At 44.5% G+C, this 71,801-nt stretch overlaps 1 protein-coding gene and 1 long non-coding RNA gene across 9 annotated transcripts; both read left to right on the forward strand.

The window, feature by feature from the left end:
• Positions 1–3,303: 3,303 nt before the first annotated feature.
• Positions 3,304–17,135, forward strand: LOC128347259 (uncharacterized). 3 transcript variants are annotated; one of them, XR_008317465.1, is made up of 4 exons: positions 3,304–3,418; positions 6,703–6,773; positions 11,930–12,946; positions 16,981–17,135. It is a non-coding gene; the product is annotated as an uncharacterized LOC128347259 (long non-coding RNA). The 3 variants fall into 3 exon arrangements; XR_008317464.1 differs by having other exon boundaries at positions 11,930–12,911; XR_008317463.1 differs by having other exon boundaries at positions 11,930–17,135.
• Positions 17,136–17,410: 275 nt separating this feature from the next.
• Positions 17,411–29,164, forward strand: LOC128347260 (uncharacterized). Of its 6 annotated transcripts, none has more exons than XM_053301637.1 (11): positions 17,411–17,948; positions 19,871–19,984; positions 20,496–20,715; positions 20,810–20,887; positions 20,974–22,100; positions 23,323–23,436; positions 23,523–23,642; positions 23,967–23,987; positions 24,128–24,187; positions 24,359–24,466; positions 24,585–29,164. In XM_053301637.1, exons 6-11 carry the CDS (start codon positions 23,382–23,384, stop codon positions 25,727–25,729), a joined length of 1,509 nt encoding a protein of 502 aa, XP_053157612.1. In that variant the 5' UTR covers positions 17,411–17,948; positions 19,871–19,984; positions 20,496–20,715; positions 20,810–20,887; positions 20,974–22,100; positions 23,323–23,381; the 3' UTR covers positions 25,730–29,164. The 6 variants fall into 6 exon arrangements, with proteins under 6 accessions (XP_053157612.1, XP_053157613.1, XP_053157608.1 ...); XM_053301638.1 differs by having other exon boundaries at positions 17,411–17,558; XM_053301633.1 differs by lacking the exons at positions 17,411–17,948; positions 19,871–19,984; positions 20,496–20,715; positions 20,810–20,887; positions 20,974–22,100 and having other exon boundaries at positions 22,107–23,436.
• The last annotated feature ends 42,637 nt before the right edge of the window (positions 29,165–71,801 follow it).

The raw sequence follows: 71,801 nt of genomic DNA on the forward strand, positions 1-71,801 counted from the left end.
TCTGGATCCTAGCCTCTCCCTGGTGTCTCAGGTTGAGGCAGTGGCCAGAAGTGCTTTCTAACAGCTATGGCTGATATATGTTTGCTGTATCCATTTCTTGAGATAAACGACTTCAGAACATTGGTACATATGCTGGTAAATTCCAGACTGGATTACTGCAATGCATTCGATGTGGGGCTGCCCTTGTATATAGTCCGTAAACTACAGTCGGTCAAGAATGCGGCAGCCAGGTTGGTCTCTGGTAGGGATGTGCACGGTCCGGAGAAGTCCGGACCGGCACCGAAGGGGGGCCTTGTTTTTAGGGCGGGGAGGGCTTGCTTAGCCCTCCCGCCTCCTTGCCCCCGCCAGCGCCCGTATTGAACACTATAGGGGCGCTGGAAACCAGCCCCCCCCGCCGCCGCCGCGGCGGCGAAATAACCCCTAAAACCAGCCAGCCCTCCCTCCCTCCCAGCTAGCTGCCCGCCCGCCCCCCACCCACTCACCCACCCACCCGGTCACTCACCCGGTCGCTGGATAAAAAGCGAGAGGAGCTCCGGCACAGAGGGTAGACCGGGCCTCCGGAGAACGGCGTGGTTTGCGGCGCGCGCATGCGCGTGCGCAAGCCACCATTCTGCTGGAGGCCTTCCAAGCGAGAGGAGCTCTGTGCCGGAGCTCCTCTCGCTTTTTATCCAGCGACCGGGTGAGCGACCGGGTGGGTGGGTGAGTGGGTGGGGGGCGGGCGGGCAGCTAGCTGGGAGGGAGGGAGGGCTGGCTGGTTTTAGGGGTTATTTCGCCGCGGCGGCGGGGGGGGGCGGCTGGTTTCCAGCGCCCCTATAGTGTTCAATACGGGCGCTGGCGGGGGCAAGGAGGCGGGAGGGCTAAGCAAGCCCTCCCCGCTCTTAAAGACATACCCCCCACCCGGACCCGAACCTGGCAGGGCCGGACCGGTCCGGCAGTTCGGCCATTCTTTGGAATGGCTGCCGGACCGGTTCGGGCACACCATTAGTCTCTGGGTCATCTCAGAGAGACCATATTACTCCTGTATTGAAAGAGATACACTGGCTGCTGATATGTTTTTGGGCAAAATACAAGGTGCTAATTATAACCTATAAAGCCCTAAACGGCTTGGGCCCTGGGTATTTAAGAGAACGCCTTTTTCATCATGAATCCCACTGCCCATTGAGATAATCAGGAGAGGTCCACCTGCAGCTGCCACTGGCTCATCTAGTGGCTACTCAGGGACGGGCCTTCTCCGCGGCTGCCCCAAGGCTTTGGAATGCGCTCCCTGCTGAGATAAGAGTCTCCCCATCTCTGAGACCTTTCAAAGTCTTTAAAGATGCATCTGTTCTCCCAGGCTTTTAATTAAATATCATTTTGATAGTTTTAACACTGTTTTAAAATATTATTTAAATTTTTAAAAATTGGTGTAACATTTTAACTTTTTTGTTGTTTTGTTGTTTTAACTGTTTTGTTTTTTCTGTTTTTACTTTGTTGTAAACTGCTCAGAGACGTAAGTTTTGAGTGGTATAAAAATATGTTAAATAAGTAAGTAAGTAAGTCAATTTCCACATGGCAGGAGTCCTATACTTATTGTTGGCTCCATGTATAACTGAGCAAAGAGCCATCATTTGAAGTCATGCTTCTCTTATCAGGGGGTGAAAAACTGGCCCAACACACCCCCAGCACAGCATCCCACCAGTTTCTGGTGCCTACCTTGTGTTTATGCATATATGTGTACATTCAAATACTTGAGTGAGAAAATTTGAAATGTTGGCTAATTTTGAATATTTAAGAATTTTTATTTTGCTCTGGCTCCAATCCCACATGGTTGTGCCCACATGGGGTCATGCAAAATCAGCTAGCATTTGGGGTGAAATATAAAATGGCAAACATCTGCAATTCAGGAGTGACTGTCTGGGCCAAAGAAGCCCTCCTTACATCCCACTGGGTTCTGCTCACTGTTGCAGTTTGCTAAGGTTTCTGACTGCAGGTATCGCTTCAGCACACATATTAGGTATAAGTACATAGACCCCATTATCAACTTTGGCCATAAACATAGAGGTTGAGGGCATGGTAAACAGGTGGGGTGTGGCTACATGTAGGCACATAGGGCTCTTTCACACTCATGCTAAATGTGCAGCTACCTTGTGGTGTGGCCAGTGCATGTTTCAGGATTGGGGGGCATGGCCAGTAGGTTTAGGATGCAATGCATTCTCCCCCTCCCGCTGGTGCAACACTGGTAGTAAAAGAGGCAAGGACAGGTTCAGACACTACACACAACCATAGTTTACTTTACCTTAACTATTTAGTTGACATGTCTGAATGCGCATCAGTCAACAAACAGTGGTTTATTTCGGGTAGTCAAACCACAATCTGAAGTCAAGGTTTGAAGTTGCTTTGTTTCCATGGTCTTGTGAAATTTCTGAACTCACAATCATGGTTTGATCTTGGTTTCTTGCAGTACTTATGCCCTTGCAGGACTTTCAAATAGGCTGGGTTCACAGTTAGCATGGAACCAGCAGTTTGGCCTAGCTGTTGCAGCCGCAAGCACGTATGTGAACCCTGCTTCTGATTTTGGAAATGATAAGCTGAGATTGGACGTGATGTGTGAACAGACCAATCTTGGTGTATTCTACTCTACTTGCAACATGGAACTGGACATCTGTCACCCATTCTAATCTCAGTTATAGAGGTCCGTTTCCGCACTGCAAGTAGGGTAGACTATGCTGAGATTGGTGGGTTCCTACATTATGCCAAATCTCGGCATATCGTTCTTGAAACCAGAAGCAGGCCTTGCTGGTACACCCAGGGTTGCGGCACCTCGGCTAAACTGCTGATTCTGTGCAATGTGTGATGCTGTCAAGCCTAGATCATCAGAGGTAAGAAGAAGGGGCAAGACCAAAACATGCCCAGGGCCCCAAGCATGCCCTCAGCTCTTGCCTGGGTTTCCCAGAGGCATCTAGTGGGCTACTGTGTGAAACAGAATGCTGGACTAGATAGGCCTTGGGCCTGATCCAGCAGGGCTATTCTTGTGTTCTGAAGCTGCAATAAGGCAATGCAAACCAAAATTTGGTGATAGTCTGTGGTGCCAATTCAATTCAGCCTTCATTAAAATAAACCATGGGCTGGTTCATATGGAACTGCAGGTCCAGTGGACCTGCAGTTCCATCCCCCCCCCCACTCTCCTGTCTGCATTCAGACCTACTGCAGTCTCACTGGCCTGCAGTCAGTGAGACTGCAGAGAGGCAAGGGAGCTGAAATAAAGACTTCCTTCTTTCTTGAAGGACAGCCCATGTAGCCAATAGGAGCCAGAGTGAGTGAGGAGCTTCCTCCCTCAACTCCGGTTGGAGGCAAAGGCAAACTGTGCTCCTGGATTGGACGTAACGAAGGTGCTGCCGAAATGCAGTTATCGGTGGCGTTAACTCACTACAGACCGAAGGTAACAAATGGATTATGGGGAGAAACCATGGGCCTATTTTTCCTTTAACTACAGTTTAAAAGAACTGTATGTTTGGCTTGGAAGTTTGGCTAGCGAAACTGGAGGTGAATAGACCTCCGGTTTCATGTTTTATCTGAATATGGCCCATGGTTCTGTATGATGTCTGAACTCACTGGCATAACAGTCTTTACAAAAATAATAATTAAATCCCTAAACTAACTTTTGAGAAGGATGGAGGTGGCAAGAACCCTAACCAATACCCATGCCACTAGCACAGATTTTGATGAAAACCATAACTTTTCATACTCTTGAACACAGTAGGCTTAAATAAAACCCCAAACTAAACTGAAACGTGTGTACACGGTTTTTTAGCAGAAGTGCACGCAGGCCCAGATTTACCCCGTGCAATTAAATGTGCTACTGTGCTATCTATCACTTCTCCTGTTGCCACATTGAGATCCATTCCTGATGAGATGGAAAGCCAGTTCCTGGATGAACTAGCTACTGATTCCTAGGAGATTCCATTGATTTTGGCATCATATACCCATTACCTAACTTGTGCTGAACCATATGGAGAGTCCTCTGTTGAATTTGGCATAATTACTAGGGTGAAACTAGGATGAATTTTGTTCCTCGCCCTCTTCAATTATATCCTAGATTGGCTCAGCCAGAGAACTCCAACTGATCATCTGGGCATAGCAATCTGCCCTCAGGACCCTAGCAGTGATTTAGCCAATGCCAACAAATGCAGCATCGTTGTATGTTAAAAGCACCGAGGGGAGCCCAAGTGGCAGGCAGCACCACTGATTCCTGATGCAAACGAATAGGGCTTAACGCTTACCCGGGGCGACAGCCTTCCCTGCAGACAGGGCCAGTCACCTAAATTACAGTGTTTGGAGGGGAAAGGGGGATTTAAATGTAACGGCTTGTATCTCACAGCTCAAAAGTAGGCAGCCTGGGGTGGAGGGGCCCTAAATAATAAACTCAAACCTTTTGTCAGCTAAATGCAATTTAGGATAGACGTTTGGAGTTTGCAGGAACTTTAGCTCTGAAGCGAAACTCTTGTCTGTGTTTCTCAAAGCTCCTACTGACAGACTGCAGTAATTTAGGGGTTCAGAGCTTGTAGGTTTAAAGTAAGCACGGCCAACTGGAAGCCCCAAGGCCAAATCCAGTCCATGACACAACTTTATCTGCCATCCCGCAGCCCTACCGAATTGGAAGCAAGGTGAGGTGAAAATGTTGTCCCGCATTTTCATCCCTAAGGACCAGAGAATTGCTTTCAAAAGTTGCAACTGAGCCCGTTTCAGTTCCTTTATTCTTCCATGGGTTGGCTTTGTTCTGCATTCCACCCGTACTAAATTCTGCTTTAAATAGGAGAGATTCCAATATTAATACTGGAACTGGAGTGGCCAGGTTCACACAACACGCAGAACCCTACTTGCAGTTTTGCTTACCCAGTTGTCTGATTGTGTGAACTCACATCAAGGCAGTAACCTGAGATTCATTAATGTTAGCAAGATTTGAAGCTGCCTTGCCAAACCAAGTGCTGCTCTAACTGAGGTGCACGTTATGCTCTGAGGTGCACTTTCATGCTCTTCATGAACCTCTGGCTCATTCCAGCTGTTGCTTTGCCATCAAGAACAATGGCTGTGAGGTGGCAGAAGGCAGGATGAGACAGCATATAGTGCCTCACTGGGAAGCACAGCCAGTGAGTGTACCTCTGGTTGTAGTGCCAACTTTAGGTTTCCTCCATATTTCAGGCTGGGGAAGCTCAGGCTCCGGTGATGTGTGAACCCACTTGTAGTTTCTCATAGTGTTCAGTTATTTCTGGTCTTTCGTATCTTTTTCCTGATGTTACCACCAGCTCGTCTGGTGGCTACTCAGAGGCGGGCCTTCTCTATAGTAGGGATGAGCCCGGACCGGTCCAGAGGCCATTTTGAAGGCCTCCGAACCGGTCCAGACTTGAGGGCAGTCCGGCACTGCTGTGGGGGGGCTCTTTAAGGACGGGGGAGGGTGTACTTACCCCCCCCCGCTGCGTTCCCCCCGCCGGCGCCTTCGTTCAGTAAAGCTTTTGGGGCGACAGGATACCTCCCAGACGCCCCTTCCTCCAGTCATCGTCAAAAGGCTACACAAAGCCTTTTGCGCATGCGCATGTCGTGCGCACACGTCACGTCTCCGTGTCACATGCACACGTCGCAGAGACGTGACGTGCGCGCGCGACGTGCGCATGCGCAAAAGGCTTTGTGAAGCCTTTTGACGATGACTGGGGGAAGGGGTGGCAGGGAGGTATCCTGCTGCCCCAAACGCTTTACTGAACGAAGGCGCCGGTGGGGGAAACGCGGCGGGGGGGGGGTAAGTACACCCTCCCCCGCCCTTAAAGAGCCTCCCACAGCAGTGCTGGACCGCCGGACCATGGTTCCGTGCACATACCTACTCTATAGCTGCTCCGGGGCTGTGGAATGTGCTCCCTGCGGAAATCCGTAATTTGAATTCTCTATTAGCCTTCAGGAGAGCCCTTAAAACGTATTTGTTTGGCCTGGATTTCCAGGGTTTTAAAATTGGTTGTAATATTTTAACCCAGTTTCAGGGTTTTTAATTACCGTATTTTATGGACTATAAGACTCACTTTTTTCCTCAAAAAATATCCGCCAAAATTCAGGAGCGTCTTATATGTTTTAACAGTTTAATATGTTAAAACTCTGAAAAACTGGATTAAAATTAAGGTGCGTCTTATAGTCCGTAGCGTCTTATAGTCCGTAAAATACGGTATTGCAATTGTTTAATTGTTGTTTTAAAATGTTTTTAAATTGTTAATTGTTGTTATGTTGTTTTTAATTTTTGTTTTAGCTCTTTACTGTTTTAATGGTTTGTTTTAATTGTAAACTGCCCTGAGCCATTTTGGAAGGGCGGTATAAAAATAAAATAAAATAAAATAAAATAAAATAAAATAAAATAAAATAATAATAATACTTCTGAAAAACACCATACAAAATGAATCTTGTGCAATCATGTTTAGATTGCCTTTTTGTGGTGTTTTATCAATGCATGTGCACATTGCTACAACATTGCACAAAAATAGACTTGATGCAACCACATGGGCAAACAAATTAAGGCTACTTTTTGTGCTAATCCACAAGCAGTGTTTAACCTGAAGGCTGGTTAAACACTGCACAAAAATAATTTTGATGTGATCATACATACTCCAAGGTCCCTTCCAACTCTCAAATTCTCATCATGTTCGCTTTTTGGCAATGTTTTATCAATATGCATGTGCTTATCTGCAGAGTCAGAAAAAAGTCACAAAGGATGTGAAGGAATGGAAACAGTGGTGGCATAAGATACGGCAACATCTAAGGTGAGACACCAAATTGACCTTTGCAAGCTTTGACAGTGGTGAGGAGGGTGGGCAGGAGGGAAAGTTGCTAGCAGCCTCTGCTTCCCTTCTTGTCCTTGCAAGGTTTGCCAAGCATGTGAGTAGAAGTGCTCCTTGCAAAGCTTGCAAGTGTCGGATTGGTCCAGAAGAACTGCTCCAATGAATGCAGTGGGGGGACCCCCCCACCACCCCTGCTGGTCTCCCAATAATCTGCCCCCTGAGGTGACCACCTTACCTTGCTTCATGAAAGGTCCACCCCGGAACTGGAAGGTGTGGCAAATTGTGCACACAGAGTGCGCGATACAAAACTTGGGAATAACCAGAATGGAGGATTTGTAGTGCCTTGGTTTCATTTTGGAAACAAGGTGGTTTGGAGTTGCAAGGAGGAATTTGGATGAGGAGCATTTCATAAGCATCCTTGTGAGCAAAAGGTATTCTGTAATTTTACATTTCAGCTCTCCTTGCGTCTTGTAAGCAAAGCCTTGGCCATGCACAAGTGAAACACATTGTCAGTATGGTGCAGAGCCAGCATGGTGCAGTGATCAAAATTATCCTGATTTTAAATGATCCTAGTAAGAGACTAGGATTATGGAGACCTGAGTTCAAATCCTTGTTCAGCCATGAAACTCACTGGGTAACTCTGGGCTAGTTGTTTATCTCTCAACCTAAACTAACTCATAGAACTGTTGTGAGGATAAACAATGACCACTCTGGGCTCCTTGGAGGAAGAATGGGATACAAAGGCAAAAATAAAATAAATAGAATAAATAAAAATGATCTCAAAGCTGTTATTGCCAGTTTTATTACAGAGCCCTGACTATGAAGGTGACAGATTAGATGGCAAAATGCAGTTCTGAGTGATTGTGCAGAGAACAGAATTAGAATCCGGAGAATAGAATTAAGAATCCAAAAGCTGACCATCCATGGTGTGCAGTGGGTATCCCAGTATTTTGTTTTGCTAATTCATGACTGGGAACACGTTGCCATTTTCTACCTGCTTCTTCCTCTGCAAGTAGAGTGGGAGTGGGGCACCCACGCTGGAAGTTTCCCACTGGTTTGCTGTTGAGACGACTTAGAGGATGTGATCCTACATCTTATAGCATTCACATGACCAATAGTTGCAGGAGTTCTGTGTGGAATTGCTGATCGAATACTCAACAGCAATTCAGATATTGTTTCCGCAGTGCTTGAAGGGAAAATACGAGAGAGGGATCGGGAGGCAAGCATAGTTCCTTCTTTCCTCCCAAAATATCTGGCTTAAGTGCCATTTTTTAAAAAGGCAGTGCCCTCCATATCCTCGCTATTTAATAAAAGGAAATTTAGCTTTTGGGGGGCTCAAGGCATGATCCTCCATGAAGCTGCACAGAGGTGATAAGATCCAGTGACGTCCCCGTGCCAGCACAAGGCACCAGCTCATCTTCCCCTGTTGATCTTGGGACCTGACTCCACTTCCATTGCCAGAGCAGCAGCTGCTTTGGGCACTTCTGTGTTGCTGCTTTGCCCAGCCCCTGCATGGCACAGCTGTGCAAAGCAAGGAGATTACATGGCCCCTGCCAAAGATGAGGACAGATCAGGTTCCCCTCTTACCACCTTTTACGGGCGTTTGGTGTGCCTCTTTTGCTCACAAGAGCTGCCGAGTCCAGCAGAAGTGTATACTAGCTGTAGGCTGGTTCATACATTTCCTGAGCAGTGTGGTTGCCCCATGGTGCCATCTTCCTGCATGGCTCCTACAGAAATGCATTTGTTACCCTAATGTGCTTCTGAATTTGTTGCTGTACCTGAATTCAGGAGGAAGCAGACATGAGCATTTTCCACCAACCCCTGGGCGGCCCTTTTTTGTTAGGTGTTGGGTCCTCATTTGTGAGATGTGGATCTGGAGACTGCCAGTCATGCTGTCATCACCTCCAGGATAAATTACTGCAATGCAATCTATGTGGTTCTCCCTTTGAAGACTGTTTGGAAGTTTTTGGTAGTGCAGAATGCACTACTTGGTGGTGTGGAGCGCACAAAGGATAGCCCACCAGTGCTTCACAACTGTAGCACAAAGGCCATGTCTGGGGATTCTGGGAGTTGTAGTCCAACAACATCTGGGGGCCCAAGGTTAAGAAACCCTGCTCTAAATATCTTAGGCTGAATATATGTCATAAGACTGCCTTCTCTCTAATTTCTTACTGTGATCTCCAGATTCAAATAGTAAAGGTCTCTGAATACCTGCTCTTGGGAGACTCATCACATAAGAACTTAAGAAGAACCTTGCTGGATCAGGTTCAAGGCCTATCTAGTCCAGCATCTTGTTTCCCGCAGTAGCCCACAGATGAGTGATCACTAGAAAGCAGGGACAATGCTTCTCAGCCTCCACGTATCCCACAATACACCGAGCGCCGACCACAGTGCATTGGGGGTTTCCCCCAGGAGACGGGCACTTTAGGCACTTGTCTCTGTGCAGTCACATGGCTGCAGAGCCTGGGTTAAGGGAGTGCTCGTGCCATTAACCCAGGCTGAAAGCTCATGCTCTTAACCCGGACTGTAAAGATGGGCTAGGATCAGGCATGAGCCTGGTGATTCTCATGCACAGCCTAAGCCAGGCTGGGCGTCAGTGTTCCCTCTAACAGGGATTCCCAGATGTTGTTGACTACAACTCCCAGAATCCCCAGCTGCAATGGCTTTTGTATGGGAATTGTGGGGATTGTAGTCAGCTACAATGGGAGAGGAGAGCTGGTCTTGTGGTAGCAAGCATGACTTGTCCCCTTAGCTAAGCAGGGTCTGCCCTGGTTGCATAATGGGAGACTAGAAGTGTGAGCACTGCAAGATATTCCCCTCAGGGGATGAAGCCACTCTGGGAAGAGCATCTAGGTTCCAAGTTCCCTCCTTGGAAGCATCTCCAAGATAGGGCTGAGAGAGATTCCTGCCTGCAACCTTGGAAAAGCCGCTGCCAGTCTGTGTAGACAATATTGAGCCAGATGGACCTATGTTCTGACTCAGTATCTGTCAGCTTCCTATGTTCCAACCACATCTGAGAATCCCTGTTAGAGGGAACACTGCTGGACGTCTGCAACCTGGTTCAGGCTGCACGTGAGAATAGCCTCACTGGATAGAATACAACAAGAAGGTATTTTAGTCCAGTTCTGACATGCTAGTTTTCTGTGTGAAGGAAGGTTTTCACTTTGGGAAATAATTTAAATGTGCCATCTCCCACCTGCAGTCTGAAGGAGCACAACAGCCTCAGGAAAGTTATACTACACTGTACTAGAGAAGATTCTTTAAAGAATCAGATTTTTTAAAAAACACCAAAACCTCCAAAACAATCTATTCCGATTCTTTAAAAGTCTGAATAAGGAAAAACTTATTCTTAAGCTCATTTTTGTAGCAAATGTAAGTTGTTGTTTTTAAACCGTTCTTTTGATGTATAACTGCTAATAGAATGTGACATTTATCCCAAAAAGATTACATTGATTCTGGGCTTGGTGTCAATGGAAAGAGCAGTGTGAGTAGCCTATGAGCCTACAAAGACCCCCGTGCATTTCCCAAATATAAAATATAAGTGCACCCACTCTCATTCCATTATGGACTCCATGGATAGAACATCTCTTGGGAAAAGACCAGCTCTTAACTGTACTTTCAGTTGATTCTCCAAAGGCAAGATTCTGCAAATAAAGGGAGACCCACTCCCCAGCCACTCCCCCTGTCACCAAAAAAGCAAGCCTAATTAGTGCTCGTCCATTGGAGAGGAAGCTGAACGCGTTGCTTCACCACTGCCAAATTACATTAAGGCCCAATTATTGATAAATGAAGAGTGGTTTGTGCTGGAGCCTGGCCTGCAGTCGGAGGAAATACATCTGTCATTTGGCCTGCACACGAGTCATTCATGTGTGGCATCGCATCCTGTGCATCTATCATGCATCTGTAGATTTTTGTTGAAATTCACCTAGCTGTCTAACTAGATTCGGTCCTGGATGCTTTGTACGTCGTGAGTATTTGGACTGGCAGATGCAATTCTAGACTGAAATGGTGCGTGACATGACTAGCTATCCTGCATATTAATTATGATCGAACCCCTAACAGCTGAAGGCTAAAAACTAATGGTCTGTTTTGCTATCTGTGGTTTCGTGTGTGTGTGTGTCTATGTTTGTATACGTCCCTTACATATAACAATTGCTCTCTTGCTCTGGGGCAGGTAGGAAACACCGCAGATCAATGGATCATTGTTATCGAGGGCATTTATTATTTCCGTGAAAATTAAAACAGAGGTGTTTGAAGCAGCGCAGTAAGAAACAAGAATGCCCCGCTTTTACCCTTATGCAAATTGTGAATTCTGTAAATTGGAAAAAAAAGTGAGTGGCAGGAACTAGGGCTAGGGGGTAGTGGGGTAGACCGTTTCATAAATCTTAAATTGCTAAAATAGTTTATTAATTCCATTGTCAAATGCAAATGGAAAACAAACATTTGTTAAGATGATAAAATTGTAATGTCTGCATGATTGTTTCGAAGCAGGCTCAGAGCCGTCAGCTCCAAGACTTATTTATCCTGCTGCACTAAAGTTTGATTTAAAGTTCATGTAATTTCATCATCTTATTGTAAGGAGAATTGAAAATAAATGTCACCTTCAAAGAGAAGAGCTAATGGAGTTTTCATGCTCCCCCCTCACCCAAAGTTCTGAGACAATATTCTGCAAGCAAGGCATTAATGAAAGTCTTGCCTGGACAAATTTCCCCCATACAATTTATTTCCTTTAGTCTGGTCATGTGGTCCTTATGCCTACCCATAGTTACATTTCATTAGTAGGGAGCTGGAAATTTGACAGTGTCCTGGGCAAAGTGACCTACCTGGATAAAAAGGACAATTCTGGATTTCCAGTTTACAAATTTGGCAAGATAGCTATTAGAAAGAAACTGATTCTTCTGCACATGAACTTTGGTTCTGCTTTTTCTTTGACAAGATGAAACACTAAAACCTGGGTGGGTTGTTTTTTGTTTTGTTTTGTTTTGTTTTGTTCAAAGGAAGAGCCCCCACATATGGCTTTGGAATGATATTATGGAGAAGCCCAGGTGCTTTTATGCCTTCACCTCCAGGTTCTCCCACCTGCATTATGACCCTGTTAACTTTCACAAAGTGGTAATTTTGCATTTTTGCATTTGCAGGAGAATATGCAGAACAGCACTTGCTGCCCGCTGACTTGTGCCTTCTCACAAAGAGATTTGTCTGGACAAGGATTTGGGTTCTTCTGATGTCACATTGTTATTTTCCAGCAAGCAGGGGCGAAAAAACATTGCACCCCCAGGCCCTAATAAAGACAGAAAACTTAACTGGAGAAAACTAGGGCCACTTTATTGGTATTACATGCATACAACCTGCAGCGAGGAATATACACTAACCAGAGTGTGGGTACTCCATCCATGTGGGTCAGCCCCATAAGGAGGACTGCTCCACAGCAGGGCAAAGGGCCATTTGCCGATTCAGCCAGGCACCAAGTCCTGACATCATTTCACTGCAGGGTTTTCCCTGCTGGGGGAGGGCAGCCTGACCCATCCCAACCCAAGCCTTACAACTCTGGGCGGTGAGCCAAGCCAACCTCCGTGTGGGGCTCCAGCCTAGCCCAGCGGGCTGAAAAACACTGAGGGGCTGTTCCTTGGCCCCCCTCCCACCTTAAATGGTCCTCCAGCCCAACACCGTTACCAAAATGACCTTTCCGAACCCTCACTCTCCTAAGTGAACAAAGATCTTATGTCCAGTGGAAGGAACCCCATCATAAAACTCAGTGAGAAGTAGGTGAAAAAAGACTGCACCTAAAGCCAACCAGGTGCAACCCCCCGCCCAAATCCTACTTGGCCCCAGATGGTGACTGGATAACCCTCGCTGCGTACAGGACAGGCGGATGGGTGCCTCACCACAGAGTGACTGGCAGCCACTGCAAGGAACCTGCTGCTTATTCAGGCACTTCCAGCATCAGATTGGCTGGCCCACATCATGTGTGATGGGAGGCCAGAGCATAACATGATTGGCCGGCCCAGGTCACATGGAAGGGGAGGCAAGATGGTGGCCTGTGTGCCTACCCATGGGGCTGGGTGCACAACCCCGACCCTCACCACACCACAAATTGCGGGGAGCGGCATTATTAGAGGAGTGAGGATTTTTCTATTCACTATATAATTACAGAAGTAAGATAACTAATGTAGTTAGTATGTTAATTAATCAAGCTTGTTTGACATTTTCAAACTTATTCAAACAATGGGCCAGATTCCCCTCGGGATATATTGTGCTCTTACACATGATCAGAAGGGGGTGGTTGCTAACTGAGGCCCTGCTAACTGAGCAAAGAGGCACCTTCTAAAGTGGTGATTCTCTTATATTTAGTAGGGGGAAATCAACTTTCCCTATCTAACAACAGCATAGCATCCCTCCAGTGGCTGTTGCTGGTGTCCACATGTTTCTTTTTAGATGGTGAGCCCTTTGGGGAAAGGGTATTATCTTATTTACATTACTTTTCTCTGTTTATTTTTCTTTGAGAACACCTGTTGAAAGGTGGTTTATAAATAGAAATAGTAGTAGTTTGAGGCCAGGAAGGGATCTTACCCTAAGACAGCCAAGCAGAGCCTCCAGTCCTTCCTAGGGTTTGCATCAGGCTGTTTCTTGGCAAGGAGTGAACTAGGGACATGCAAATCAATTTGTGACTGCATCAGTTTGACTCAAATCTGGTTGATTTGAGTGTTTTGACCTCAAATTGAATCACCCTTGAGGATGCTTACTAGATTTGAGGTAGAATCAAATCACCCTTGATTTGGGATCAAATCCATTCAGCTATTCGAGCCTCCATTTTGTCCCCAACGATCTCTATATTGTCCCCTCCAAGCTTCAGCCATCATTGCTGGGGTGGATTTTTACACATATTCCCAAAAATTCCTAAAAATCCACCCCTTCAACCAATTTCTTTGGGGGTTGGGTGGCAGTTGGCAACTTTGATGCCCCTTAGCCCTTAAAAACTCCACCAAATTGATTGGAATTTGAATTGAATCAAAGCAAATTTGAATCAAATTGACCCAGATTCAAGGGCAGCAGATTTGAGCTCAAATGGAATCAGGCTGAATTGAATTGCAAAAATTGATTTGTCCACATCCCAAGAGTAATCCTGGATTGGTCTATTTCTGCCAAATCCTATCAACATATCCACTCTACATTATTTTCTTGGAATGTACCCACTGTTACTCTTCAAGTCAGCTCCCATAGCTGTCCATGATACTGCAGAAGAACTGGCCTCTCCAACTGACTGGGCGGCTTCACATGTATTGGTGGCAGGTAAGTAGTAGATAACTGCGGGTTTCTAGTGAGCTTGTGCTCCTGGTTCTGCTGCCGCTTCTGTGTCCTTTGAATCCACCAACGTTGGCTGGACAATGTCGGGTTCCCTTTGCTGCCCAGTTCTCTGCCCAGCTTAAAATGTTGGTTACAAATTCTGGGCAGTGAAGGGAACCCAATATTCTCCACCTGACCAGGAGTGCTTGCTCATTTGGAACCATGTTTTCTCCTACTTGCTGCCATTATGTGTGAAGCTGTGCTGTCTACAGTTTTCCTGCCCCTGCAGTCCCTTCATCTCAATCTGTAAACATAGCAAGACATCATCTGAACCCACAGTGCTAGGAAACGGTCATGGAGAATTAGCAGTTTTTATGTTTTGTAATGTGATGATTTACTGCTGCTGGTTTGACTTGCTGTTTTGAATTCTGAATTTTAATGGTAGTGTTGAAAATATCATCTGTTCCTCCTTTTAACCATGGTTTTGTATTCTGCTGCTACTAGAGTTGTCATAGTTGGGTTTTGGATGCTGCTTTTGATTTTGATTTTTTTTAAGGAAATCAGCTTATAATATAAGAAAGGAAGATGATGGATTTGGGGGTTGGTGTAATGTCCAATCCTAATATACCCGTGGATATAACAGGATTATCTTCCTTGGAGGCCTTCAAGAGAGCCTTAAAGACCCATCTTTTTAGCCTGGCTTTTAATGATATCTAGTTCTAGTTTAAATACAGTTGGGGTTTATTTTTACTAGAATTGTTTTACTATGTGTTTCTGATTTTAATGTGAACTGCCCAGAGCCACTTTAGGAAGGATGGTATATAAATTGAATGAATGAATGAATGTGATCATTTGTGACATGATTGACTGACTGACTCTATCTGTCTATCTATCGGCTGATATATGTGTATCTAGGCGATGTACACAATTTAAAACATAACAAATATAAAACAGAGTAAAAAAATCAAACAACTTCACAGAATAAGAAGTTAAAACAATCTCATGGGATAAAAAACAATTAAACTAAAAACAGGTGTGTCTTGAGGGTCTTCCTAAAAGCAAAATGGAGAAAGAGATGCTCTTATTTTGACAGGGAGCATATTCCAAAGCTCCGGGGCAGCCACAGAGAAGGCTCATGTCCACTAGTTCATGTATTCATTTGGTCTAGCATTCCAATGAGCAAATTTGTGCAATGATTCCCCTCCAAAATTGAAAAGGGCACACCATACACATCAGGCCATGGCTGATATGGACCTCTTTGGGGGAGACTCACTTCGTATTATATGAGAGGGAAAGGGAATGTGCAACTCCTCCTCCTCCAGCATGTGAACCCTTAACTGCTGGTAATATGAAATGGGCTTGATCGCTTTTTCCACATTAAGCTCCACTCCTATTTACCTATGAAAACCAAGGAAGAAAACCAAGTGGGAGAACGCACCTTGGGATGCTCTTTTGCAGTGTGAGAGAAGCCATGCTACAAAAAATGCAGCCCAGAACAATTGCAATATACTCTTTAAACTAAGACCATCAAACACACACCCCTGCCCCCAACAATCATTTGTCCTGATGTGGCAAGAGAGATCTGCGTGTTTAAGTGGCCTTCTCCATGTATTGCTGAAGCAGATGCAGGTGGACATCTGGAGTCACCTGCCCATCTGTATCGGGATGCTCATCAAGTCTGGTTGCATTGGCTGTGTGCAACTTCTGATGCCAGCGGTGGCGCTTACATGTCTGCATCCTGGGTGCCCCAGTATTTATTTACACATGACTAGTTGCCTGCAACTGCAACTGGATCAAAGCCAAAATCTTTCTCTCTCTCTGATCCACAGCCATGCATGCTTTTTTTGTACTTTGAAACCAGCAAAGCAGAAATGAGATTAATGTGCCAACACTTTCCATACCAATGTTTTATCTAGGAAATTTGAGCCAGGAATGTTTTCTTGGTGGGGAGGGTTGGTTTCAAAGTTGTTTTTTTAAAGTGGCTTTGAGGGGGGGGAAAGAGTTAGGTTTTGACACAGTTACTTGGTGCCACATAAAAATTAAGTGACTCGAAGATCCTTTGGGGCCCTCGCACAGCTCCAACATTTGCTATACACACCTTTGCATCTCATTTTGTCATAAAGCACTTACTGCCTTTGGTGATGCTGTGGTTTTTAGGTGACCTCAGTAGCCCTCCTGTTATAAATCTCTATTGATCATGTATAGTACTCGAATGAATGGCAGTTTTTTATGTGGTGGGAATAATTGATTTACTTTTCCCTCCCCGTCCCCCGCACAACTATTATACTATAGGGTTATCAAGGGACAGAATAATAGCTCTTCGTGTAGCAATTATTTTTGCAAGGTACTGTACTCAGCTATGTTCAGGCATAATTACCTAGTAATCTGGTATGTAACTGCAAAGTATTATTTATTTATTTATTTATTTATTTATTTATTCAATTTCTATACCACCCTTCCAACAATGGCTCAGGGTGTTTTACACAGAGAAATGATAAATAAATAAGATGGATCCCTGTCCCCAAAGGGCTCACAATCTTAAAGAACACAAGATAGACACCAGCAACAGTCACTGGAGGTACTGTACTGGGGGTGAATAGGGCCAGTTACTCTCCCCCTGCTAAATAAAGAGAATCGCCATGTTAAAAGGTGCCTCTTTGCCAAGTTGGCAGGGGTTAATGTATAATATTTACACCTTGTAAAATAAAAGCAGGCATTTAAAAGTAGTAAATATTTTCCAGTTTTCCTTTAAAGTTTTCTCCGTGTTTCCCATCAGCCAATGGTGGGGTGTGTTTTCCTTCACCCAAACCTTCTTAATTGTGCCAGGTTTGTGCAAGTTATTATTTAACTTGCCATATCCAGGGAGCTTATCAGTTCACGTGATGTGCCTGCATTTTTATTCCAGATTCATTGGTAAGAGCAGCAAGGAGTATGACGGTGGTCTCTGAAGCACAAAGGATCTTCGTGTTTATTAGCGGTGCTGGGAGACCTTGGAAGAAGCAACACAGAAAGCAAACTCCCACGCCTAGGGATAGCATAATTAAATTCAATGAAGCTGTTCTCTTCTCTTCTTCTCCTGATGATCACGGGGGTGGGTGAGAAATGGCCCCTTCAGAGTTCACATCAGGCCCATTCCATATTGCCCGTAGCTTTCTGCACTTTGTCTAAGTGTTGCCTGACTACTGTTCCCATCTTTTTCAGATCTACTTTTTCATATATATCAGTATTGCAGCTCATGTTGTTGAAAGCCCATCATTCTGGAGAGGGGAGTTTTTGATAAAAGACCTTATTGCTCACTGTGAATGTAACGGGGGGGGGGGGGCGGTTAGGGGTATTTTGCCAATGGGGAGGTAGTATTTTTCTTTTCTTTTCTGTCCTTTCATAAGAACAGCCCTGCTGGATCAGGCACAAGGCCCATCTAGTCCAGCATCCCGTTCCACACAATGGCCCACCAGATGCCTCTGGGGAGCCCACAGGCAAGAGGTATGTGCATGCCCTCTCTCCTGCTGTTGCTCCCCTGCAACTGGTATTGAGAGGCGTTATGCCTCTGAGGCTATTGTGAGAGTTCTTGAGAAGTGGGGAGGGGTATATACTGTAAGTCTAAGCTATGTGATTGGAAACATACCTTTCTCCATCCAAATAGATTGGGGTGCATCAGCACATTTTTGGTTGTGGCTGCTTTTACTTGAATAACCTTTGTTATGGTTGGTACCCAAGAAGTACATGTCTCTGTGGGCCTCCCCTTCCTTACCAGCTAATGGTGGACCTGGCCATAGATTGAGAGCCCTGCTTCAGGATCACTTTGAAGAAGTTGACATGAACTTTGCTTTCTGGTGCGGCAACTGGTCCTCCCAATTTAACCAATATATTAAGGTATTAGCTCCCCTGGGTTGTCACCTCCAACAAGCAACCAAAGATAAGCTCTGGAGAAGGGAATACATTGATTTGTTTTTTCTACTATTTAGAGACCCTGAGCTTAAAACTTTGGTAAAGGATGTTATTCTTACCACCCTGCTAAGGGAGGTGGAGCAATTTAAGTGGCCCAAGGCAGAGAAAAAAAGTTGTTCTAGTAAGAACTAATCAGCCTACTTTCCTTTCACTCTCTCTACAACTGGACTCAATTTGGATCAAATCGAGGTTCACAAGTTAGATCTCTTGCACCTCAAATGTTCATGCATCCACCATTTTGGATCAGGGTGGATGACATTGTTACAAACTACACCATTGAGGTGTCCCTGTGTGTCACTCACTACAATTGTATCAAATTTGGTTCAAATGGGTTAGACAGTCCTCAAGTTAGTGCTCCTGCACCTCAAAAGTTCACACATCCACCATCTTGGATCAAGGAGAATGACATCATCACAAATGACACCACTGGGACATTTCTGTGTGTCCATACAGCTGTAGAAAATTTGGTTCAAATCAGTTAGACTGTCCACAAGTTAGGGCACTTGCATGCCAAAAGTTTATGTGTCCGCTATCTTGACTTGGGTTGGATGACATTGTCACAATCTCTATTCTGTTGAGGTCTCCCTATGTATCCCTACAGCTGTAGCAAATTTGGTTCAAATCAGGTAAGCGGTTCACAAGTTAGCCCACTTGTGCCTCCAAAGTTTATGCATCCGCCATCTTGGATCAGGGTGGATGACATCATCACAAACTACACCGTTGAGGTGTCCCTGTGAGTCACTCACTGCAACTGTATCTAATTTGGTTTAAATCGGTTAGACAGTCCACAAATTGGCCCTCTTGTGCCTCAGATGTTCATATGGCCGCCATCTTGAATTGGAATGGATGACATCATCACACATCATGCCATTTGGCATCCCTATGTGTCCCTTCAGCTGTAGCAAATTTGGTTGAAATCGGTTAAGCGGTTCACAAGTTAGCCCACTTGTTCCTCAGAAGTTTACACATCTGCCATCTTGGATCAGGGTAGGTGACATCATCACAAACTATGCCATTGAGGAGTCCCTAATGTGTCCCTGCAACTTTACCCAATTTGGTTCATAATAGTCCAGGCGTTGCAAGGTTGATGGGCGAGGGGGGAACACATGGACACACATACACACACAGAATGCCAGGAGATCTCATAAGCCTACTAGAAAATAGGCTAAAAGTGGGATAACTGGGATTTTCCAAAAAATTGGAAAAGTGAAGAAATCCTACTTTCCCACCACCACGTCGGTGTTGTCCAACAGAGCTTTTTTGAGTGGTTCAGGGCCTCCTATGTGAGGGCCCCAAAGACCATCAAAGACAACTCTCAGCAGCCTGCTGTGATCAATTTGTGTTATATTTTGCAGATAAAATTGCTCGTATCCATTCTGACTTGGATGCTAACGTTTTTGCAGCACTGGAACTGGATGTTACGAATACACTGTCTGGTCTTGTTATATTGGATGGTTTTCAGATGTGTTGCCTGAGGAGGTGGACACAGTGATTGGAAGGCATACTTGACCCTTGCCTTTCATTGGTGAAGGCTGCTAGGGAGGGACTGGGTCCATAGGTGGCAGGAGTGGTGAATGCCTCCCTGAATCAGGGGAATGTGAGGTAAACTTGGTCTTAGACGGGGTTACTCTTGCCCTGAAAGACAAAGTCCACAGCTTGGGGGTGCTTCTGAACCCGATGCTGTCCTTGGAGGCACAGCACAGGTGGCAGTGGTGTGCAGAGGTGCTTTCTACCAGCTGTAGCTAGTACACTACCTGCTTCTATCAGTTGCAGCTAGTACACTAGCTGCAACTCTACTTGGAGAAACTGGACCTGACCTCTTTCACTCATGTTTTGGTAACATCCAGATTGGACTACTGCAATGTGCTCTATGTGGGGCTGCCCTTGAAGATGGTTTGGAAGCTTCAGCTGGTCCAGAATGCTGCTGCAAGGAAGCTCGTGGGCGCATGTCAGTAGTAGAGGTACGTACCTGCTGTCAAAAGCCATGTGCTTTTGTTTACAAACAAATGCACGAGGCTGGAGGATGATGTCATAGTGACATCACAGGGGTGGGGCGTGCAGCTGTCAAAATGTGCTGACATCACCGGAAATACATCACTGGATATGCGTCAGCGGAAATACGTCAGTGGAAATGGTCAGAGGAGACCCCCACATGGCCGGAAAAAGTCAGAAGTAGGGGTACGCCCTCACCTCGGAAGTTTGGCCACCACCTTCCACTCCTACCCCCAGAATATGTCCAGACATGTCCCGAAGGTGGGCATGTGACCCCTGTATGAACACACCTAGCCACCCTGGACCAATGGGAACAGGTTTCAGAAAAGGTCCGTGTGCGCAGGCGTGATAATGACCGGGTGGCCATTTTGTGTAAGTTTATTGGCTGAAACGGGGTCAAGTGATCCCTCTACGAACACGCCTGGCCATCCTGATTCTGTAGGAATAGTCCACGTCTCTCTGAGCCATTTTGTTTTGCAGACTCACTGTTTGTGCGATCATGGGTTCCCCAGAGAGATCCTTGGAGACTATTGTACAAGAAACAGATGTAAAGCTTAGCCCGAGAAAGTGGTATATTAGCACAAGTTCTGATGATGAGAAACTTCCGCCTGCCAAGCGTCCTGAAGAAGAAGCCCAAGAAGTTTATGAAATCTGGCAGGCAATCTTGGAGGATGCAGCTGTAGAATCTTTTGGAGCCTAGGTAAATAAGGAGTGTTGGTGTTACAGGACTGGGTGTATGAGAGAGATTCTCAGGGGGTGCAACTTAAAAAACTGTGTTCTTTTATTTTTCCCAGGAGGGTGAGGACCAATGTCTTGACACACACCCTCTAGCAATGTGGAACTATACAGAGCCAGGGAACATGCATATCAGGGTGCGTATGGAGAATTTGGGTGGGGATATCTCTTTTTAAAAAGAATGAAAGAAAAGGTAATAACAGCATACCTTCCCCTCCTACAGAACCCTCCTGCAGTGAGAACGCATCAACCCAGTCATGTTACTATGCAGAATTTCCTAGGATTTCAAATGAATGATTCAGATTACATACCAGCAAGGAAAAGGAAGGCTGCTATGAAGGGGCTCGTGAGAGAGGGGGTATATGGAATTTTAAAATACTGTCTGAAGAATTACATGCATGATTCATGCTACGGGTGTATGGTTCAAGCAGGGGGTCAAGACTCACATGAATGTGTCACCTGGACTGAAAGAAATATTTCCAGATTTATTAGAATATTGTCTTCAAGGATGTGTGTGAAAGCAGTGCTCCACATAATCATTATAATTGGTTATAGTCTGAAAATGCTAATGCTGACTAATGAAACAGTGGATCAGACTCTAAATCTCATCACCAGAGTCAAGGATTCTGATGACCCGAAGGTGGTGTTAGAAGCTATCCTGCACCAGAAAGATTCCAGAATGCTCTCTTTTGTAAACTGTGTCCTCGAAAAAAGAGAGTACAGACAATTTCTTGTTCCAGAGGTAGCTGTATAAATTCCCTTGCAAAAGTCTATATGTAGTATTTAACACTGCTGCATTCCTGTGGTGTTGTGTTTTTTTTGTCAGCACATCCTTAACATGATCTCTGTGATAGAAAGACAGCTTCAGACTGCATCTGTTTTTCTATTAAATGCTGTTTTATTATGTATCATTTCATAAAAATAAAAACAGGGATGACTCTAAATAAATGTCTGATTTATTTTTGTTGGGTGTAGCTTATTTCTGGCTTATTTTACGAGGGAGGGTGAGGTTGAGGGACCTGAGCCACTGGCAAGATGAGTCAGAAGAGTTCATCAGATGATAAGGCAGCAGAAGCAAAGAAGAAATAAGGCACTGGCTTCTAGTTGCCAGATCTAAGGGGTCTACTCATGAGTCGAATGGGCTGTAACCGAAAATTTGGCTTTAAAAAGGCCAAACTGGTAACCCACTGTTAGATGCAACCTCTCATCAGCATGCACGAGCCAATCAGCATGCATGAGGCAATCAGCGACCATGAGTCAAACTGATAAAATTACTGTGAGGCAGGAAAGCCCTCTCTTTCATTCTGAAAACTGCAGCAGGAGCAACATCAGCAGAAAAAGAATACCAAGGTATGAATAGCAGTCCCACCCCACCCCCCCTTTTTAGTTTAAAAAACAATCTGGAAAGTATTAATTTTAAATTGATCCCTTGTTTGTAGTTTAAAGGAGGATTTATATGGTTTTACAATGTATGCAAATCTATTTTTCTATGTGATTCTTTGCTAGTTTTAGCATTTTCTTTTCTTCTTTAAATGGAGGTTTATATGCTTCACTCAATGTAATCTATTTTCTATATGATCCAATCTATTTTTCTATTTGAACCTCTATTTGAACCTTTGCTAGTTTTAGCAATTTCTTAAGGGTCATGTGTTGGGCAGAGATTAGTCTTTGAATCTGCTTGCTAGTTTTAGCAATTTCTTTTTAAAAATTTCTCTGATGGGTAAGGGTCAGCTACTCACAACCCTTCCATGCTGTAGGGAATCTTAGCCACAGGGTCTTTTTTAAAATTAAAACACTCACATTTTTATTTTTAAATTTTTATTCTGAAAGCACATATTTACACAGGCAGTATTATATATAGCATTTTTAATGTATGCCTCAAGATCTGTAGAAATCTAGTATTCCAAGGGCGAATTCTGTTCTCTGCAAAACAACTCTCCTGCAACAAAATAAACAAACAAATAAATAAACAGGGTCATGCACGCACAACTCACAATCATGTAAATTGCTTAAATTAAATACACTCACCCAGCACACATGTTCAATCCACCCAGTCCTCACAATGTAATCTGTAATAAAAAGGGCCATCCTGTCCGTGATTTGCTGGTTCACCGCAGGACATAGATGTTTTGTAAGACTTTTTGTAAGCAATCTGCCGAAGAGAAATATTGTTAAAAATCCACCCTTCTTGATTTTTTCATCTGCAAATTCTGCAGCCATCACGGACGTGAAAAAGTTCTCAATATCTATCATGCTGTTAGGGTGTAGAGAGTCCATTTGGGGGCTTAGGTCGGCCTCAATTTTAAGTAGCAAGCGTCTTATTCCCTCCGGTTCTGGTTTTCCACAGGCCTGTTGTATACATTCCCTAGCCAGAGCATAAATCTGATACTTTTTCATTGGCTACCGTTTAGGCTTCTGGTTAGGGAGGATATGTCTGAACATGTCCCTGCCTGAATCTCTTTGTATATTCAACAGCACTCCCCCCCCCAAAAAAAAAACAACAAAGAAAGAAATGGTTGGGGAGGGCAGGGCAGGATATGTCTGAACATGTCCCTGCCTCTTTTTAAAATAGTCAACAGCACTCACCAAAAGAAAGAAAGAAGAAGAAGAAGAAGAAATGGTTCCCCAAAGATGATGAGCATTATGGATGAAGAATTGAGCGCCCTCGAGATCTCTGAAGATAATGGTATGGATATATTCTACTCTTTTTTAGATTGTTTGAAAATGTTATGAAGATGTATACATGTCTCATTTATATTTGATGTTCTGCAGAAGGGCCTGTTCAACCCCGTCAGGCTGAGAGAGCCACTTTTTCACTCTCAAAGGCTTTGGACCCATATCTCATCCCAAAGGAGGTTCTCACAACTCAGGCAGTTAGAAACACAGTACCTGGTAAAATACATTTTTAAAAATTAAAAATAAAAATCTAGATGAGCACAGTTTGAAGGATTTTCTGAGTAAGACTACAGTATCTCTATATATTTTTTATTATTGTAGCCGGCATAGGCCAGAGATGTGATGATAATATAGGTAAGAACAGGGGCTCCCCCCCATGTAACATCTCATTCTAAAATTCAATAAATTGTGTATTATTTCTCTGTGTAAACCGCCCTGAGCCATTTTTGGAAGGGCGGTATAGAAATTGAATTATTATTATTATTATTACTATTATTATTATTATTAGTTTTGATTAATACAGACCTATGTTGTTCACAGTGGACCTGACAAATACCCAGGGTGAGTTGCAGAATCTGGCTGAGGTGCTCTAGAGGGTAAAATAGATTTTAATTTTTTTTAAAAAATGATCCTTGCAAAATGAACTCACCATGTGGAAACCTCTGACTAATTCTATCTACCCCCCCTACTTTTTTCTACAGAAGTATCTGAATCTGCCCCCATACGGCTAAATAGGTTGAAGAGAAAAGCAAAGAGTAAGGGTAGGAGAAAGAAAGAAAGAAAGAAAGAAAGAAAGAAAGAAAGAAAGAAAGAAAGAAAGAAACTCTTTTATTTTATTTACTTTTATGTAAAATAAAAGTGTCTCTTTTATAGCTTTTATTTACTCTGTGGATCATTTTATTAATAGTGCCATATGATTCCCTTGTCTGCAGATGTGGAATTCCAAGAACAGCAGCAACCCAAACACGAGACACTTGGAGGCTCCAACTTGGAGGGCCAGCCACCCTACAAAAAGCCCAGAAGGGTCTGCCAGGAACCTGGTAAGTCCTTTGCCACACCACATGACACACACGTTTGTGAGTTCAAAATCTCCCCTAGCAGTTGAGTTTTACTCCAGACATGCCTGCTGAGCTCCTGCCTCTGATCTATCTGTTTCAGAACATGAACCTGGGGTCCGTGATGAGGAGGCGCTGAATCTCTGTGCTAATGAGTTCTTGGCCAGCATGTCGCAGGCTACAGAATACATGCAAACATTAATAAAGAATAAGGCAGATGCCATAGAACGCATGACAGAGGCTGAGCAACATCGTGAGCAAGCAACACGCATCATTCGAAAAGAAAAGGACTTGGTTAGGGATATTACACATCAGCTGCAAACTCTAATAAAATGTGGAAGCACAATGTGTGATTTTGTAGACAGAAATAAAAAAGATCAACCTTACCCTGTCTGTATACAGGCGGGGGGAGGGGCCATGTCACACAGTCAACAAGAGGGTTCCGGGGATGATTCTGATATGGTGTCTGAGCCCCCTGTAGAGCCACATAGTGTTGCCGGCCATCAGATTACAGCCCCCAAGCAGTGTGGTACCCGCAATAGGTCCTCTCAAGGAGGCATGGCATCTGATGTTGGCATTGCAGTGGATTCCCAACCATTCTCTTCTGAAGAATCAGCAGGCTGTTCTGAAGAATGCCCCCCCCCCATGAATCTACAGTTTATTCAGCGTTATAATAGGAACTATGCACGCTTTAATGGGGTTGAAATGTATTATGAATTCAAGTTTGTGAATTTGGACAGAGTACACTCCTTTCGTGATGCACTATTGGGGATGTATTCTGCTGTTCAAAGGGTTCTGGACAATATAAACAACCATATAGAACCAGGGGACTTTGTACAGCTCAGATTGCGAGGGCCAGGGATTTCAAAGCCCCTTTACTCTGCAAGGAAGCTGGCAGGGCATCTGAATGCTGAAACTTTCTTAAGTGCTATGTCTAACCTGCTTCAAAGTTATGCTCAAATTTTAGCTGATGGGGCATTAACAGTGGCTGTGATTGTCATTACACCTCCACGAGGAGCTGGGCTCAGGCATATAAAATCAATACCCTATAACAGCATTATACAGAAAAAGAGGCTGCACCTGATAGATGTACCCATGCCTAATACAGCACTCTGCTTTGCAGCGAGTCTCATGGCTGTTCTAGATGAGAGAGCTACAGCTACACAGATAAAAGAAGGTGCAAAAAAAAAAAACTGTACAGGGATCTTGGGTGGGCTGAGCAAAAAGAAGTGTCTTTTGCAGATGTGAAAACCATAGAGACTCACATGAAAGTCAATATTGTGGTTGTGCAATGGGATACTTCTGGATGGTGTGTTTTAAAAACTCCTGAACAGAAATACCTCAAAACGTGTTTTCTGTTACTTCATGATGTTCACTATTATGGGGTTAAGAACACCAAAGGTTTTTTTGGCTCCAGAAATTTTTGTTATGTCTGTTACACACCCTATGCACACCGCCATGACTGTTTGATGAAGTGCCACCTCTGTTTGGACACCGGGTGTGTAAAACATGTGGGGCGAATAATCAGATGCCCCAAATGCAAGATGCAGTGTAGATCACAAGAATGTTTAGGAAGGCATAAGAAGCTCTCTGCAATGGGGCGGGTAGAATGCATTCCATGTGAACTATGTGATAAGTGCTTCCATTATGTCGAGGCGGATCATGAAGATGAACGCCCCTGTAGGGGAAAACAGTGCCGTGTATGCTACGACTACCTTTGCCCTGGGGAAGAACACGAGTGTTACATTCCATGTTTACAGTACCCCAAGCTATCAGTAAAATATGTGTTTTATGACTGCGAATGCAGGCAGGAGGATGGTGTCCATGTGCCAAACTATATTTATGCCAGAGCTTTTGAAGGGGAGATGGTGGAGCCTGTTAAAGCATATCAAGAGAAACAGAAAGGCTGGAAAAAGTGGGGCCCCCAAGGGGAATATTGGGAATTTAAGGGGGACTCATGTTTGAATGAATTTGTAATAAAATTTACATCAGACTGTAGCTTTATGGGGTCCCGGTTTATAGCCCATAGTTCGAAGAGCTATGACGGAATCCTCATCTTGAGAGAGCTAATCAAAGAAGGTCTTGAGGTAGATCTGCTCACTCAGGGGGAATCAACTATGTATAACAGTTAAAAATAATGACATAAAATTTATAGATTCCCTATGCCATCTGCCCATGGCGCTAGCAAAGCTCCCCAAAGCTATGGGTTTTCAGGGTTGTAAGGGTTATTTCCCACATTTCTTTAATAAAAAAGAAAATGAGAGGTATATTGGGAATATGCCAGGACCCATGTACTATGGTGTGGACACTATGAAACCTGCAGATAGGGATGAATTCATGAAGTGGTATGAGGAAAACAAAACAAAAACATTTGACATGCAGAAGGAATTGGCCTATTACTGTCAGAAAGATGTAGACATCTTGATGCAGGCCTGTACAAAATATAGACATGAACTGGTTGAGATGACATGGGATGTAGTTGATAAACCTAAGGGGAAGAAAACTGTCAGGGTGCTGGTGGGTACTGACCCCTTCCAATACCCTACACTTGCTAGTGTGTGCTTAAGAATGTACCATTACAAGTATCTGAAGGATAAACAGATCATCATATCGGCCCCAGATAATTACCATAATCAGTGCAAAAGATTCTCAACTCTGTCCATTCAATGGTTGGAATACATGGCCCACAGGCAAAACATACATATTCAGCATGCTCTGAAAGGGGGTGAGTTTAAGGTTGATATTCCTCAGGAACTGCATGAGGCATCAGGGGGTGTTAAGACATATTATTTAGATGGCTATTCTGTGAATGGGGGAAAGAAATGTGCTTTTGAATTTAACGGGTGTTTTTATCATGGGTGTCTAACCTGTTATCCCGCACACAGACAACACCCTATGTTGTTGGAAACCTATGGTTTTCTCCACAATGCTAGTGAGAGGAAAGCAGATGTCTTAAAACGATTGGGGTTTAAAGTCCACTGTATATGGGAGCATGAGTGGACTGATATGGTCAAGGGGGATCAGAAGGTGATAGATTTTCTGAAGCAGCGGGAGTTTCCAGAACCTCTGGAACCTAGAGATGCGCTGTTTGGGGGCAATACAGGCTGTGTGCGTCTATATTATGAGGCGAAGGAGGGAGAACAGATTCATTACCCGGATTTTACCTCGCTCTATCCTTTTATTATGCGAAATCACCAGTTTCCTATAGGCCATCCTGAAGTAATTTATGACTATTTTAGGCCACTCTCTTAGTATTTTGGAATTGCCAAGGTGAAGGTTTACCCACCACACAGTCTCTTTCCCCCCGTCCTACCTGTCAAGGTGAACAGGAAGCTCATGTTTCCCCTGTGCAGGCTCTGTGCAGACTCACAACAGCTGGAGCACTGTAGCCACAATGATGAGAAAAGGGCGCTGGTGATGGGTACATGGTGCACAGTAGAATTGGAAGTTGCTGTGGCTAAAGGGTACAGGGTGGCACAGATCTATGAGGTTTGGCATTTTGAAAGGAGGCCTGACAGACTCTTTTCAGAGTACGTCGAAACATTTCTCCGGCTGAAGCAGGAATCTTCTGGCTACCCTGCAGAGTATGTTAGCAGGGTGGACAGAGAGAGATACATTGATGAGTATTATAAGAAAGAAGGGGTGTGTTTACGCCCTGAGATGATTGAAGCAAACCCTGCTAAACGCCAAATAGCCAAGCTTTTCTTAAATTCCCTGTGGGGGAAATTTGCTCAGAGGACAAACCTCCCTAGGACCTCCATAGTGAAAAAACCTGATGAGATTTTCCAATACCTCTTTGAGATAGTTATGAGGTCTCTATGTGTGAATTCCTTGATGATGATACATGTTGAGTGTCTTGGAAAGATGCAAAAGAACGTATAGTTCCGCCAGGTAACACAAATGTTTTTCTAGCGTGTTTTACAACATTGTATGCACACCTGCATTTGTACTCTATCATGGAGAAACTAGAGGAACAATGCCTGTACCATGACACAGATTCTGTGATTTATGTGTCTCGTGAGGGGGAGTACAATCCTCCCCTTGGAAACTTTTTAGGGGAGCTGACAAACGAACTGCCGTCAGACCAGTACATAACAGAGTTTGTGAGCACAGGTCCTAAATCTTATGGCTACAAGCTGTCTGGGGGTGCTTCGTGTATAAAAGTCAAAGGGATTACTCTGAATGTGTCTAGCTGTCAAATGATTAATTTTGCCAGTCTGAAAGATCTGGTTTTTGCCTACATTTTGGAACAGGATCCTGAATGTGAGATCGTGGTAGAGCAGAATGGTATAGTTAGAAATAAGAAGAGATGGCAGATAGAAACACGGCTTTTGAGGAAGACACAGAGAGTGGTATTTGATAAGCGTGTCATCATTGAGGATTTTAAGACTATACCATACGGGTATTAAAAATGGATGCTCGCTGGCAACAACCCTTCTCTTCCATCCTTGAAGGACCTAGTAACTGTGGTAAAACTTTTTTTCTAAAAAAAATGCTGGACAATGCACACAGTGTGGTATCTGTGATGCCTGAAAAAATTGTGTGGTGTTACTCTTGTTGGCAGCCTTTGTACAAACAAATGCTCTGTAAATACCCTATGATGACGTTTGTAGAAGGTATGCCTGAGAAAATTGATGATGATGACTTGTTACCCCCAAATAAAATCTGTTTTCTTGTTCTGGATGACCTGATGAGTGCTTCATCTGACAGTCAACAAATTGAATGCGCTTTCGCGGAGTTTGTTCACCACAGGAATCTGAGCGTTTTTCTCACCACACAGAATGTTTTCTACAAAGGGAAATCTGCCCGTACCATAAGCCTTAATGCCAAGTATATGGTGCTCTTTAAAAACCCAAGGGATAAATTACAGATCATTAATTTGGCACGCCAGATTTTTCCCGGGAATGTCAAGTATTTCACAGAGGCCTACCACGATGCCACACGGGAACCTTATGGTTACTTAGTTGTGGATTTAAAACCTAGAACTCCTGAGGATTATAGGGTCAGAATGGGTCTTTTCCCTCCTGACTGGCCTGTCGTATACATCAAGAAAAAACCACAGGGGGGATACAAAAGGGGGACACACTGATGCTTTCACAGGTATTCCTGTTAACCCACTGCACTGAGACATGTCTACCTGTGTGAAGAGAAACCTCACCCTCTTAAAACTCCTTATTAAGGCCTCACCACGTCAGAGGAAGGCCATACTATGTGCAGCTTCTGATGATTTAATATCAGCCATATCCGAGATTGCCCTGAACACCTTAAAAGGGAATATTCCATTGTCTCCACACCAAGTGCGTGTGCTAAGAAAAAAAAGTGGATTAATTAAAAAGCTGAGTAACAAGCACGTATCTCTGAGAAAGAAGAAGCTTTTGGTCAAGCAGTCTGGAGGTTTTCTTGCACCGCTGTTAAGCATTGCAATTCCTTTGATAATAAGCCTTTTAACCAAACAATAATGGAGTATGCGGAAAAGATGTACTTGGTCCCCAAACACCAGCTAGATCTGCTAAAAGGGAACCCTCCTCCTAAGGAGGAAAACATCAGAGCTGCTACAATCTACGCTTTAGACACTGAAATGCAAGGTGTTCTTAAGAGGTCTGACTTAACAGAATATGAAAAGGCTAAACTTTTCATGAAGGTCTACTTGAAAAATATTTAACACATGTGAGGCTGGGTGATGCCGAAAAGGGAAAACTAAACCTGTTTCTACCACAACCCGAGATGCCTGCTGCTGAAGTTCTACATAGCTCTGACCCCTCCTTTCAGGAGATCTTGGACAGTGCCTGTGCGCTCTAGGAACTCAGCAAAGATTTTGTTAAACAAGTTGAGGCAGAATGCTGCAGTTACAGCGTGGAATGAGAGGGGTCGTTTCGTCTATAAGGGGGCCGCTGTTGAGGGTTCCAACATGGTGGACCTGATCAAAGCATTCACCCAAGTTCATGCACTGCGTTCCAAACACTTCCCTAAAGGCTGGGATCTGTTCATGAGTGGTTTGGCAGAGTTAAATGTCCCTACCTCTGTTGCAGGAAACCATACCAGCAGGGAGTTTTTGGAGCATGTGAAGAACCCTACCCCTGCAGCTAGCCCTCTACCCTTAACTCCTACACCCAGGACTTCTAAAATACCCTTGAGAACTCACTGGCTCCAGTTGTAACCTGTTACATATATATATTTTAAAAACAAACAAACAAACAAACAAACAAACAAAAACAACAACTTGTCAAATAAATTTTTTTCTCTGAAATATATTTTACAGACTGGTAGTTGTTGATTTGCGGGTAAGGAACATACAAACACACATATACTCTTTTAAAAGTCCTCAAGGCTTACTTTATTGTTCTGTGAAAATCAGTACAAGATCCACACACTTGTGTGTTTTGAAAACAATTTGGGGCATGTCTGGGCATGCAATTCTTTTTCTTAACATACAGCTCAACCATTTGGTCATTTCTTTCTAAATCCCCCGAATACAATTCTTGAATCTGCTTAAATGTTAAACCCCTACACCTCTGCTGTAGAAAGAACACACAGTGGTAGCCGCAGGTCACAGAATCAGGAGCTTGGAGCTGTCGGGGTTGAAAGACTGTCTTAGAGGCATTTTTTCTTCAAAAACCCATTACAGCATTGGGAAACCATGGGTGATTTGGAGGGTGTCCATAAGAATAAAAAAACTCTCCCTGGTTGTCCTCTGTCAGGTAGATGGCTAGCCAGTGCTCTCCCGGGAGGTTATGGGTGTGTGTGTTCACTACAAGACCCACAGGTCTTTGTAGCAGTCTCTTTCTAGGTAACCAGTCACTAGGGAAAACTCCAAAGAAAGTCATTTGGGTGCAGGGGCTTGCATACAGTACACGTGTTAACTGTATGCTATCCATATTACATATAGTCGAACAGTACATCCCTCCTGTGGTTTATCTCGATGAGGTTGTCAAATACCGCATACTCAATCATATTGATGGTCACTTGAAGTGCTCTGGCAAAGCGTATTTCGGCCCTCAGATTCCCTGTTTTAATCAGGGAATAGTGGCCCCCACATTCTTGGTCAGGCGTTAGATCAAATGCAAACAGTGTGTAGCCTTTCCCATATTCTTCCCTATTAATGAGCAGGGGTCTGTCTTCTAGGTGCTTGCCAGTGGCCTGTACCAACCCCATATACTCATGGACTTAATTACGCGCTGCCAAATCTGGCTGGTAAGGTTTCATGGGGACTGGAGTACTATCCACATAGAGGCAGGCAAAGTTAATGTCATAATGCTTGAAATTAAAGGGATTTTTGGTATATGACCCACTAAATGCATTGTTATCCACAAATCCAATGATGACAGTTTTTGGCAACTGTCCTAAATACAAATTTTCCTGGTTGCAGACATGACTTCCAGTGGGGATACTGAACACTTTCATACTTACACGGTCCACCGGGTATTTTGCATTGGCTGTGAGCAACGCCTCCGCATGTTCTAACCACACAGCGGGGTTCAGGGAACATTTCTTGATAAAGAGGGATGCTGACAAGATTTGCAGTCAGTAGTGGGGGTTAGCTCCACCTACCATCAGACAGAATGTGTCCTTGTTATGTGTTAGTTTAATTTTCACATCTACACCATTTAAAAGCAGTTTTTCTTGAAACATAAGATCTGTGTGTAAGTGTCCCAATAGGTCCACCTTCCGACTTTCAGATGTAAAGGTGGCTCTGTCAACAAACCCATTGTTTGCTCCATCTAACGCCGTTATCTCGTGGAACCCTGGGGTGTCCTTATAAAATAAGCCCACTGAAAACTGTGTAGATAGAGTGGCCTCACTGTAATTCATCATCGCTTCAATGAATGCCCGGTAGGGGTAGGTCCTACTGCTCTGACTGACAAGACGGACTCCCAGGGTCACATCCACCTAGCTAAACATGGCAGCTATTGGGTAGTTCACTAGCCCCACAGCAGAATCATGGGCCAGGTTGGTTCCATCCTCCTTGACAATTTTACAGCACACATATAAAAGCGTGTTATTCAAATCCAGGTAAAAATCTCCAGCCCCAGAAATGAAAAAGTCCAGAGGTGCCGTGTCTGTCAGTGCGGTAAGCAGTGGCACCTCAACATATACGCTTCTCTCAATACTTGTTTGTGTTGGTGCGATTCAGAAAAGGTCCAGTTCCGATTTCATGCATTCTTTGGAGCTGCAGTGTATAAAGGCCACTATGACTTAAAAGATGTCACCGGGAGCACGTTTCCTCTTCCCCTTAGGATGACTTTGAAGCTTCTGAGGCTTTTTCAGGCTCACCCCTTTTTAAAAAAGAGGTTGGGGAGGTCCTGATAGCTGCACATGTGATGCTTTTCATTTTCTTTTGATATACATCAGTCTTGACCCCCCTTGTGAGGAAGAAGCATGATCCATCTTGTTCAGAACTGCCTGTGAGGTGTGCCCTACCACGTCTTTAGCAATGCCTCACAATGCTGTTTTGATGTGTGGCTTAATGATTTCCAGACCCCGTCTCAAAAGAGGGACAGCTTTCCTGAAAAGGATCCGAAATATACCACCAATTCTTGACCCATACATGACTGGGGCCCCCATGAATCCAGGAAGGACGCTTCCAGCTTGGGCCCTATAATAGTTCTTGTAAAGGGCGGGGTCACCATAACTTTTCAGAATTGGCATTTTTCTTTTCCCTTAAAGTTGTAGTCCTCTCCTTGGGCAAAAGTGTAGCTTCACAATAACCTTGCCAAAATGGAATGGCACACATTTGTCCTGGTCTGTCTTTATCTGGACCATGATTGTGTCAATGTGGTGCTTGCTCACAGAGATGTAATGTGGCTTGTCATAAACAATGTTAACACATTCACCGTTAAGTCCCTTCACGGTAATACTTTGCAAAAGGGGGACATGGTGATCTCCCACGATCTGATACTCTACAATGTCTGTAAACAAACAGATTGTTGAACCCCCCTGTTATGTCAGCAGGGAAAAGGAATCCTTTCCTGGGTGTATCATGAATAAACAGAGTTTTGACCCCACCAGCTATGCTCGATGGGTAAGACAAGTCTTTTGGCTGTGTGTCAGGAAGGAGTCCTAATATGTGTGCTAATTCCGCCCCAGCAGAAAAGGTGAATGCATTGTTAGGACTCATAAACTTAATATTTCTAGTAACAGGGTCAAAAAGCAGGGATGCCCCCTCTAGGGCATTCTGGGTGCTGGTGATTTCATTCATATCATGCAGCCAATCTGCAATGCAGGAGTAATACCCCTTTCATAAGTAGGAGGTCCATTTCTTTAACCCCTTGCTATATTGAAAGGGGGTATCTGTTGTGATGGTGTCCCATGTGCACGGGTACTGTATCTCTGAGAGCCCCACTTCCCACTCCCCGGAAGGATCCAGCGGCCTGGCTAGTTGGATGGTGAAGTTTGAACTAGTGTTCTGTGGAAATGCCTTCTTGCTGGCGTTACTAGGGAGCGTAATGTAAAAACCCCTATCACCCATTGCAGAGGTCTGAAGCAGGCACCCAACTACTGAACTTGTCAGGCCACCCTACCCACTTCACTAAATGTTGTTTTACTTTTCCACGCCCTTTTGTAGCTAGAATTTTTTCAACCCTGTACAGTTTGTCCTCTCCTGCTTTAACTTTCTGTAATTCTTCATGATAGAAGCTCCCGAGAACTGGCTCACCCATGTAGTCTTTTAGCAGATAGACTGGCCGTTCAGCTTTTCTGATGACTCGATCCACTATAAACAATTCTGTGGTGTAGTTCTGTTCATAACCTTTCTCAAAAAACCCTTTAATTTTAGAAATCCTGACGTGATCTCCTTTTCTTAACACTGGAGACTTGGCTTTTTTATGGTTACTGCAGCCATAGACTCTTCTCCAAACAGACAGGTCGTTGCTGGTTGTGACATCTACCGGCCTGCACTGTATGGTTCTGTGAAAGCTGTGGTTATAGCTCTTTAGGAGCTGAGGCAGGACATCAATAAACCGGAATGTGTTGTGAGCAGTAAAATACCTCCACATACGTGTTTTTAAGGTTCAGTTCAGTCTCTCCACAAGGGTTAGCTCCACCTTTTCTGAGGTGTGAATTCTCATTCTATCATAGCAAATGAGATATTTTTCAATTAAAAACTCTCATGACCCCACTTTCACTTTTTCACACTTTCCTTTACTATGAATAATATGAGGAAGTAATCAATTTAGCACACTTCACCTTATGAAGACAAACCTCATACAAATAAATTCACCATAATTCACCCCTCTGCCCAATCACTCTTAAATTGGGGATGGGTGGTAGCCTCCACCCATTAGGCACTATCTATCAGCCCACCCCACTCCTTTGGGGCAGATCCACTTTCTGCCCCCAATCTGCCCCAAAGACACCCAAACTTCAAATATTCCCAAAAAATCAGGCCTCTGCCAAATCCCCCTGAAATGGGGGTGGTAGCCTCCACCCATTAGGCACTACCACCCCACCCCACTATTTTGGGGCAGATCCACTTTCTGCCCCCAAACTGCCCCAAAGTCACTAAAACTTCAAAAATTCTCAAAAAATCAGCCCTTTGTCCAAACCCCCTGAAATTGGGGTGGTAGCCTCCACCCATTAGGCACTACCACCCCACCCCACTATTCTGCCCCAGGCCCCACTCTCTGCCCCAATATGCCCCAATCTGCCCCAAAGACATGAAATTTTCAGAAATTTACCAAAAATCAGCCCTTTGCCCAATCCCCCTGAAATTGGGGTGGTAGCCTGCACCCATTAGGCACTACCACCCCACCCCACTCCTTTTGCCCAGATCCCATGCTATGCCCCCGAACTGCCCCAAAGTCACTAAAACTTTAAAAAATCACCAAAAATAAACCGTGAACCGAATCACCCGAATTTTTCATGCCCGAAATTTGGGTGATTCGGCTCGTTCCTGAAAAATATCGGGGGACATCGGGGGTGATTTGGTTCAGCCCCGAATCACCTGAAATTGTTCATTTCGGGCACAGATTGTTCTGTGCCCGAAATTTTTTGCACATCCCTAATATCTAGATAGAATATCCACCACTGTCAAAATGTACTTGTAGCCATTGTTGTATTTACAATACTGTTGCATGTCCACTAAATCTGCCTGCCATTGTGCATCCACTCCTGAAACAACAGTCTTGTTTCTTTTAAAATGAATCTTTGCAGGTCTGTGTAGAGTGTAAGCATCCTGCTCTGAAAGCCAAGCCTCAACATGCCTTTTACTCAGCTCTTTACTATGCTGTCTATCCTCTTGAAATAGTGGGTTTACACCTCCAAAACTCCCCACTTTCCCAGGGGTGTAATATATTTTCTTTAGAATTTCTTTGGGCCCTGCCATGGTTCTGTTTAACACAGGTATGAACACACATATTTAAAACAAATTTCCTTTATTGGTCCCCATCAGTACACACACAGGAAATGCAGGACACGTTGACATCCCTGAGATGCATGTTCTCAATCCCCCATACCTGCACAAAAGAGGGGAATATTTTAATACTGACAGGTAAAATCACAGGCAAACAAAGCAAGGCAGATTAAATCCCCTCCAACTCACCAGCTTGTCGGTTTCTGCAACGGGGTCTCGTTCTTCGGGCTTTGTATGCACAAGGCCATCCATGGTTTCCTCCTCTTCACCACTTTCTGATAATGAAGTAAAGCACACAGCCCCACAGTAAGTGGCCCATGGTTTGCTGGGGCTTGGGGTCAGACAATCACAATATGACCAGTCTTCGCTCGACCTGCAGCACTTGTACTCACAATTGAATAGCCATGGCCTGGATGACGTAAGATTCGCACCCACACTCATCTGAATAAGTATACTCTCCACATGAGCTATCACAACAACGCTTGTCGCACCATGTAAATTGGGGTCTGCTCTTCACCCATTTTTTCTTCTTCCTACGCCGCTTTTGTTTCACAGGCGCTTCTGTTTCAGAATCTGATGAACACACGTTTCCCACTTTGGAGGTAGTAGCTGGAGGCTCTCCATCTTCAGTTTCCATGGGTGTTACAAGGCTGGTGTTACAGTGGCCACAATCACATTCTAGTCTACCATCCTCATCCATTGGCTCTGTTACAATGTTAATTTCTGGAACCTCACCAGCAATAAGGGCAGCCATCTGGTGGGTTTTCATACCAGTAGGAAGGAAGGACAGACTCCGCGGTTGCATAGGCTTAATCTTTGTGGGTGCCTGTGGCAATGATGGGTCAGGGGTGCGGTGGAGTCCTAGCATCAGCCATCATCTCTGTACAGCTGTAAAATGGTTTCTCTCTAAACACACACACCCCAATCCTGTTCGTAGAGGGATCACTTGACCCCATTTCAGCCAATAAATTTACACAAAATGGCCACCTGGTCATTATCACACCTGTGCACACAGACCTTTCCGGGGTCTGAAACCTGTTCCCATTGGTCCAGGGTGGCTAGGTGTGTTCATAGAGGGGTCACATGCCCACCTTCGGGACATGTCTGGACATATTCTGGTACAGGAGGGACTATTCTGGTACAGGAGGTACAGCTAGGGACTCATATTGGAGAACTGAGGCAGATACGGAATCCCTAGTGTGAAGGATGTGGGGAAAGGAATTTGCCTGGGAATTCAATGCAAATGGGAAGTATTTTCACACTCTTTGCAAATACAAGCACCAGTGATCCTGTTGTGGGCGTGACCACCAGCTTCAAATTTGGGGTTGCCCTCAAGTCACCAGTCCTCCTACAGGGTAATCCAAGATAGTCAGGCAATGGAACAAAGGGGGCTACTAACCAGTGCTGCTACAAGCTCAATTTTTACAGCTATACCCTGATCAGTCCAGTGCAACATACTTTCTAGGAAGTTTTAGGAACAGTTTTGGTATTCCTTATGGCACCCCAGCTGTTCTGCCTCTTAAAAAGAAAAAGAAAAAGAAAAAGTGAAAGCTGTGGAAGAATTGGAGTGGATTGTATAGCAGAAGTTGGATAAAGAGATTAGGGATGATAGAATGTCTGGTCCACACAAGCAACCCCTCTGTCCAACCTTAGAATATCTGTCCCACCCTAAATGGTCCCTGGTTAATGAAGTCACTAAACCTGAACTGTGCTCAGTGTAATACACCTCTGAGCCACAGTAAACCTGGTGCACCAGTATGGTCACTGGGCCCTGATGGAACAATGCAACATCAGGTCTGCCTTCCAATATTGCCAGTTCACACTGATGATTTTGACGTATTGGGCTTTCACTTTGGAGGGTATTACTACTTTGGCAAAGTTCTTCCTATTGGCTGTTCAATTTGTGTTCTGCATTTGGGCATTTGAGCATCTTTCTGCACTGGTGCTTTACTTCTGTTTCAGGATTTTCCTGCTGTTTTGCATTTTTCGAATGGGTTCTTATTTGTCTACCCGACTGATTCAGTTGAGTGCCTTTATATTAGGGAATTGTGTCACAATAAAAGATACCACTCAAAATCAACTGCAATGTGTATTTATATAAATTTCCCCTTCTTTGGGCAATGAATGTATGCTTAATGCTGCATAACTTGCTGCTAACCTGGCAAAGAGGCACGTTCGAACGTGGTGATTCTCTTTATTTAGCAGGGGGAGAGTAACTGGCCCTATTCCTCCCCAGCACAGTACCTCCCATGACTGTTGCTGGTGTCTATCTTATGATTCTTTTTAGATTGTGAGCCCTTTGGGGACAGGGATCTATCTTATTTATTTATTATATCTCTGTGTAAACCACCCTGAGCCATTTTTGGAAGGGCGGTATAGAAATCAAATTAATAATAATAATAATAATACAAGCTACCTGTAGCCAAAAATTGGTGGGACCATAAAATTGAAAAAGTTGAAGAAAATGAAGATGTAAAAAATATTATGGGACTTCCGACTACAAACAGACAAACATCTGCCACACAATACACCAGATATCACTGTATTCGAGAAGAAAGAAAAACAAGTCAAAATAATCGACATAGCAATACCAGGGGATAGCAGAATAGAAGAAAAAGAACTAGGAAAAATCACCAAATACAAAGATCTACAAATTGAAATTGAAAGGCTGTGGCAGAAAAAGACCAAAGTAATCCCAGTGGTAATTGGCGCCCTGCGTGCAGTTCCAACAGCAACAACATTGACAATAAAATTCTGGCATCCCAGGTCCTTGGGAAGGACTTGATGTCTGGATAAAACAAACCGGTCAATAACACCTGTCTGACTGTGTAAGATGATATTAATAATAATAATAATAATAATAATAATAATAATAATAATAATAATAATAATAATGGCCCCCAGTGAGGGCCATAATAATAATAATAATAATAATAATAATAATAATAATAATAATAATATAATATAATGCCCCCCAGTAAGGCACTACCTTGACGTGGTTGTGGGGCTTGTGTGCTCTGATGAAAGGAGAGCTATGCCAGAGGTCCAACCATACTGGACAGGTCTCACCAGAGGAGCCAGACAAAGAGTGCCTCTCCCATCAACAATATGGTGAGACGTAACTTTAATAAATCTATTCCGGATCGGTCATTGCCCGGGTCAACAAGGACCGCGCCAGGTGCTATAGTCCCTGGACATCTGGTGGCAAGTGGGCTACAGGACTCAGGATCTTCAGCTGAGCAACCAGGGCTGAAGACAGCAAAGCTACTGGAAGAAACGTCGCTTAACCGAAAAATATATACAAAAAATGCCAACAGGGAAATAATGATCTGCCATTACAAGTCTAGTCCAACTAGAAGAGGTTATTTAAAAAGAATGTACCAAATTTGGAAAGAGAAGCATCCAGATACAGAAATACAAGAACAAAGGCTAGCAGACCAGAGAAGATTCATAATAAGAAATAAAGTATTCACAGGAGTTGAGCTGGAAGAACTGCAAAGAGCAACACCGGCTCAAGATATGGAAGAAGAATTACCACCAACTGAAGAAGTTGCTCAGGCGCAGGTGGAGGAGGTGTTGGAAATAGAGGATACCACTGTTGCTGAACTGTTTCAAAATCAAAACCAGGCAACCTCCCCTTTGCCTTCACCTCAAAAACCCAAATGCCGTTTAACAGAATAGCAACAAGAACTAAAGCAAAAAATAACTGAGCACATGAACCAAACAACCACCAGGGTTGACAAAAAACAACTTGCTCAGGTATTAAAAGATGTCAATGCTGCACTTGCAGAAATAAAAACAAAGAATTTGCAAGAAACAAACCAACTAATGTACAGTGCAGCAACAATAACAACACAAGAGCTCGGATATAAGATCAGTGGACCTGTCAAAAAAGAAAGCAGTTCATCACCTAAATGGAAGATTCGATTAGAAAATAAAATCTCCAGGCTTAGATCAGATGCTAGTCAATTGAAAGATATGAAAGACAAGAAGCTGAAAAATGAAAACACCAAACAGTATCTGATCCAAAAATACCACCTAGATTCAAGGAAAATTAGAGAAGTCCTGGAAATAATAAAGCAGCAAATAACAGCAGTGTCAAAGAAGATTAGCAGATATGAAGCCAGAACTACACAACACAGGCAGAATCTCCAATTCCAGTTGAATCAGAGACGTTTCTACCAAAGCATAGAAGGAGAAACTGCAAGAAATGTAGAAACACCAAATAAAGAAGAAACAGTGCAATTCTGGGGGAAATTATGGGACAATCCAATAGATTATAATAAAAAAGCAGGCTGGATGAAGGAGGTCAAAAATGTAACCAACAAATGCAAGATCTAATAATAACACCAGAATTAATAAGTGAAAGAGCAAAGAAAATTAAAAATTGGACTGTGCCAGGCAACGATGAACTGCATGGCTTCTGGCTTAAACACCTAACAAGCCTTCATAAACAACTATCAAAACAGTTCAATCACATTATGAAAGGCGGTGATATTGAACAATGGCTAACAACTGGGAAAACTCATCTTATTATGAAAGACCCAGCAAAAGGTGCAGTTCCAAGTAACTATAGACCGATAGCCTGCCTGCCAACCATGTTCAAATTATTAACTGGAATAATGGCAGATGAAGTGATGCAACACTTATTAACTAACAAACAGCTTCCAGTTGAACAGAAAGGAAATTGCCCGAACACCAGAGGCACAAAAGACCAGCTGCTGATTGACAAAATGATTTTAGAAAACTGCAAGAGAAGAAAAACAAATCTATGGATTGACTACAAGAAAGCCTTCGATTCATTGCTTCACACATGGATACTAAAATGTTTAGAAACAACTGGTGTCAGCAAAAACATTCAGATATTTATTTTTAAAAAGCAATGAGCACGTGGAGTACACAGTTAAAAATCAATGGCGAGACACTTGGACAGGTTAGCATTAGAAGAGGCATTTTCCAAGGGGACTCACTATCCCCTCTGTTGTTTGAAATCGCCATGACCCCACTTTCACAAATACTAAACAAAACAGGCCTCTGATACCAAACATCTAAAACATCCAGTAAAATCAACCATCTGCTGTTTATGGATGATCTGAAGTTGTATGGAAAGTCCCAGTCAGAAATCGAATCACTGCTAAACACTGTCCGTATATTCAGTAGCGATATAGCAATGAAGTTCGGACTAGACAAGTGTACTGCATTAATAATGAACAGAGGAAAAATAAGAAAAACAGAAGGAATAGAACTGCCCAATGGAAGCAAGATCAAGAACCAGGAAGAGAAAGAACATTACAAATACTTGGACATTCTCCAGGCTGATAACATCGCACACACTGAAGTTAAAAGAGAAATTGGAAGTGAATACATCAGGAGAGTCAGAAAAATCCTCAAGTCCAAACTCAATGGCGGGAACATCATACAAGCCATAAACACCTGGGCTATACCTGTTATTAGATACACTGCAGGAATAATAGACTGGACTCAGGCAGAGCTAGAGACGCTAGATCGTAAGACCAGGAAAATCATGACCATCAATCATGCTCTGCACCCCCGCAGTGATGTAGATAGGCTCTACCTCCCTCGCAGCTCAGGTGGAAGAGGAATGGTGCAAGTCCATCAAACAGTAGAGGAGGAGAAAAGAGGCCTTGAAGAATATATAAGGGACAGTGAAGAAGATGCACTCCAAATGGTAAAGAACGGGAAACTATTCAACACCAATGAAACAAAGCAGGCCTACAAGAAAGAACAAGTCAAGAACCGAGCAGAACAATGGAGAAATAAGCCCCTGCATGGTCAATATTTACACAATATAAGTGGAAAATCAGACATCACCAAGACCTGGCAATGGCTTAAGAATGGCAACTTGAAGAAAGAAACAGAGGGTTTAATACTGGCTGCACAAGAACAGGCACTAAGAACAAATGCAATAAGAGCAAAAGTAGGAAAATCCACAACAAACAGCAAGTGCCGCCTTTGTAAAGAAGCAGATGAAACAGTGGACCACCTGAACAGCTGTTGTAAAAAGATCGCACAGACTGACTACAAACAAAGGCATGACAATGTAGCAGAGATGATACACTGGAACATCTGCAAAAATTACAAGCTACCTGTTGCCAAGAATTGGTGGGACCATAAAATTGAAAAAGTTGAAGAAAATGAAGATGTAAAAATATTATGGGACTTCCGACTACAAACAGACAAACATCTGCCACACAATACACCAGATATCACTGTATTCGAGAAGAAAGAAAAACAAGTCAAAATAATCGACACAGCAATACGAGGGGATAGCAGAATAGAAGAAAAAGAAATAGAAAAAATCACCAAATACAAAGATCTACAAATTGAAATTGAAAGGCTGTGGCAGAAGAAGACCCAAATAATCCCAGTGGTAATTGGTGCCCTGGGTGCAGTTCCAAAAGACCTTGAAGAGCACCTCAACACCATAGGGGCCACAGAAATCACCATCAGCCAATTACAAAAAGCAGCTTTACTGGGAACAGCCTATATTCTGCGACGATATCTATAACTATTGACAATAAAATTCTGGCATCCCAGGTCCTTGGGAAGGACTCGATGTCTGGATAAAACCAACCAGTCAATAACACCTTTCTGACTGTGTAAGCAAGAATAATAATGGTGCAGAGATCAAATGGTGGGGAACTTCACTTGTTGATTTCTGCCTATTATGCAGCTATTAGAAGCATAAAGCCTGCATCTGTTAAAAAAAGAGAGAGGAAGAAATCTTTATTTATATTGTCCCATGTAGATAGCATGACCATGACTCATATTTGTCTGTATGTATACACATGATTTGGTTCTATCATTCTATTATGTTGGTAGCAACGAATAGAGGCAGTGATGTACTAGAGTTGGGGAGGAAGAAAGGGTGTGAGTTGATAATGTGTCCTTTGATCCGAATCTTTATGAATTTGTGATCATGCTCATTGATGGCTAGTTTGATGGCTTCAGTATTAGGCCATAAAACTGCTGTCATAATTCACCTGAAGGATATTTGGGATGTACGGATACTATAGCCTTTTGTTGATCCTGTACTACTGCTTCAGTAATATTGGTAAGAATTGGTAAGAATAAGAATATTCAGTAATATTGGCAAGATTGGCAAGAAAGCTGTGTTGTCAGTTCACCCAGATATATAATTGTATGTTTGTATTGTGGAATATTTCACTTTGAATGTCACAAGTGTCCCAATAAGAAGACAATATTTCATCCCCCAAAGAGGTTTTTTTAGCATCAAAAGAGTAGATAAGGACAGAACATCATGGCATCATCCTTCTGGACACAGGCAGGATCACTGATACATCAGCACCTACACCAATTGTCTCAGACTATCATTTTGCATAGGGTACCACATGGAAAGATCTACAGAACAGTTAGGAGAAGGGATGGGGTGCATTTTAGAAAAGATGTTTCTTGTTGATTCTAAATGAATAGTATGCAATATGTAGATTTTGGTTTTATGTGCTTTTATGAACTGCTGGGAATTGTAAAGCAGCAACTCTAATCTGCATTGGTGAAACATCACCATTCAACATAGGTTGATCCTTATTTAGAATAAATTATTTTGCAACAAAAATGTAATTTGGTGATTCTTCCCCAAATTAACATGGAAAACATTTCACTGTTTGTTATGCATAGTCACATTGATGGTACCATTCACACAAATACTACATCTGTATAAAAAATAACTTTGGTTTGTCCGAACAACAGATTAATCAAAAGTTATAGCATGAATAAGTCTACTCTCGATTTCCTTTTTATGGCTCTTTTTTTTAAAGAAAAAGAAAAAGAAAAGCTTCCTGCAGATGTTTAACTTTAACCAGATGTTCCTCAAGGTATCTATGACAAGTTGGCTAATTTCTTGTAGTCATTCGGGAGGTGGTGGCTCTTTTTGTTATCTTGTTTAATCTCTTTGTAAAGCAAGGGGGTGCTTCAGGAAGAGGAGAAAGTCTGCACGGAGCTGCCTAAGGGAGCTGTGTAAAAGGATTGCTATGTTGTCAAATGCTATAATGTGTTATGACATAGATCAGCTGTTGTTTTTCAGTCTCACAGGAAACCTTGTGGAATCTCATTTCTTTGACTGTATTAAATTATCTGTAAATGTCGTCCTTTAAACTGGCACTCAAGCCCCCTTTTATCAGAACATTAAGACACGGATTACATCAATGGCAGGATCCGTTCAAAGCGCTGGTGCCTTTGGAGGATTTGTGGTTTACCTTTACTTTTGTATCAAACTAACTTAATAAATACAGGGTTAGGGGAGAATTGTTACTATAGCAATCCCCATGGTAACACAAAAATTGCCACAAACAGTCATCCTCCAAGAATAACCCCCTAGACAAGCTCCAATGTGATTGAAGCAGAAATTCCTCTTAGGTCATTTTGCTTCTAAATTCAACAAAATTTCAACTACACAAAGTTATAGAAATGAAGAGGAGTTAATGTTCTAACTTAAGAAATCAAGTTCCGTGGCTAAAACAATTATTTCCAGCTCTCTGTCAACAGACAGATTTTACTCCCTTTTATATAATCCCATAGACTGTGTTATGTATGGCCCCAGGGATATCCGAAAACTGTCATGTTTTCATAGGCTTGGATCCACAGGAATGCTTTTTAGATAAAGTTACCTTGGCATGTAACTAAATACAAGGAAGAAACGGGATAAAATTGATTGCAATGATGAAGAGTTTCAGGTAAACAAGGTTTGGGTACTTCTACTTTGATTCTGTTTCAAGGAATAGATTTTCCTGTTCAGAGACAGGAATGCTTTGGTAATCTAAAAGATTATCAAAGCAGCTAATGTTAAAAGTATAATGAAATGCAGCCAGAATTATTAAAACAAAACAAAAACCTACAACATTATATCAATTAATAAAAATCAGGAAGCACCTTGGCACTTAATACACTCCATTAAAAAATAACTTTTGCGCTCTGCGTGTTGTGAAATGTAATGTTTGTCTGCAAATTAGGCAAAGAGGCACTTTTTAAATGTGGTGGCAGTGCCTGTTGCTAGTATCTATCTTGCATTTTTATTTTATTTTTAGATGTTGAGCCTCTTTAAGATAGGAAACTTACTTCCGATTGTCTAGTGGCACACATTTTGGGAATCACTCCTGCTAAGTGCTAACAGCACAATGGGGCACCACTTGGCTCTTTTGTGGAGGAGAGCAACTGACTCTTTAGTGGGGGAGAGCAGCTGCCCCTATTCAGCTGAGAGCGTCCCTGCCAGTGGCTGACATACTGAGCGATGTTATACACAGAATGGAACATAATGTTTGTGTAGTTGTTCAAGAGCATTGTTGCACTGAACACAAGTGCAAATTTTCCATTCTTTCCCATGGCTGTCAATTGTGGAACTTTATTTGTGCAACTCTTGCATTTAGTGCAACAGAACTCTTGTGTTCCACTGCATGCATAATGCCATAAGAACATAAGAACAGCCCTGCTGGATCAGGCCCACGGCCCATCTAGTCTAGCATCCTGTTTCACACAGTGGCCCACCAGATGCTGCTGGGAGCCTACAGGCAGGAGCTGAGGGCATGCCCTCTCTCTCGCTGTTACTCCCCTGCAACTGGTACTCAGAGGCCTCTTGCCTTGGAGGCTGGAGGTGGCCTACAGCCCTCCAACTAGTAGCCGTTGATAGACCTCTCCTCCATGAAATTATCCAAACCCCTCTTAAAGCCACCCAGGTTGTTGGCTGTCACCACATCTTGTGGCAGAGAATTCCACAAGTTTATTATTTTATTCATTCATTCATTCAGTTTATATACCACCCTTCCAGAAATGGCTCAGGGCAGTTTACAACAAAATAGAAACAATTAAAACCAGTTAACAATTAAATTCAAAATTATAAAAACAGAATAAAACCAATTAAACATTCCAACAGTTAAAAACCCTGAAAAACCAGGGCAAACATTTAAAACCATTTTAAAACCCTAGAAGGCCAGGCCAAATAGATTTACGTTTTCAGGGCTCTCCTGACATACAACAATGAACTCAAATTACGGATTTCTGCTGGGAGTGCATTCCATAGCCCAGGAGCGGCTACAGAGAAGGCCCACCTCTGAGTCGCCATCAGACGAACCGGTGGTAACTGGAGACGGACCTCCTCAGATGACCTTAACATGCAGTGGGGATCTTGCAGAAGAAGACACTCTCTAAGATAACTCAGACCTAAGCCATTCAGGGCTGTAAAGGTAATAACCAGCACTTGGTATTTTTCCCGGAAACATATTGGCAGCCTGTGTAACTGTTTCAAGACAGGCATAATATGGTTTCTCCAGGTTGCCCCAGAGACCAATCTGGCTGCTGCATTTTGAACTAACTGAAGTTTCTGAACTACGTACAACGGCAACTCCACATAGAGTGCATTGCAATAGACAAGCCTGGAGGTTACCAGCTGTTGCACCACTGTTTTGAGGTCATCCCCTTCATGGAATGGGTGCAGCTGTCAAATCAGCTGTAGCTGATAGAAAGCACTCCTGGCCATGGCCTCCACCTGAGATGCCAGGGTATCTGGTATCTCAGATTATGCGTTGTGTGAAAAAGTACTTCCGTTTGTTGATCCTAGATTTCCCAGCAATCAATTTCATGGGATGACCCCTGGTTCTAGTGTTATGGGAGAGGGAGAAGAATTTCTCTCTATCCACTTCTTCCACACCATGCATGATTTTATAGGCCTCTATCATGTCTCCCTGCAGTCATCTTTTTTCTAAACTAAATAGCCCCAGGTGGTGTTGTCTTGCCTCATAAGTAAGGTGCTCTAGGCCCCTGATCATCTTGGTTGCCCTCTTCTGCACCTTTTCCAGTTCTACAATGTCCTTTTTAGATGTGGTGACCAGAATTGTATGCAGTACTCCAGGTGTGGCCACACCATAGTTTTGTATAAGGGCATTATAATATTAATATTATAATATTAATATTATAATATGATCCCCAGCATGGAATTGGTCTTTTTCACAGCTGCCGCACATTGAGTCAATACTTTCAACAAGCTGTCCACCACGACTGCAAGATCTCTCTCCTGGTCAGTCACTGACAGCTCAGATCCCATCAATGGATACCATGTAGTATGTCAGCCAGTGACTGTTGCTGGTGTGATCCTTGTGATTCCTCCTTGGTAAATAAATAAATAAAAATAGGTAAATAGACAAATAAATAATGAATAGAAATGGGTGAGTGGGCAAACAAACAAATTAATAAATTGGTTGTGAGTCCCTTTGGGACAGGGAACTTCCTCCTCCTCATTCCTTTTGCTTTGAGAATGTTTTTGTTGAAATATGATGTCAATATTACTGCTCCTACCATTACTGTTACTAACAATGGTGACTGACATGAGGTGCAGCATTCTGGCACCAGAATGCTCCGTGCCAGGGCTGCTGTGGTTGTCATGGAACAGTCCCTCCAGTCCAGGCTCTACTCCATGGACTCAGGGGACTACGAGACACAGATCAAGTCCCTACAGCAACTCACACCCTCCCACCACTTTGACAAGGAGAGCCAGGGTTCCCTAGCAGAGCAGGAGTTTGTGCAGAGTGCAACACTTGGCACAAGCAGCTCCCTGGGGCAAATACTGGACATGCAATATAGACCAGCTACGGCTCCTTGTACCACTCACCCAACCAAGAGCCCAGTCACCCCAGCCCTAAGTTCTCAGTTGCCATTCTGCATGTATTCCCCAAGACCCCATTGGTGTCTTGTAAGGAGAAGAATGGCATTTCAACTCCCATTAGCGGAGCAAAACCAGTTTGGTGAGAAAGTAGCAAAACAAGAGGTCTCAAGACAGTTCTTTAGTATTGAAGAATTACAAGGATTTATTTAAAGAAAGCATTACAAACAAATGTGAAAAAGCTTGCAGCTTACTTCAGCTGTAGCTCATGGCTGAAAAGAGAGACCAAAACAAACAGCCATCTCTGGAGAGACAAAATAGAGACTAACACTGGAAGAACAAAGATGGGAGGAGTCCAGCACTTTTATCCATGACCCCCACCCCGCAGTGGTCACTATGAGACATTGCAGCTGAGAGCTGATGCTGCCAGGGTCCTAGCTCCAACAGAAGTGGCCCTTGCCATTCTGGAGTGTAAATAATCATGCTTGTGCATAACTGCGTGGCTTGGAAGTTCCTGCAAAGAAAGTGGTGCAAGTGGTGTGAGGAAGGGGTTAAAATGTCTTTGCCATGCCAAAGGTGGCTGTCAAGGCTGAAGAGACATAATTATGGTGGGCACTCCCCTTTAAAGATTATCCCCAATGGTCATAGACACTAAAATGCCCTTGGAAGAAGACTGGCTGATACAAATTTTGGAATATGCAGTGATGGCAAAGCGCACAACATTTATAAGAGAAGATAATTTCGAATGCTTTAAAGAAGATTGGGAGCCTTTTTTGCTTTATTTAAATAATTATTTTCCCAATATGTACTTTCCAGTATGGTTTGAAATATCGTAATAGCAGCAGGTCAGGTTGGGTAAAATCGAGTAGTATCAAATGTAGTTTGTATATTTTGAATTATTATAGCAATAGCTTGTATGTATAGTTATTGTGAACCATGCAGATAGGTGAGCTGGAAGTCAATATTTATTTATGTGTAGAGTTCGGGAATGAATGTAATTGATTTACAAAAAAATATATTGTAAAATCTAATAAAAATGTAAAAAACAAAAAAAGGCTGAAAAGATATAATTATGGTGGGCTTGAAGATTGTGCCCAATGGTCGCTGCTTTACTGGTGTCCTGACAACCTGCCCACAGTCTGGCGATGTGTGTGGCCCATTGCTTGCTAGGATTTGGCCTTGGCAGACCAGGAAGAGGGATTGGATCCTCTTCCCAGAAGCCAGAGGCTGCCAGACCATGGTTGTTGGATTGTCTGAAGGATGATTCCCAGCTTCAAGAATTAACCTCAGGTTCATCAACCCATGGTTTTACGCTATGTTCGAAGGTGGCCAGTATCCGGATTGAACGAAAGTATCGTCGTGCCTGAAATGATGTGTCAAAGGCTGCCTTGCCCCCTGACCTGGTTGGGGCCCAGTACTCTTTCAAAGCTGATCCTTGGAAGCTTTGGAAATGACATAGGGGACAGGAAGGATGGTTGGTTGTCAGCAGCCTCCTATTCTCTCCTTGTGCATCTTTAAGCTTTGCAAGGCATGTAAGGAGATGTACTTCTTGCAGAGCTTATAAGGGACAGATCAGTCCTGGAGTTGCTCTGATGGTGGCAACAGAAGGTATATTGCCACCCTGCTAGCATCCCAATAATCTGCCACCCGGGGCAACTGCTTCACCTTGCCTCATTAAAAGACCGCCTGTGATCCTGAAGCAAATGACTGGCCTTTTTAGGGGCTTTAGTGACCTTACATTTGAGGATACTGTTGGTATCCTGAAACCTCTGAAAAATCTATTAAATACAGTAACTCTTTATCATTCTTTTCTCCAATATAGTGCTCCTTTTTAAGGAAGGAGTTGTTGTGCTAACAATGCACTGTATTTTTAGAATTGTCCAATAAACAATTATAGGTTCCACTGACTGCAGAGGCAGAAAAAGCCAGTAAATAAGATCTTGCAGAGAGACATTGATTTATAAGAGGCTACAGGGTCTTTCAAGTCTTTCAAAAGGATGGGAGGATCAAGCAAGCAGATAGAGCGATATTCTAAGACAGCCTTAGGGACGAGGAAAGAGTTCAGTTCTCTAAACACTGTGCAGTAAAAACAAACAAAATCCAAGCAGCCTGAAATGTGTGTGTACTGTAATCTGTTACATCTTCCCATCTCCCTCTCTCATTCTCATTTAACAATCCTAATAGAAGTCCTCATAAATGTAAGCAAGACTCTGTACTAAGCATCAGCCTAGTTCTTTAGTGTATCCCATCAATCTATGAATCAATCCATTTATGATAATTAATAGACTACTAGCAACCTTTCCATGCCCTAGAATTCTGTTTTCAACAGGGACTATGTGGACTGTAAAACCAGCCACCACCTTTCTACTGTTCACAGACCAGTTGGGTGTGATTCAGTCTGACTAATGTAGATAATGCAGAAGATGGGTGTGCTCAGCCCTCCTACAGTCTTTCCCCCCGAAAAGCAGTGCCAGGGTCTTGCAGAGGGGAGGGGGAGAGGAACATGCTACAGACAATTGCTAGTCCCTGTTTTCTCAAAACCTCTTTTCTTTGCAGAAGAAATGGACAGAGAATCCAGCACAGCAATGGCTCTTCATTATTATTCATGCAGTGCACTTAGTGGACATAGTACTTGATAGCATAAGCAACAAAAAGAGTCAGCTCTGCCCCATAAAGCTTGCTGTCTAAACTTTGTATGTATCGATGTGCTGGTTTATCGGTGTGTATATCACTTAATTTCTCATTATTCACTTTGTCTACGCTCATGGCTGAGAGCTGGTCTAAACCAGGGGTTCCCAACCTGTGGTGGCCCAGATGTTGCTGAACTACAACTCTTAAGCAAAAAAAGGAGACAAGGTCTCACAGTGCTGTGGAGCATTTATTGAAGCCCAACGCGTTTCAGCCTCGGAGGCCTTCTTTAGGGGCAATAATTTGTAATATTTCAAAGGGACCTTGAACAAGTAGCTTTGCCTTCTTACAAGCTTACCCAAGGCAAGGAAGGCAAAGGCTGTGCTCTATAAGAAGGCAAAGGCTACTTGCTCAAGGTCTTTCTGAAATATCATCAATTATTGAAGAAGGCCTCCATGGCTGAAACATGTTGGGCTTCAATAAATGCTTCACAGCACCGTGAGACTTTGTCTCCTTTTTTGCTTGTCTGGTTGAGTGCTTCCTGTGTTTTTGTTTGAACTACAATTCCTATCATCCCCAGCCACAATAAATTGTAGCTGGGGATGATGGGAGTTGTAGTTCAGCACATCTGGGATATGTCCCCGCCACTGCTCCAGGCTAAACATGCTCAGCTCTTTCATAGGATCTGCTTTCCAGACTCCTACATAACATGAGTAGATATAATGACAGTGAAACCCGCCGGAGGGTGTTCTGTGGGGAGAGTGGGCTTAGCCTGCTCTCCCCGCAGACTATCTAGGCAGCAGCCCGGGTGGCCGAATCGGCCACCCACACGACTGCCGGCTCCGTCACAGAGCCGGCGGGGGCTGTGGGGATCAGGGGCTGCGCGGCCCGCAATAGTTCCAGGATGTCCCGTGCAAGTGTGCGGGGCATGCTGGAGAAACCTCCGAGCCCGGGAGGCTGCTTGCTCTGCTAACCTGGGCTAAGTGGAGGGCTTCTTTGGCGGGCTAACCGCCAGGGAACCACCAGGCTCGCCTGCTGGTTCTCACGATGACTGGAAAGTGGGCTAAGCTCCCTTAGCCCGCTTTTCAGTGATCGTGCGAATACCCTCAATATTTCATAACATGGGTTGACATCATGTCAATCTGAGGATGCAGTCACTGAGGATCCAGTGTCAGGACTGTTGAGCTACAGAAGCTGCTTTAGTCACTCAACAAAGGGTTTCTCCAAGGCCTGAAGTTTCTCCCAGATGGGTATAGCTAGTGTTCTGGGAGGGCAAAGAAGGGGAGAGGAAGGGACTGACTCCACTCACCATGTTGCTTGTCTCTCCCACTGGAGTTCCTTGCACTTTTGTGCAGAATTTGCTCAACAGTATAAGCAGACAAGGCAGCTTCCTAGGGCACCCTAGGAACATAGGAAGCTGCCATATACTGAGTCAGACCATTGGTCCATCTAGCTCAGTATTGTCTTCACAGACTGGCAGCGGCTTCTCCAAGGTGGCAGGCAGGAATCTCTCTCAGCTCTCTCTTGGAGATGCTGCCAGGGAGGGAACTTGGAACCTTCTGCTCTTCCCAGAGTGGCTCCATCCCCTAAGGGGAATATCTTTCAGTGCTCACACATCAAGTCTCCCATTCAAATGCAACCAGGGCAGACCCTGCTTAGCTAAGGGGACAAGTCATGCTTGCTCCCACAAAACCAGCTCTCCTCTCACCATTGAAGGACAGCTGCCATATTGCGAGCAGCATGCAAGTCAAAGCTCTTCTGCTAATTCCAGCATAGCAGGCTGAGTGCCCAAATCAAAGTCAAAGGGAATTGGGAGGGCACTCTCCCTTTGCCCTCTCAGTGCCACACCCCTTGCCATGCCCCTGCCCTGCCCAAACGAACGAGAGATGGCCCTGCCTTTATCTGCTGTACTTCATGCTCTTGGCATGGCAGATTGGATAGTATATGTTTAAGAAGATCATATTTGGTGCCAGGAAGGTCCTTTCCTCAGTTCATTAAATATAGTGATTTGAGGAAGTTGTGTGGGATGGATTACTTTGCCTTTTGTCAAATCGCTTGGCTCCTTTGATGGAGCCTGCTGTGCCTTTTGTGTATGTGTGTGTGTGTGGGGGGGGGGCTTCGTGCCAGTTTAACTTGCGTTAGGGAAGAGCCAGAGCTCAGCAGTAGAGCACATGCTTGGTAAGCATTAGGACCCAGGTTCAATCCCTACTGCCTCCATGTAGGGCTGGGAAAGACCCTTGTTTGAAACCCTGGAGAGATGCTCCAGTCAATGAAGATGGTACTGAAGTAGGCTGCACAACTTTGGTCTTCCAGGTATTTTGGACTACAACTCCCATCACTCCCAGCTACAGTGGCCAATAGTCTGGAATTATGGGAATTGTAGTTCAGCATCTGCAGGAGGGCTGAAGTTGTGAGCCCTGGCATAGAGACTAATTGGGGCAGCAGGATTTGAGGAGTGATGCCATATTGAAAGGGTCCATGGTCTTTTGCCGTTTCCAGGATAGCTGGCTCCCCATTCAAGTTGTGACTCCATCTGAGACTCCTCTGTGATGTGGTAAAGGAGTCTGGGGCTTACTCTCAGCTTGCACATGGATGCCATGTCCCCTTCTCTCCCTCATGCACAGGCCAGCAAGAAACTTTAATCCAGCCCTTCCTTTGTGTATTGTGCCTTGTACTCTGCCTGTGGCCATTGTGGTGTGGATTGCGTGGGCAGGCTGATTAAAGGACAGGGTTGGGTGCTGATGTGTGGAAAATGCTGCCTTGGGGGTGCGGGAGGGTCCTATGTAACAGCCTCCTGTTCCCCACCAGTCTATGCTTCACATATTGTTCACATTAGTCAGGGATTAATGGTTCCATTCCAGGTTAATTGCATATAGATTTAGGAACCTGATCTTACACTAAGTAGCGGCTGCAACAGCTGTGTCTGAAAGTAGGCAAAATGTTAGCAGGTGCCTTACAAACTCCGATATATGCTGCCCTAATAAATCAACCTCTGTTCTGAGTGGCATTCTCTAAAACAACTCCGCTATTCAAGAACTGGGCCTCACCTCATCAAGAGGACCATACAGGGCACACAAAATTGAGAAGCGGTGCTAATTTTGTTTTCTTTCCTCTTCATACAGGAAATGTGAGATTAGGTCTCGTCAGTTGGGTCTGCTGACTGAAACCGCTATTTATATTCCAGGAGGGGGTTATAGGCTGGGGCTCCCTCTCTCTATTCGCTCTCTGACAACCTACAGAGGAACTGTTTGCACAGGCAACGGTCCAAGAGGCAACACCCTAAAATGCCCCTTCTTTGCCCATTCCTCCAGTTCATTCTGTGAACAACAGTTCTGTGAGGAGTTCCTCAGACTCGCAGCACAGGCATCCATATTCAGAATGGATTCATTCCTTGGCGCTGGCCAGGATTCCAGAAGACCCGGAGGCCTTGAAGCCTTGCCCATTGCAGGTCTGATCCTGGAGGACCCTCTCAAGTGAAGCACTAGTGAGTACTTTGGCTGTTCTCATGTATAGGACAGAGAGATTAAAACACTCCATTCTCTGTTGCCCTTGGAGTCTCTCAAGCCTTGGAACCTGTTGTTTCTGAGGGCTCCTTCACAAACTACGCTTGCAAGGCGGGAGCTGCTTTGTTTCAGAGGTGGATCTACTATTGAGTGACTGTGTGCTCAGCACAAGGGCCACCTGCAGGAGAGCAGCCACCATGCCCATCCACCACTCACCTCTGCTGCCCCCCCGGCCTTTGTAGCCCCCTACCACCACCACTGCTCACCTTAGCAGTCCCCCCAGCACTGGCCTCTGCGGCCCTCACCATCACGGCCAGCTCGCTTCCCTTTGCTGGTTGTGACACGATACATACAATGTCACTGACCCAGTGCTGGAGGGTCTTCCTAAACTATTATGACTTGGTTGCCATCTGATTCTGCCTCATGTTGAGAGCCAACCTAAGAAGCCAGGTTGAGAGACCCACAAGAGCCTTCCCAGAAACAGAGGCAAAGCAGGTCACAAGGCAGGCTCCTCCCACATGATCCTCCCACGTGGCATGGGGAGGAGTTACACTGCACAGTGGCCTAGCAATGTTGGCAGCGGCCTGGATCTAAATGTTTTGGCAGCCTGCCGTCACTGCCACTGCAGCCCTACCAGCCCTCTCTCTGCCTCTTCAGAAAGTACTTCTTCGCACAGCAGATAATTAATGTATAGAATTCACTGTCCCAAGATGTGGTGATGGCCTGTACTTTAAATTTATTTATTTGAAACAAATTATGCCGTGCCCCTCCCATGCCATACGGCTCGAGGAATCTCACAGCAACAAAACAAGCAGTAAAAATTAAAAGCAACACAGTAGAATACAACAACAACAACAACAACAAATATTTGTATACCGCTTTTCAAGAAAAGTTTCTAAAGTGGTTTAGAAATAATAAATAAATAAGATGGCTCCCTGTCCCCAAAGGGCTCACATTCTAAAAAGAAACATAAGACACACACCAGCAACAGTCACTGCAAGTACTGTGCTGGGGGTGGATAGGGCCAGTTACTCTCCCACTGCTAAATAAAGCAAATCACCATGTTAAAAAGATGTCTCTATGCCCAGTTAGCATGGGGGAACACTAGACAGTGTTCTAAATAAATAAATAAATAAATAAATGATTTTCAAAGGGGAAAGCCATTCAAAGCCCTTCAAAATGGGTTCCTGGAGGACAAGTCTATCAGTGGCTACTAGCAGTAGTCACAATGTGGAATCTCCAGATTCAGGAATAGTATGCCAGTGGATACAAGTTCCTGGGGGCAAAAATGAGCCTCTAGCTCGGTTCATCCAGCAGCTCATTATTGTCACCAGATCTCCTCCTCCTCCTTTTACTACTGCTACTACTACAATGACAAACATTTATATACTTTTAACAATAGTTCCCAAAGCAATTCACACTGATTAAAATGAATGAACAAACAAACAAAATGGCATATCTGTATCTGAATGTAAATAACTTGGTGGCCTTGCACTGCACTGCTCCTTTGCATTAGCGGTTATCCTGGGTAGCTGCTCTAAAAAGAGACCTCATGTGGCAGCCAGGGGCTCAGCTGATCGACTGGGCCCTCATGGGGCCCGGGCAGCTGATTCTGACCCAGCACTATGTGGGTAGGTTTGGGGCACTCTCAGACAGGAGCAGGGATATAAAAAGGGAAGAATTCATTGGTGTAGCCACCATTGAACTGGAGGTGGGGGTGGCGGGGAGGGGGGAGAGATGTCCAGGGCAGCCAGCTTTCTCCTTCCCCCATTTCGTGGGCACTGAGGCTCGGCACCTGCCACTGCATTGGCCACTGCATTGGCCACACACTGAAGTCGCTGAGCAATGTGGAGCTGCCCAAATTCCATCAGGAACGGGCAGCCCCTTTAAGGCCGACCCGTTCTCAGTGGCATGGGGATTGTGGCATGACATCATCAGGTGGTGCAGCTGGTATACAGTTAAGACGGAGTGCCAACAGGTGGGCATTGCTTGATGAAGGCAGGCAGGTAGTGGGCGTGTAGGCAGGCAGGCGAGCGGGTGGCAGTGGGCTGTGAAGGCCAGTGGGAGGCTGCAGGGAGGCATCTACCAATCTCGCCCCCAAGCCACCTCCAACCTTGCTGTGCCCCTCGAATAATTTTTGATGAAAACTGCCTTGGGCTAGATAGGAATTCCAGCCCGGGCTGCTGGGCTTCAGCCTTTAATCAGGTGCAGAGAGTGCTGGGAAGGATGCTCTTGGTCTCCCATCCTAAAGGCCAAATAAGAAGACACGCCTATTGCATGATTGAAGCCTGCCTGCTTGGTGGGTTGAACACAAATAGTGTTGGAAGTTAAAGGACTTTGCGCTGTCTCTTGTCTCAGACAGTGGAGGACAGACTAGTGAGTCAGAGGGCTAGAGGGTCAAGACATTGGTCATCCCTTCTCCGCTGCTCTGACACTATCCCTTTGAAATGTAGATTGGTACTCTTAAGGATTAACTTCCTTCCTCTCTCCCTTTCCCTACCTGTCCTTCTACCTTGCATCATGGCAAGCTCCTCTCCCTGCACCATGTGTGCAGAGAAGATGCAGAATCCATCTGCATCCAGCTAGATAGATAGATTAGAGATCCTAACTCCTCACTTTCCTATCTAGAATGGAGTTCCTTAATAAATGCCTTATATATTGATTTGAAACTATGAATTGGCTCCAAGTTACTTTACTCTCAGCATACACGCATGCCTAACTAAATCCGCTGTGTTGTGCCTCTGTGCACTCTGCTATAATGAGAAAGGGATTCTCTCAGCACAGAGAATTTCCAACAAATAGCACATGCAATGGGCCCAATCCAGGGTTTGAAAGGGGTGGGGAGGAAGAGTGAAAGCCCTCTCCCCACCACCACGGTCCCAATCTGGATCAGCCCCCATTGCCTTTATGGGTTGTACAATACAGCTGTGCAAGGTGTGCAATAGACGTGGCATCTAGCTTGGCCCTGAGGCGGTTTGCTGCCTAGCTGCTGGAGAAGAGCTGGTCTTGTGGTAACAAGCATGACTTGTCCCCTTAGCTAAGCAGGGTCTGCCCTGGTTGCATTTGAATGGGATACTAGAAGTGTGAGCACGGTCAGATTTTTCCCTCAGGGGATGGAGCCACTCTGTTAAGAGCAGAAGGTTTCAAGTTCCCCCTGTGGCATCTCCAAGATAGGACTGAGAGAGATTCCTGCCTGCAACCTTGAGAAGCCACTGCCAGTCTGTGAAGACAATACTGAGCTAGATGGGCCAATGGTCTGACTCAGTATTTGGCAGCTTCCTATGTTCCTATGCCAAGAAAGGAGCTGAGGCATTTCGGCAAAGACATCTTCCAAGCAAGCCTCAGCTGCTATGAAAAAGCAAGCTACGGCTAGACACTGTAAGCAGACGCACATATGGAAGTGGAGGAGGTGAAAGCTCCACCGTTCGGAGTGTTCAGAGAGCCAGAGTGAAGGCTAATGAGATGCATGAGTGCAGGAACTGCGAGTCAGCTGCACTTCCTGCCTTTGTCCTTATCCTCATTGGAGCTCAAGGCTGCTTCAGACTGTAAACTGAGCTGCTGTCAGGGTCAATGCTGGGGAATGGCCCACGTTCTGCACCTCAGCATCCATTCGGGGATAAATTTGGCGCCTAATCAGGGCCGACAATTAGGCCATACAGTTAATATTTTTACAGCTGTTTTATTAATAACACATACAGTACATCCAGCCAGGATTTGTTGGAGACACCTCAGGAAAACGAATGATGTAAATAACAGATGGAGGCAGAATATTCTTACAAACAGGCATAAAGTTATTCCCATCTTGTTTAGAAGGAATTTAAATAGACAGATTGGAGATAAACAGGCAGACCAAAAAGAAACGAAGGGGGAAAAGATGAAATCCCAGAAGGGGAGGATGGGTGGAAGAAGGGGAGAGTGAGGAGAGACTAATACACATGGAGCACAATCTATAGAACGCTCGCTTTATGTATTTTCAGTACAGCGCGATCTGTTTGCTGCACTTGAAATACCCTCTCGAATTAACAGGAGCAATTGAAAAGGCAGCAGTGCCAAAGGCTGCTCCACCACTCCTCCACCCTCTATTGTGGGCTTTTAAATCCAGATGACACACGGAAGAGAATGATTGCGCTAATATTCATAATGGACACTTCCCTTTTCTTTACCTATTTCAGTGCAGGCTTTTCTTTCAGAATTCTCAGCCTTGTTGACTTCTTCCAGAAAAAAGCATATTCTGCACTTTGCAGACTGAGGCTCTGAAGTGTTTAGACAAGTCAGAACACAAAGTGCATAAGAAGAGAGAAAGCTTCCTTATACAGAGTCAGACCACTGGCTCATCGACGGTAGCTCAGGATTGTCTACAAGGACTGGCAGTGGCCCTCCAAAGTTTCAGGCAGGAGTCTTTCCCATCCGGTTAAGGTTAATCCTGCTAACTGAGCAAAGAGTCACCTTTTAAAGTGGTGGATCTCTTACATTAAGCAGTGGGAGAGCAACTGACCCTATCCATCCCAAACATAGTATCCCTCCAGTGGCTGTTGCTGCTGTCTACCTTATGTTTCTTTTTAGATGGTGAGCCCTTTGGGGACAGGGAACCATCTTTACTTATTAAATATTTTTCTATGTGAACTGCTTTGAGTACTTTTGTTTGGTATATCAGTAGTAGTAGTTGTAGTACTGTCCCTGCCTGGAGATTGAACCTGGGACCTTCTGTATGGAAAGCAGATGCTCTTCCACTGAGCTACAGCCCTATTCCCCAAGTGAAGCTGGTAGGAATTGAACCCATGGTGGAGCCAGGCTCTCTTGCACTGCTCTACACACACCCCATATTGTCTGAGCCACTCAGCTCTACGTTCTTCAGCATGCAAATAGCCTGCAGAATAAGAGAAGAATATAGCTGCACAAGCCTCATTAGTGCTGGGGAAAGGGCCTGAATGTGATTTTACAGTTTTAGACACCACAAAATTAAGCCATGTATGCTTTCTCCCTGGTTATAAAGAGAACTCCCTTTGCTTATTTTGTAATATTTGAAAGTGTTTGCTTCTTGGATGTTCATGTATATACTCATAAGAACCCACTTTCACACAATATGGAGTTTTGCAGAAAAGGTCCAAGAAAATTGTCCTGATGTTTCAACCTTGGAGGAACCCTGAAATTCCTCATCAGATTTCAGTTTCTCCTGGAAGGAACCTTGAAATTCTCTTTTGAATTTCACTTTGGAGGATTTTCAGTCCCAGTACTAGGTGCAATCATGGAAGGGAATGCTGAGCTTCTATTTGGGCTGAAGGTTTGATTTGGGTTGCTCCATGCGGGTTCTAACTCCTCTCCACTGGCAGTTTCTGACTTGTAGAAATTCCCCCTCTCCCTCTGTATATGTGGCGAGGGGTAGTTCTACACTCCACATGAGACACATTTCCTGTGTAAAAGGAGGCCAATGGAGTTGGCTGTTCTGGCCACTACTCCTCCTCCTTCTGCTAGGGTTGGCTTAGGGCACTAAGCACATCCTACATGCCTGAAGCCATGGTGTGAGGTAGCTAGAACCCCATTAAAGCTTGTATTAGGTGTAAACCATACCATTCATTGTAAACAGATGAGATACAGACAGAGTAAACTTGCATCTGAAATTCCATGGTTGGAGAAGCTTGGGAGGATGATTTTGAGCAGAAAAAACATCCGGCTGAAAATCACAGCCTCGTGTTGGGTCTGATGAGACAGGGGCTGCATTCTCACATAATGTGGAACCAGAGTTGAAGTGGCCAGAGGTTACCAAACCATGATGTCCGAATGCAGGACAGCCCCTTGGAACTTAGTGCCATGCCACCACAACCCGAGGTTTAATGCAGCCTGCATTACATACGAATTTGGAATCGCAGGCTTTGTTCCCTCAGATCTGGCTGTCATTGGCTGTGCGGGCTGTCCTTCATGGAAGAAGGAAGCCCACACAGCCAGTTCCCCCTCCTCTCTGAAGTCTCACTGACTGCAGGCTCCTTGTTGTCTATTATGTCCGAATTTGGATGGGAGAGTGCAGATGGGGGTGTGGAGTGGAACCATGGGTCTATTGGACCCATGTTTCCACACTATGTGCTAATGCAGCGCTCGCTCTCTCTCTCTCTCTCTCTCGCTCTCTCTCTCCTCTCTCCTCCTCCCTCTCCTGATGATGTGTGGCAGTGCATACTTTCCACCTGTCCATATTTCACAGGGACAGTCTCTGTTTTTCTTTTGCTCCTAAAACAGTGTCCTCTTGTCCTTTTGTTGCTCTGAGGGGAGATCTTTGGGGATGTCTTTTTGAAAACAGTGTTGGCGTGCTCACTTAGGGTTTCAGCCTCTCCTCTCGTGCTCTACAAGTAACATCTCTGTACACTACTGGAGGCACTTTGACCTGAACACACACATGCAATTTCATGAACTTCAGCACACTACACCTGCTCACATGGTCATCCAAATCAGGTTAGGAGGCATTCTACTCTGGTTTGCTTGATTGTGTGAACTCATGAAAATCCCCCGGACCAAGTTGCTCAAAGCAGGGTAGCCCAACTTGTACCCTTCCCTTAACCAAGGTACGAGGAGAGGAGAGGAGAGCTCTCCTACCTTGCTTTTCTGGTTGTGTGAATCCACTTACCTTTTTTAACCAACCACTGGGACTCAGCAGCCCTAGGAACAATAAAAATCTGCGGCTACAGGGGCTGCCATCATGGATGTGCCACTCTGCAAAGCACACTCTTTGATCTTTTTGTTGGAGCCACTTCAGCAGGGTTGGGTTCGCTTTCTGCTCCTTCATGGCTAATCAGAGGTCAGCTGCTGACACCTTGAGGCTTTCCAGTCTAATGGCAACACAAAGCATGCTGGGAAGCCCTGCTAGATCTTAGGAGTTCTTTCTGTGTTTCCATAATTTCAGCAGTGGGCATCTCACCTGACTTACGTGTGTATTTACTGGGTTTGCTGACCCAAACAGAGGTGCTGCTTATATGTTGCTACTGGGATAGGAGCTTTGTGACCCTCCAACCTACCCCTCAAATGGTCATGTGAGAAGGCCTACTGTTTTGTACACAGCCTGCCATATCACATGCCATAAAGATATTTTGAATAAATGGCAGCCCACAAGAAGGTGGCGTGAAAATGCCTGGGTACCATCACTCACATCTCGAAAATGTCTTTAGGGAGGGGAAGCTTCCTTTCACTTAACCCCACAGACAGGTACTAGAAGGAAAAATATCTAGTGCTTCCCATAACCCCTTCCCAAGCCTGGGTTTCTCAAAGGCTGGTTGTGGCAAGTCCTGCCCGGCTATTGCTGCTGCCCTAAGCTTGCATTTCCTCCTCTCAGCGGTCCCTGAAGTCGGAAGGGGGGTGGATTGACAAGCATTTCCTCCCCCAAATGCCACCTAAACTGCCACACCCATTTATCCTGGCCTTCTGCCAAATTGGGCATAGCCAGGTCTGGAGAGGAACCTCATTCAGCTGGTGGATGGACTGGTGGCCAGGATGAAGACTGGATTGCATTTGTCCTCAACACTGGTGAGGGTCAGGAGCTGGGACCTTTGAGTATCAAACCAAAACACATCCAAAGCTGGGAGTCCAGTGACTGTGAACTTTGTGGAACATCTGTTAAATATTTATATTTTTAGCCATGTGGTGGTTTTCCAAGCCAAGAACAGAGCAAAACAGGATGCTCAGCTCAAGCCTAGATCCTCTTGCATTGCATGGTTAGATACCTTTGTTTCATAAGGCTGTTCCTGTGAGAGCTTGTTTAGAGTTTGAGTTCCAGTTGCAGTGGATGTTCACAGGTAAGGAGAGCACTTAAAGTTCCAAATCAAGTTAAAGTTCCAAATAAAGTAGTTTATTTGGGAAATCCTTCAGGGAAATATATAAGGCCTACATGCCTTGCTGCTAGCTACATACAGGAAGAGGGGAAGGGAGAAGAAGGAGGTCTGCCTCTCCAGGTGAGAGAATGCTGAGACTATTAGTCTAACACAGGGGTGTAGAGTAGAGAAAGCATGGTCAGAGGGGGAATGCCCTTACTGGCTGGCTCTACTCTTAATGCCCCTAGTGGTCAATAGGGTTGCTGGTGCTAAGAGTTCATGCCATCAGGAGCTGCATCTCCAACAGTTCTTCTGAGGAAGTGATAGAAATAGAAGGGTCAGAATGGAAAACTCCAAGTCTGAGACATCATTAATAATCGGAACAATGGCAAACATGAAGATTTTGCAGTAAACAGGAAGCATTGTCTCATGCAGAGGGTGTTGATGTGGTGTGTTCTCTGGTCATTCAGAGTGAGGCATCTGTAAAATATTTGATTTCAGTTACATTGTGGTCAGGCTGAAGAAACCACAAGTGAGCACTTAGCAGCTTCAGCTGTGTCAGTTGCTAACCCACAGCAAGATTGGTTAGATAAGAGTCAGAGGCTTCTTGTTCTCCTCTTATGGAGACAGGCACATTCCTCCAGGATTTCAGTCCTGGTGATCTCCCAGTGAAGGGGAGGGGAGTGCCTGCTACTACCACAGGCAGAGTCCTTTTTGTTTGAATGGGGTTAATGGAACGTCCTTGTAGAATGCAAAATGTTGGTGTTTGATACCGTTCCAGAAGAAAGGATTTTGCAAGGATGACGATTCTCTTTCCAAACACCTACGTATTGTACTTGTATGTGCATTCCATTTGCAATACACGGGCCACCACCTGTGCATTAGAACTGCCTTGCTAGATCAGACCGAGGTGTATCTTGTCCTGGTGTTCACAACCTTGGGTGCCCAGAAGTAGCCGGGAACATCACCCCCTTCCAGAATGGCCAACGTCTGGCCATTGCCACTCAGTGTAGACAATACTGACCCAATTGCCCATAGCTAAATGGAGTTCCATTCAGTTACACTGGAAGTAGAGCTTCCAATGTCAGTCTTCTGTGAATTTGTTGAAGCCACTCTAAACAACAACAACAAAAAAACAATTAACATTTAATAACTCTTTTTTAAAAATGAGAAACATCCACAGTATGGTAGGAAAGTGGCATTGGGACATTTGAGGCAGGCAGGGCGAGCCTATGAATTGCTGGCACACCTGGCAAAGTGGACACCCCATGCCCCGTTAGCCTGCCTGGGTCCCCAGTGCCTCGTTTGCCCATGTGGGCAAATGCTCCTGTCAGGCAGGGGCAGTCTCTGTCACTTGCCTGCCCACAGCTAGCTCTCCTCACCACTGAAGGCCGCTGCTCCTGTTGTGGTGCTTTATAAAGATGTTGCCGTGTAAGAGGGAGATTTGATGATCATGTCCTGCAGTGGGCTGCTGAAAGGAGTGGCCACCTGCCACAGTGCGGAGTGTGAGCGGGCTGCCCTATCGCCTGCCCATTCTCCTTGCTGCTCCTGCTGCCAACGTGCTGCAGTGTGTTATAACGACATCACTGCACAACGCAGTGACATGATTACAACGTGCTGCAGGGAGCCTGCGGCAGGAACGCCCGCCTGCTGTGGCGAGGACATCGAGCGTGCAGTAGGGATGGAGAGCGCCCGCTCGCTCGCCTGCACACCCACTCGCTACCTTGCTCCCGTCAGTGGAGGCCACCAGTGACCTGGGCCATCAGCGCCCACTCCCCACTTGGCTCTCTGGGCAACCTCCCAGTTGGCCTAGCGGATGGGCTGGTCCTGGAGAGAGGAGGCGCAACAGCACCAAGGCTGCCGCTGCCCCTTCTGCTGCCCAGAGACCAACAGCTGCCTGCCCCACACTCCTTCCCTGCAATGAGCACTCCACTGGCCACGATCCCAGAGCGTCCCCAACCCATGAGAAGAGGTGGTTGCCAGTTGAGTGGCTGGCCATGTGATGGTGGTGAAGAAGAAGGCAGGCAAGTAGGGAGTTGCTGGGGGAAGCCCTGACTTAACACTTGCCCCAGGGTCACCACTAACCTTGCTATGTCCCTAGGCTGCAAGTTTGAGTGTAGGAATGGTAGGAGGAAGGGATGCTCCATCCTTTTGCCTCCTGGCCAATCCTCTCAGAATCCTCTCCTCTCCCCAGTGCTTTTTAAGCCCCGGGGAGCTCCCATCAATGGAAAAGGAACCAGAGGGGTGTGTGCGATTGAGCTATTCTGCATCTACTTTGGCTCTATGCTAGTAGCAAACACAACATCTTTTGACAGTGAATTGCATAGATTAAGCTTGTGGAGTGTGAAGAAGTCCCTCCTGGTGTCAGTTCTGAACCTACTGCCAATTAGCTTCATTGGGTGATGACAAGATCATAAGAAGGGCCCTGATGGAGCAGAACAGAGGTCCATCTAGATGAACAGAAATTTTGACAATATTTTCCCAGCCCATGTCATTAAAAGGGGTTAAAACTACTTTCAGCTTCATAGAGCCCCTGGTGGCGCAGTGGTAAAACTGCTGCCCTGTAACCAGAAGGTTACAAGTTCGATTCTGACCAAGGGGCTCAAGGTTGACTCAGCCTTCCATCCTTCCGAGGTCGGTAAAATGAGTACCCAGAATGTTGGGGGCAATATGCTAAATCATTGTAAACCGCTTAGAGAGCTCCGGCAATAGAGTGGTATATAAATGTAAAATATAAGTGCTATTACTGTATTTACCTGAATCCAAGACTAGGCTTTTTCTAAGTTGTTTGGTGTTAGAAATCGGGGGGAATCATCTTAAATTCACAGCCCTGTTCTTTTGGGAAACATACAGGTATAACCTGTATTTAACCTCTATTTTTAAAAGGAGCTTGTCTAAAATTCAGAGTTTTCTTCTATTCAGGTAAATGCGGTATTTAGTCGGGCTGTGCACTGGAGCACCCAGTGCTGATAAATCTGTCCAGTGCCACATGGAGGAGCTGCTCACACCATGGCCATCTCCTGCAGTTCATTCTGAACTGGCCCCTAGCAGTGTCCCCTCTAACAGGGATCCCCAGATGTTGTTCACTACAACTCCCAGCATCCCCTGGTGCAGTAGCCGTTGACTGGGGACTGTGGGAGTTGTAGTCTACAACATCTGGAAATTCCTGTTAGAGGGAACACTGGCCCCTAGTCTAGGAGGGGCCTAGTCTAGTCAGTCTACAGCAGGCCTGTGCAGCCTTGGGCCCCTAGCTGTTTTTGGACTACAGCTCCCATAATCCCCAGTCACAGTGGCCAATACCTGGGTATCATGGGAGTTGTAGGCCAACATCTGCAGGAGGGCTGAAGATGAGCAAGCCTGGTCTGCAGGAGGATTTTGAGTCACAGTATTATGAGAGATAGAGGGAAAAAGAAATCCTTCTCCACCTACCTTTCATAACTGTATAAACCTCTACTTGTCTTTTTTCTAAACTGATAATGAGAAACAGGAACCATTATGCAAAATTTGTAACTCAACAAGGTCTTTCACACAACAGGAAGAGGCTAAGAAGCATGTAGCCCAGGGTTGAAGGCTTGTGTGAACTTACACAACTCCTGCAAGCCCTGCTCACTTCGATCTGGGTTTCCTCTCTTCTGTACCCTGATCTTAACGAAGGCAGGGCAAAAACAGGATGGCCCCTACCTTGCTTTACTGCTCATGTGTGGAGATTGTTGTTTAAAACTGTTTCTGCCAACTGCTATATTTATTGTAGAGCTGTTGCTGCATTGATGGCTGCCTCTCTACTGTGTAAGCAATGCATGCTGGGATATCCAGATCCATTTTTCCATGGGGTGGTGAGTGATCAGAACCAAACGGAAGTTCTGCTCAGCTGTGGAGATCAGAGTAGGAATTCTTCTGTCTCCCAAACCACCCCCCAGATGATCATGTGAAAGGACTTTAACATGTCCTGTTGCCTTTTCATTTCAATAAAGCACGCAAGTCAACTTCACCTTCATAGTTTAAGGTGGGCCCACTCGACATGCATTTGAGGTGCCTGCTGAAACTCCTTGTGCTGAAAAGAGTCAGACCGAAGGCCTTGTGCCTGAAATGCCCATTTTAAAGCCCACAATTTGCTTCTGGCCCTGAACCATTGGCCTCATCGGGGCAAAAGCTGCCAAATATTTGTGTGCAAGTCATGGGACGATAAACATCAGCAATGTTCAATGCGCTAGTACTTTAAGCATTAAACAGGAAGACAAAATTCTTTGGCAGAGGCAGTGGGCAAATCGTATGGATTTGCAATTGCATCGTGGGATTTTCTTTGGAGTTCTGTGAACATATTCAATGGTAAGCAGCTGTAATTGATTTTAAATGCTAGAGGTTATCCACCATGCGGCAAATACATGGGGGGAAAAGAATGAGGTGAGGATCTGGATGATGCCAAGACATTACAGTGGAAACATTGAGGAAAGAATGTGCCACTCACACACCGTCCGTGTATCTTGCAGATGATATGAAGAAGAGAAGGGATGTGTAATGTTCTGGTAGCCACCTAATGGTGCAGCAGGCAAGTAACTTGCCTAGGGAGCAAGAGGTAGCTGCTTCAAATCCCCGCTGTTATGTTTCCCAGACTATGAGTATGTTTCCCAGACTATGGGAAACACCTACATCAGGCAGAAGAGATATAGGAAGATGCTGAAAGGCATCATCTCATGCTGCGCGGGAGATGGCAATGGTAACCCACTAATGTATTCTACCAAAGAAAACCACAGGACTCTGTGGGCGCCAGGAGTCGACACTGACTCAACATCACAACTTTATCTTTAATGTTCTGGTGGGCTGTTTCATGGATGCCTGAAGCAAAATGAAGGACGAAGAAGAAAGAAGATGACGACAGACGTGCCTGCAGCCATCTGTGCCTTAGCAACATCAAGATTAGGCTGTTGAAATGCTCTCTATATGAACCTGCCTGTGAAAAGTGCTTGGAAACTTCTGTTGGTCCAGAATGCAGCCACTAGACTGAATGGGGCAAAAGCCTATGGAGCAGTTCTGATATTTGCAGCAGAGGGCCCTGCCTTCTACTGAGTCAGACCCTTGGTCCATTAAGTTCAGTATTGTCTACACTGTTTGGTAGCAACTGATAGGATCATAGGAAGCTGCCATATACTGAGTCAGACCAGTGGTCCATCTAGCTCAGTATTGTCTACACAGACTGGCAGCAGCTTCTCCAAGGTTGCAGGCAGGAGTCTCTGTCAGTCCGATCTTGGAGATGCCGGGGAGGGAACTTGGAACCTCCTGCATGTAAGCATGTGGGTGTATTTCCCAGAGCGGCCTCATTTCTAAGGTGAATATCTTACAGTGCTCACATGAATTCTCCCACTCAAATGCAAACCAGGGTGGACCCTGCTTAGCAAAGGGGACAATTTGTGTCTTTTCTAGCACTACCTGAAAATGCTAAGGGCTGAACCTGTGATCTTCTGCATGAAAAGCAGATGCTCTGCCACTGAACTATCACCTCGTTCCTGTGACTGCTGGACTGCATCTGCATTTTCTGAAAGGCTAGGAGAGAGTGTCGGCCACTGCCAGAGCAATATAGCAGACTATTGCTCAGCCCCTATGGTAACAATGCCAAAGTGGATGCGGCCAGATCCTCTCCTCCTATGCTGCCGAAGGATCAGCTTTTCTACAGATTTAAAATATGTACACTCTCCAACCTTCCTTTTTGCTTCTGAAATACCCAAGACAGCAAACCTCACATTTTCCTAGGCAACTCACTCTTCTCACCAGCAGTATGGAGAAAGCAATACTTACAGGGCTGTTGTACAGATTACTGAGAATAACCCAGGCATCGCCACTGTGGAGCAGGGCAGGAGAATGTCCTAGGGCCACCATGCTCCCCATAGGGCACCTACCGAGGCAGCGAATGAACCTCTCACTGGCTGGGAGGATGACGGATTGCACTTTTGCATTTTGACACCAGTCACGCTTCTTCTGCCGGTGTCAGCACATCAAGGCAGTTCGTCAAGGCATGGCTGGCATTGGAGTTCCAATAAGTGCACCTCTGCCCGTTGGCGAGAAGCTGCTTAAGGACCCAGCCAGTGAAAGAACTGCTGGCTGGCTGGGAGAGGGGTGGACGGCAGGTCGTGTGCCCATGCTCTGATCCCAGCCACACCCCCTGGGCCAACGTGTTGATGCTGGGACAGAGGGAGTGACTAGCACTGAAACCCGGACGTGCAGTTCGTTGCAGCCCCCAACAGAGATGTGGCAGGAGGGGCAAAAGCAGCTGCAGGGGGAGCAATGGGGCAGGAGAGGTGCTGCCACCAGCCTTTCTACACCCCTGGTTAAGTTATAGCAAACACTGAGGCGTTTCACGTGATCGGTGTGAAGTACCGTCTGGGGTAGTGCAGGGGGAGCGGGCAAGTGCATTGGGCCTTCTGGAGAGAACTCCGTGGCCGGTAGGCTGGTTTTAGTCACCCGGCAGGGGTCTCCTTGTTTGTTGCCGTGGTGTGGAGCTGTGCTGCTGCAGCACACAATCATCCAAATGGGTTTAGCGGAGCGCTTGCTCGTTTAAGGGGAGGGGTAGTTTTTCAGGTTTGCTGCACGGCTCCTGTGGCAGCAGACGACCAGGAGAAATTGGGCTAGGCTCCCTTAGCCCTATTTCCTCTGGTCGTGAGAATAGATTTATAGTTTATCTTTCTCTTGCGTTTGCTCTAAAGTTTCTCCAGAGCAGCTCCGCCAGATTCATCCTGAAATTAGAGACCACGACTGGCATTGTGAATAACGAAGCATGGGCACTCTTAGCATCGGCATCCACACAGTGCAAACCCCTCCCCCCACTGCCAACCACCACTGTGCTTTTATTGTTATTATTTTAAACAGTCAGACAGGTGTTATTGACTGGTTTGTTTTATCCAGACATCAAGTCCTTCCCAAGGACCTGGGATGGCTGAATTTTATCATCAATACTGTTGGTTATTATAGATATCGTCGCAAAATATAGGCTGTTCCCAGTAAAGCTGCTTTTTGTAATTGGCTGGTGGTGATTTCTGTGGCCCCTATGGTGTTGAGGTGCTCTTCAAGGTCTTTTGGAACTGCACCCAGGGCGCCAATTACCACCGGGATTATTTGGGTCTTCTTCTGCCACAGCCTTTCAATTTCAATTTGTAGATCTTTGTATTTGGTGATTTTTTCTATTTCTTTTTCTTCTATTCTGCTAGCCCCTGGTATTGCTATGTCGATTATTTTTACTTGTTTTTCTTTCTTCTTGACTACAGTGATATCTGGTGTATTGTGTGGCAGATGTTTGTCTGTTTGTAGTCGGAAACCCATAATATTTTTACATCTTCATTTTCTTCAACTTTTTAAATGTTATGGTCCCACCAATTTTTGGCTACAGGTAGCTTGTATTTTTTGCAGATGTTCCAGTGTATCATCCCTGCTGCCTTGTCATGCCTTTGTTTGTAGTCAGTCTGTGCAATCTTTTTACAACAGCTGATTAGGTGGTCCACGGTTTCATCTGCTTCTTTACAAAGGCGGCACTTGCTGTTTGTTGTGGATTTTTCAACTTTTGCTCTTATTGCATTTGTTCTTAGTGCCTGTTCTTGTGCAGCCAGTATTAAACCCTGTTTCTTTCTTTAAGTTGCCATTCTTAAGCCATTGCCAGGTCTTGCTGATGTCTGATTTTTCACTTATATTGTGCAAATATTGACCATGCAGTGGCTTATTTTTCCATTGTTCTGCTCGGTTCTTGACTTGTTCTTTCTTGTAGGCCTGATTTGTTTCATTGGTGTTGAATAGTTTCACATTATTGACCATTTGAAGTGCATCTTCTTCACTGTCCTTTATATATACTTCAAGGCCTCTTTTCTCCTCCTCTACTGTTTGATGGACTTGCAGCATTCCTCTTCCACCTGAGCTGTGAGGGAGGTATAGCCTATCTACATCACTGCGGGGGTGCAGAGCATGATTGATGGTCATGATTTTCCTGGTCTTACGATCTAGCGTCTCTAGCTCTGCCTGGGTCCAGTCTATTATTCCTGCAGTGTATTTGATAACAGGTATAGCCCAGGTGTTTATGGCATGTATAGTGTTCCCGCCATTGAGTTTGGACTTGAGGATATTTCTAACTCTCTTGATGTATTCACTTCCAATTTTTCTTTTAACTTCAGTGTGTGCGATGTTATCAGCCTGGAGAATGCCCAAGTATTTGTAATGTTCTTTCTCTTCCAGGTTCTTGATCTTGCTTCTATTGGGCAGTTCTATTCCTTCTGTTTTTCTTATTTTCCCTCTGTTCATTATTAATGCAGCACACTTGTCTACTCCAAACTCCATTGCTATATTGCTACTGAATATACGGACAGTGTTTAGCAGTGATTCGATTTCTGACTGGGACTTTCCATACAACTTCAGATCGTCCATGTACAGCAGATGGTTGATTTTACTGGATGTTTTAGATGTTTAGTATCAGAGGCCTGTTTTGTTTAGTATTTGTGAAAGTGGGGTCATGGCGATTTCAAACAACAGAGGGGATAGTGAGTCCCCTTGGAAAATGCCTCTTCTAATGCTAACCTGTCCAAGTGTCTCGCCATTGATTGTTAACTGTGTACTCCACATGCTCATTGCTTTTTAAATAAATATCTGAATGTTTTTGCTGACACCAGTTGTTTCTAAACATTTTAGTATCCGTGTGTGAGGCAATGAATCGAAGGCTTTCTTGTAGTCAATCCATGCAACACTTAGATTGGTTTTTCTTCTCTTGCAGTTTTCTAAAATCATTTTGTCGATCAGCAGCTGGTCTTTTGTGCCTCTGGTGTTCGGGCAATTTCCTTTCTGTTCAACTGAAAGCTGTTTGTAAGTTAATAAGTGTTGCATTACTTCATCTGCTATTATTCCAGTTAATAATTTGAACATGGTTGGCAGGCAGGTTATCGGTCTATAGTTACTTGGAACTGCACCTTTTGCTGGGTCTTTCATGATGAGATGAGTTTTCCCAGTTGTTAGCCATTGTTCAATATCACCTCCTTGCAAAATGTGATTGAACTGTTTTGATAGTTGTTTATGAAGGCTTGTTAGGTGCTTAAGCCAAAAGCCATGCAGTTCATCGTCGCCTGGCGCAGTCCAATTTTTAATTTTCTTTGCTCTTTCACTTATTAATTCTGGTGTTATTATTAGATCTTGCATTTGTTGGTTAAATTTTTTGACCTCTTTCATCCAGCCTCCTTTTTTATTATAATCTATTGGATTGTCCCATAATTTCAGCCAGAATTGCACTGTTTCTTCTTTATTTGGTGTTTCTATGTTTCTTGCAGTTTCTCCTTCTATGCTTTGGTAGAAATGTCTCTGATTCAACTGGAATTGGAGATTCTGCCTGTGTTGTGTAGTTCTGGCTTCATATCTGCTAATCTTCTTTGACACTGCTGTTATTTGCTGCTTTATTATTTCCAGGACTTCTCTAATTTTCCTTGAATCTAGGTGGTATTTTTGGATCAGATACTGTTTGGTGTTTTCATTCTTCAGCTTCTTGTCTTTCATATCTTTCAATTTACTAGCATCTGATCTAAGCCTGGAGATTTTATTTTCTAATCGAATCTTCCATTTAGGTGATGTACTGCTTTCTTTTTTGACATGTCCACTGATCTTATATCTGAGCTCTTGTGTTGTTATTGTTGCTGCACTGTACATTAATTGGTTTGTTTCTTGCAAATTATTGGTTGTTATTTCTGCAAGTGCAGCGTTGACATCTTTTAATACCTGAGCAAGTTGTTTTTTGTCAACTGTTTTTAGAGCGGGAAGTCGAACCCTGGTGGTTGTTTGGTTCATGTGCTCAGTTATTTTTTGCTTTAGTTTTTGCTGCTTTTCTGTTAAATGGCATTTGGGTTTTTGAGGTGAAGGCAAAGGGGAGGTTGCCTGGTTTTGATTTTGAAACAGTTCAGCAACAGTGGTATCATCTATTTCCAACACCTCCTCCACCTGCGCCTGAGCAACTTCTTCAGTTGGTGGTAATTCTTCTTCCATATCTTTTGCCTGTGTTGCTCTTTTCAGTTCTTCCAGCTCAACTCCTGTGAATACTTTATTTCTTATTATGAATCTTCTCTGGTCTGCTAGCCTTTGTTCTTGTATTTCTGTATCTGGATGCTTCTCTTTCCAAATTTGGTACATTCTTTTTAAATAACCTCTTCTAGTTGGACTAGACTTGTAATAGCAGATCATTATTTCCTTGTTGGCATTCTTCGTATATTTTTTTCGGTTAAGCAACTTTGCTGTCTTCAGCCCTGGTTGCTCAGCTGAAGATCCTGAGTCCTGTTGCCCACTTGCCACCAGATGTCCAGGGACTCCAGCATCTGGCACAGTCCTTGTTGACCTGGGCAACGACCGATCCGGTATAGATTTATTAAAGTTACGTCTCACCATATTGTTGATGGGAGAGGCACTCTTTGTCTGGCTC

This window comes from Hemicordylus capensis, chromosome 2, assembly GCF_027244095.1.
Source record: "Hemicordylus capensis ecotype Gifberg chromosome 2, rHemCap1.1.pri, whole genome shotgun sequence".
In the NCBI taxonomy this organism is placed as follows: domain Eukaryota; kingdom Metazoa; phylum Chordata; class Lepidosauria; order Squamata; family Cordylidae; genus Hemicordylus; species Hemicordylus capensis.

Coding starts and splice junctions, on each gene's coding strand:
- LOC128347260 (XM_053301633.1), top strand. CDS start 23,298: ATGTCCCTGCCTCTTTTTAAAATAGTCAACAGCACTCACCAAAAGAAA. Junction 23,643..23,966: donor AGTTAGAAACACAGTACCTG/GTAAAATACATT, acceptor TGTTGTTCACAG/TGGACCTGACAAATACCCAG. Junction 24,467..24,584: donor AAGGGTCTGCCAGGAACCTG/GTAAGTCCTTTG, acceptor TATCTGTTTCAG/AACATGAACCTGGGGTCCGT.